The sequence below is a fragment of the Mytilus galloprovincialis genome, chromosome 3 (assembly GCF_965363235.1).
Source record: "Mytilus galloprovincialis chromosome 3, xbMytGall1.hap1.1, whole genome shotgun sequence".
Classification (NCBI taxonomy): domain Eukaryota; kingdom Metazoa; phylum Mollusca; class Bivalvia; order Mytilida; family Mytilidae; genus Mytilus; species Mytilus galloprovincialis.
In genome coordinates, this window is record NC_134840.1 from 110,163,267 (window position 1) to 110,233,950 (window position 70,684).

The window sequence follows — 70,684 nt, forward strand, 5'->3', positions numbered from 1 at the left end:
GAGGTAGAGTATAGTTAGGAATAGTTTGATTATGCAGATGCTTAGTTTGCCATAAACAATTATGCCCTTGATACAAAAGCAGAGGAAACAAAAAAGTATGAAAATAGTTGAAAAAAGTAATCATTATTACCTAGTCATATACTGTAAATAGAAAAAGAGAAAAGCACTGGTTATGATTTGGTATTTTTAATAGCATTATCATTTGTCCATAACTTGGAATATATACTGGATTGAGCTTGACATTTATTTAATATCATTGACACATGGTTGCAAGAAATGAAAGATGGTAATTTAAACCTAGCAATTTTATTAAGATTCAAAAAAAAACTTTTGATTTGGTAGAATATGACTTTCTTTGTTTAAAGAAATGTATGGATTTAGTGAGACTATTGTTAGTTTTTTTAAGTGTACCTGAATAACAAAAGGTATACATTTGTAATGTTAACTCTGAACAACAACATGTAAAATTTGGTGTTCCCCAATGTTCTATACCTTGTCCTCTATTGTTTGTGCTATTTATAAATGACCTTCCCTTATGCATTAAAAATTGTGAAACAGACCTATATCGTTGTATATGCTGATGACACCACTATTCATAAATCAGGGGGAAACATCTAGAAAATATAAATGATGATGTTCAAGAAGATTTATACAGGGTTGAAGAGTGGTGTAAAATGAATAACATGTTCATAGATGCAAATGAAACAAAATGTTTGATTACTGGAACAAAGCAGAAACTATTCAGACTTTTCAACCAAACTTGATAATAAATTAAAGTATTACAAAATTCTTCATGTGAAAAAATATTAGTTTCAAAATTGACAGCCCACTAAGTAACTGGAGAAATCAAATTGACCAAGGTTGTGCTAATATATCATCCAGAATATACCATCTTTCTTAAATACATTTTTTTTATATAACTGCAAGAAAACATAATACAATGGGTGTTCTGCCCCTAATTGACTACTGTTGTATTATTTGGGATGAATGTAACAATTGAGGGATAACAAGAATTTTAAAAATCCAAAAAAAAGGGCAGCATGATAAATTCTAGATGCAGATCCATTATCCCTCTTGGTATATAGGAGCACTATATTCTATGTTAACCTCCGACAGTAGGTATGAACAAATACTGTTGATAGACGGTATATAGGAGCACTATATTCCATGTTAACCACCGACGGTAGGTATAGACAAATACTGGTGATAGACAGTATATAGGAGCACTATATTCTATGTTAACCACTGACGGTAGGTATAGCCAAATACTGTTGATAGACGGTATATAGGACCACTATATCTTATGTTAACCACCGACGGCAGGTATAGACAAATACTGGTGATAGACGGTATATAGGAGCACTATATTGTATGTTAACCACCGACGGTAGGAATAAACAAATACTGTTGATAGACGGTATATAGGAGCACTATATTGTATGTTAACCACCGACGGTAGGTATAGACAAATAGTGTTGATAGACGGTATATAGGAGCACTATATTGTATGTTAACCACCGACGGTAGGTATAGACAAATACTGTTGATAAACGGTATATAGGAGCACTATATTGTATGTTAACTACCGACGGTAGGTATAGACAACTACTGTTGATAGACGGTATATAGGAGCACTATATTGTATGTTAACCACCGACGGTAGGTATAGACAAATACTGTTGATAGATGGTATATAGGAGCACTATATTGTATGTTAACTACCGACGGTAGGTATAGACAAATACTGTTGATAGACGGTATATAGGAGCACTATATTGTATGTTAACCACCGACGGTAGGTATAGACAAATACTGTTGATAGATGGTATATAGGAGCACTATATTGTATGTTAACTACCGACGGTAGGTATAGATAAATACTGTTGATATACAGTATATAGGAGCACTATATTGTATGTTAACTACCGACAGTAGGTATAGACACATACTGTTGATACACGGTATATAGGAGCACTATATTGTATGTTAACTACCGACGGTAGGTATAGACAAATACTGTTGATAGACAGTATATAGGAGCACTTTATTTTATGTTAACCACCGACGGTAGGTATAGACAAATACTGTTGATAGACGGTATATAGGAGCACTATATTGTACGTTAGCCACCGACGGTAGGTATAGACAAATACTGTTGATAGACGGTATATAGGACCACTATATTGTATGTTAACTACCGACGGTAGGTATAGACACATACTGTTGATAGACGGTATATAGGCGCACTATATTGTATGTTAACTACCGACAGTAGGTATAGACACATACTGTTACTAGACAGTATATAGGAGCACTATATTGTATGTTAACCACCGACGGTAGGTATAGACAAATACTGTTGATAGACGGTATATGGGAGCACTATATTGTATGTTAACCACCGACGGTAGGTATAGACATATACTGTTGATAGATGGTATATAGGAGCACTATATTGTATGTTAACTACCGACAGTAGGTATAGACAAATACTGTTGATAGACATCAACGGTATATGGGAGCACTATATTGTATGTTAACCACCGACGGTAAGTATAGACAAATACTGTTGATAGACGGTATATAGGAGCACTATATTGTATGTTAACCACCGACGGTAGGTATAGACATATACTGTTGATAGATGGTATATAGGAGCACTATATTGTATGTTAACTACCGACAGTAGGTATAGAAAAATACTGGTGATAGACGGTATATAGGAGCAACTACCGACAGTAGGTATAGACAGATACTGTTGATAGACGGTATCAAAGAGCACTATATTATATGTTAACCGGCGACGGTAGGTATAGACAAATACTGTTGATAAACGGTATATAGGAGCACTATATTGTATGTTAACTACCGACAGTAGGTATAGACAAATACTGTTGATAAACGGTATATAAGAGCACTATATTGTATGTTAACTACCGACGGTAGGTATAGACAAATACTGTTGATAGACGGTATATAGGAGCACTATATTGTATTTTAACCACCGACGGTAGGTATAGACAAATACTGTTGATAGATGGTATATAGGAGCACTATATTGTATGTTAACTACCGACGGTAGGTATAGACAAATACTGTTGATAGACGGTATATAGGAGCACTATATTGTATGTTCACCACCGACGGTAGGTATAGACAAATACTGTTGATAGATGGTATATAGGAGCACTATATTGTATGTTAACTACCGACGGTAGGTATAGATAAATACTGTTGATAGACAGTATATAGGAGCACTATATTGTATGTTAACTACCGACAGTAGGTATAGACACATACTGTTGATACACGGTATATAGGAGCACTATATGTAATGTTAACTACCGACGGTAGGTATAGACAAATACTGTTGATAGACGGTATATAGGCGCACTATATTGTATGTTAACTACCAACAGTAGGTTTAGACAAATACTGTTGATAGGCGGTATATGGGAGCACTATATTGTATGTTAGCCACCGACGGTATGTATAGACAAATACTGTTGATAGACGGCATATAGGAGCACTATATTGTATGTTAACCACCGACGGTAGGTATAGACAAATACTGTTGATAGACAAATACTGTTGATAGACGGTATATAGGAGCACTATATTGTATGTTAACCACCGACAGTAGGTATAGACAAATACTGTTGATAGACGGTATATGGGAGCACTATATTGTATGTTAACTACCGACAGTAGGTATAGACACATACTGTTACTAGACAGTATATAGGAGCACTATATTGTATGTTAACCACCGACGGTAGGTATAGACAAATACTGTTGATAGACGGTATATGGGAGCACTATATTGTATGTTAACCACCGACGGTAGGTATAGACATATACTGTTGATAGATGGTATATAGGAGCACTATATTGTATGTTAACTACCGACAGTAGGTATAGACAAATACTGTTGATAGACATCAACGGTATATGGGAGCACTATATTGTATGTTAACCACCGACGGTAGGTATAGACAAATACTGTTGATAGACGGTATATAGGAGCACTATATTGTATGTTAACCACCGACGGTAGGTATAGACATATACTGTTGATAGATGGTATATAGGAGCACTATATTGTATGTTAACTACCGACAGTAGGTATAGACAAATACTGGTGATAGACGGTATATAGGAGCAACTACCGACAGTAGGTATAGACAGATACTGTTGATAGAAGGTATCAAAGAGCACTATATTATATGTTAACCGGCGACGGTAGGTATAGACAAATACTGTTGATAAACGGTATATAGGAGCACTATATTGTATGTTAACTACCGACAGTAGGTATAGACAAATACTGTTGATAAACGGTATATAAGAGCACTATATTGTATGTTAACTACCGACGGTAGGTATAGACAAATACTGTTGATAGACGGTATATAGGAGCACTATATTGTATGTTAACCACCGACGGTAGGTATAGACAAATACTGTTGATAGATGGTATATAGGAGCACTATATTGTATGTTAACTACCGACGGTAGGTATAGACAAATACTGTTGATAGACGGTATATAGGAGCACTATATTGTATGTTCACCACCGACGGTAGGTATAGACAAATACTGTTGATAGATGGTATATAGGAGCACTATATTGTATGTTAACTACCGACGGTAGGTATAGATAAATACTGTTGATAGACAGTATATAGGAGCACTATATTGTATGTTAACTACCGACAATAGGTATAGACACATACTGTTGATACACGGTATATAGGAGCACTATATGTAATGTTAACTACCGACGGTAGGTATAGACAAATACTGTTGATAGACGGTATATAGGCGCACTATATTGTATGTTAACTACCAACAGTAGGTATAGACAAATACTGTTGATAGGCGGTATATGGGAGCACTATATTGTATGTTAGCCACCGACGGTATGTATAGACAAATACTATTGATAGACGGCATATAGGAGCACTATATTGTATGTTAACCACCGACGGTAGGTATAGACAAATACTGTTGATAAACAAATACTGTTGATAGACGGTATATAGGAGCACTATATTGTATGTTAACCACCGACAGTAGGTATAGACAAATACTGTTGATAGACGGTATATGGGAGCACTATATTTTATGTTAACCACCGACGGTAGGTATAGACAAATACTGTAGATAGACGGTATATAGAAGCACTATATTGTATGTTAATTACCGACAGTAGGTATAGACACATACTGTTGATACACGGTATATAGGAGCACTATATGTAATGTTAACTACCGACGGTAGGTATAGACAAATACTGTTGATAAACGGTATATAGGAGCACTATATTGTATGTTAACTACCGACGGTAGGTATAGACAAATACTGTTGATAGACGGTATATAGGACCACTATATTGTATGTTAACTACCGACGGTAGGTATAGACACATACTGTTGATAGACGGTATATAGGCGCACTATATTGTATGTTAACTACCGACAGTAGGTATAGACACATACTGTTACTAGACAGTATATAGGAGCACTATATTGTATGTTAACCACCGACGGTAGGTATAGACAAATACTGTTGATAGACGGTATATGGGAGCACTATATTGTATGTTAACCACCGACGGTAGGTATAGACATATACTGTTGATAGATGGTATATAGGAGCACTATATTGTATGTTAACTACCGACAGTAGGTATAGACAAATACTGTTGATAGACATCAACGGTATATGGGAGCACTTTATTGTATGTTAACCACCGACGGTAGGTATAGACAAATACTGTTGATAGACGGTATATAGGAGCACTATATTGTATGTTAACCACCGACGGTAGGTATAGACATATACTGTTGATAGATGGTATATAGGAGCACTATATTGTATGTTAACTACCGACAGTAGGTATAGACAAATACTGTTGATAGACATCAACGGTATATGGGAGCACTATATTGTATGTTAACCACCGACGGTAGGTATAGACAAATACTGTTGATAGACGGTATATAGGAGCACTATATTGTATGTTAACCACCGACGGTAGGTATAGACATATACTGTTGATAGATGGTATATAGGAGCACTATATTGTATGTTAACTACCGACAGTAGGTATAGACAAATACTGGTGATAGACGGTATATAGGAGCAACTACCGACAGTAGGTATAGACAGATACTGTTGATAGACGGTATCAAAGAGCACTATATTATATGTTAACCGGCGACGGTAGGTATAGACAAATACTGTTGATAAACGGTATATAGGAGCACTATATTGTATGTTAACTACCGACAGTAGGTATAGACAAATACTGTTGATAAACGGTATATAAGAGCACTATATTGTATGTTAACTACCGACGGTAGGTATAGACAAATACTGTTGATAGACGGTATATAGGAGCACTATATTGTATGTTAACCACCGACGGTAGGTATAGACAAATACTGTTGATAGATGGTATATAGGAGCACTATATTGTATGTTAACTACCGACGGTAGGTATAGACAAATACTGTTGATAGACGGTATATAGGAGCACTATATTGTATGTTCACCAACGACGGTAGGTATAGACAAATACTGTTGATAGATGGTATATAGGAGCACTATATTGTATGTTAACTACCGACGGTAGGTATAGATAAATACTGTTGATAGACAGTATATAGGAGCACTATATTGTATGTTAACTACCAACAATAGGTATAGACAAATACTGTTGATAGGCGGTATATGGGAGCACTATATTGTATGTTAACCGGTGACGGTAGGTATAGACAAATACTGTTGATAAACGGTATATAGGAGCACTATATTGTATGTTAACTACCGACAGTAGGTATAGACAAATACTGTTGATAAACGGTATATAGGAGCACTATATTGTATGTTAACTACCGACGGTAGGTATAGACACATACTGTTGATACACGGTATATAGGAGCACTATATGTAATGTTAACTACCGACGGTAGGTATAGACAAATACTGTTGATAGACGGTATATAGGCGCACTATATTGTATGTTAACTACCAACAATAGGTATAGACAAATACTGTTGATAGGCGGTATATGGGAGCACTATATTGTATGTTAGCCACCGACGGTATGTATAGACAAATACTGTTGATAGACGGCATATAGGAGCACTATATTGTATGTTAACTACCGACGGTAGGTATAGACAAATACTGTTGATAGACAAATACTGTTGATAGACGGTATATAGGAGCACTATATTGTATGTTAACCACCGACAGTAGGTATAGACAAATACTGTTGATAGACGGTATATGGGAGCACTATATTTTATGTTAACCACCGACGGTAGGTATAGACAAATACTGTAGATAGACGGTATATAGAAGCACTATATTGTATGTTAACTACCGACAGTAGGTATAGACACATACTGTTGATACACGGTATATAGGAGCACTATATGTAATGTTAACTACCGACGGTAGGTATAGACAAATACTGTTGATAAACGGTATATAGGAGCACTATATTGTATGTTAACTACCGACGGTAGGTATAGACAAATACTGTTGATAGACGGTATATAGGAGCACTATATTGTATGTTAGCCACCGACGGTAGGTATAGACAAATACTGTTGATAGACGGTATATAGGACCACTATATTGTATGTTAACTACCGACAGTAGGTATAGACACATACTGTTGATAGACGGTATATAGGCGCACTATATTGTATGTTAACTACCGACAGTAGGTATAGACACATACTGTTACTAGACAGTATATAGGAGCACTATATTGTATGTTAACCACCGACGGTAGGTATAGACAAAATAATACTGTTGATAGACGGTATATGGGAGCACTATATTGTATGTTAACCACCGACGGTAGGTATAGACATATACTGTTGATAGATGGTATATAGGAGCACTATATTGTATGTTAACTACCGACAGTAGGTATAGACAAATACTGTTGATAGACATCAACGGTATATGGGAGCACTTTATTGTATGTTAACCACCGACGGTAGGTATAGACAAATACTGTTGATAGACGGTATATAGGAGCACTATATTGTATGTTAACTACCGACGGTAGGTATAGACAAATACTGTTGATAGACGGTATATAGGACCACTATATTGTATGTTAACTACCGACGGTAGGTATAGACACATACTGTTGATAGACGGTATATAGGCGCACTATATTGTATGTTAACTACCGACAGTAGGTATAGACACATACTGTTACTAGACAGTATATAGGAGCACTATATTGTATGTTAACCACCGACGGTAGGTATAGACAAATACTGTTGATAGACGGTATATGGGAGCACTATATTGTATGTTAACCACCGACGGTAGGTATAGACATATACTGTTGATAGATGGTATATAGGAGCACTATATTGTATGTTAACTACCGACAGTAGGTATAGACAAATACTGTTGATAGACATCAACGGTATATGGGAGCACTTTATTGTATGTTAACCACCGACGGTAGGTATAGACAAATACTGTTGATAGACGGTATATAGGAGCACTATATTGTATGTTAACCACCGACGGTAGGTATAGACATATACTGTTGATAGATGGTATATAGGAGCACTATATTGTATGTTAACTACCGACAGTAGGTATAGACAAATACTGTTGATAGACATCAACGGTATATGGGAGCACTATATTGTATGTTAACCACCGACGGTAGGTATAGACAAATACTGTTGATAGACGGTATATAGGAGCACTATATTGTATGTTAACCACCGACGGTAGGTATAGACATATACTGTTGATAGATGGTATATAGGAGCACTATATTGTATGTTAACTACCGACAGTAGGTATAGACAAATACTGGTGATAGACGGTATATAGGAGCAACTACCGACAGTAGGTATAGACAGATACTGTTGATAGACGGTATCAAAGAGCACTATATTATATGTTAACCGGCGACGGTAGGTATAGACAAATACTGTTGATAAACGGTATATAGGAGCACTATATTGTATGTTAACTACCGACAGTAGGTATAGACAAATACTGTTGATAAACGGTATATAAGAGCACTATATTGTATGTTAACTACCGACGGTAGGTATAGACAAATACTGTTGATAGACGGTATATAGGAGCACTATATTGTATGTTAACCACCGACGGTAGGTATAGACAAATACTGTTGATAGATGGTATATAGGAGCACTATATTGTATGTTAACTACCGACGGTAGGTATAGACAAATACTGTTGATAGACGGTATATAGGAGCACTATATTGTATGTTCACCAACGACGGTAGGTATAGACAAATACTGTTGATAGATGGTATATAGGAGCACTATATTGTATGTTAACTACCGACGGTAGGTATAGATAAATACTGTTGATAGACAGTATATAGGAGCACTATATTGTATGTTAACTACCGACAGTAGGTATAGACACATACTGTTGATACACGGTATATAGGAGCACTATATGTAATGTTAACTACCGACGGTAGGTATAGACAAATACTGTTGATAGACGGTATATAGGCGCACTATATTGTATGTTAACTACCAACAATAGGTATAGACAAATACTGTTGATAGGCGGTATATGGGAGCACTATATTGTATGTTAGCCACCGACGGTATGTATAGACAAATACTGTTGATAGACGGCATATAGGAGCACTATATTGTATGTTAACTACCGACGGTAGGTATAGACAAATACTGTTGATAGACAAATACTGTTGATAGACGGTATATAGGAGCACTATATTGTATGTTAACCACCGACAGTAGGTATAGACAAATACTGTTGATAGACGGTATATGGGAGCACTATATTTTATGTTAACCACCGACGGTAGGTATAGACAAATACTGTAGATAGACGGTATATAGAAGCACTATATTGTATGTTAACTACCGACAGTAGGTATAGACACATACTGTTGATACACGGTATATAGGAGCACTATATGTAATGTTAACTACCGACGGTAGGTATAGACAAATACTGTTGATAAACGGTATATAGGAGCACTATATTGTATGTTAACTACCGACGGTAGGTATAGACAAATACTGTTGATAGACGGTATATAGGAGCACTATATTGTATGTTAGCCACCGACGGTAGGTATAGACAAATACTGTTGATAGACGGTATATAGGACCACTATATTGTATGTTAACTACCGACAGTAGGTATAGACACATACTGTTGATAGACGGTATATAGGCGCACTATATTGTATGTTAACTACCGACAGTAGGTATAGACACATACTGTTACTAGACAGTATATAGGAGCACTATATTGTATGTTAACCACCGACGGTAGGTATAGACAAAATAATACTGTTGATAGACGGTATATGGGAGCACTATATTGTATGTTAACCACCGACGGTAGGTATAGACATATACTGTTGATAGATGGTATATAGGAGCACTATATTGTATGTTAACTACCGACAGTAGGTATAGACAAATACTGTTGATAGACATCAACGGTATATGGGAGCACTTTATTGTATGTTAACCACCGACGGTAGGTATAGACAAATACTGTTGATAGACGGTATATAGGAGCACTATATTGTATGTTAACCACCGACGGTAGGTATAGACATATACTGTTGATAGATGGTATATAGGAGCACTATATTGTATGTTAACTACCGACAGTAGGTATAGACAAATACTGGTGATAGACGGTATATAGGAGCAACTACCGACAGTAGGTATAGACAGATACTGTTGATAGGCGGTATATGGGAGCACTATATTGTATGTTAACCGGTGACGGTAGGTATAGACAAATACTGTTGATAAACGGTATATAGGAGCACTATATTGTATGTTAACTACCGACAGTAGGTATAGACAAATACTGTTGATAAACGGTATATAGGAGCACTATATTGTATGTTAACTACCGACGGTATGTATAGACAATATTTGTCTATACCTACTGTCGGTAGTTTACATACAGTATAGTGCTCCTATACACCGTATATCAACAGTATTTGTCTGTACCTACCGTCGGTGGTTAACATACAATATAGTGCTCCTTTATACCGTCTATCAGCAGTATTTGTCTATACCTACCGTCGGTGGTTAACATACAATATAATGCTCCTATATACCGTCTATCACCAGTATTTGTCTATACCTACTGTCGGTAGTTAACATACAATATAGTGCTCCTATATACCGTCTATCACCAGTATTTGTCTATACCTACCGTCGGTGATTAACATACGATATAGTGCTATTACATATACCGTCTATCAAGAGTTTTAGTCTTTACCTACTGTTGGTAGTTAACATACAATACAGTGCTACTATATACCGTCTATCAACAGTATTTGTCTATACCTACTGTCGGTAGTTAACATACAATATAGTGCTCCTACATGTGTATATACCGTCTATCAACAGTATTTGTCTATACCTACCGTCGGTGGTTAACATACAATATAGTGCTCCTATATACCGTCTATCAAGAGTTTTAGTCTATACCTACTGTTGGTAGTTAACATACAATATAGTGCTCCTATATACCGTCTATCAACAGTATTTGTCTATACCTACCGTCGGTGGTTAACATGCAATACAGTACTCCTATATACTGTCTATCAACAGTATTTGTCTATACCTACCGTTGGTGGTTAACATGCCATACAGTACTCCTATATATCGTCTATCAACAGTATTTGTCTGTACCTACCGTCGGTGGTTAACATGCCATACAGTTCTCCTATATACCGTATATCAACAGTTCCTGTCTATACCTACCATCGGTGGTTAACAAGCATTACAGTACTCCTATATACCGTCTATCAATACTATTTTTCTCTACCTACCGTCGGTGGTTAACATATAATACAGTGCACCTATATACCGTCTATTATCAGTATTTTTCTAAACCTACCATCGGTGGTTAACATGCAATATAGTGCTCCTATATACTGTCTATCAACACTATGTTTCTAACCTGTTTCTATACCCGCCGTCGGTGGTTAACATGCAATACAGTGCACCTATATACCGTATATCAACAGTATTTGTCTATACCTATCGTCGGTGGTTAACATGACATATAGTACTCCTATATACCGTATATCAACAGTACCTGTTTATACCTACCATCGGTGGTTAACAAGCAATACAGTACTCCTATATACCGTATATCAAAAGTATTTGTCTATACCTACCGTCGGTGGTTAACGTAAAATATAGTGCTGTCTATTAAAATCATGTGTCTATACATACTGTCGGTGGTAAACATACAATAAAGTGCTCCTATAAACCGTCTATCAACAGTTTCATTTATACCTACCGTCGATGGTCAATATAACGTATTATATGGTCCGTATTTAGTGCTCATATCTACCGTCTGTCAAAAGTATCTGAATTTACCTACCGTCGGTGGTTAACATACAATATAGTGCTCCCATATACCGTCTATCAACAGTATTTGTCTATACCTACTGTCGGAAGTTAACATACAATATAGTGCTTCTATATACCATCTATCAATTATAGTATATGACTATACCTACCGTCGGTGGTTAACATACAATTTAATGCTCCCATATACCGTCTATCAACAGTATTTGTCTATACCTACTGTCGGTAGTTAACATACATAATAGTGCTTCTATATACCGTCTATCAACAGTATTTGTCTATACCTACCGTCGGTGGTTAACATACAATATAGTGCTCCTACAATGTATATACCGTCTATCAACAGTATTTGTGTATACCTACCGTCGGTGGTTAACATACAATATAGTGCTCCTATATACCGTCTATGAAGAATTTTAGTCTATACCTACTGTCGGTAGTTAACATACAATATAGTGCTCATATATACCGTCTATCACCAGTATTTGTCTATACCTACTGTCGGTAGTTAACATACAATATAGTGTTCCTATATACCGTCTATCTACAGTATTTGTCTATACCTACCGTCGGTGGTTAACATACAATATAGTGCTCCTATATACCGTCTATCAGCAGTATTGGTCTATACCTACCGTCGGTGGTTAACATACAATATAGTGCTCCTATATACCGTCTATCACCAGTATTTGTCTATTATACCTACCGTCGGTGATTAACATACGATATAGTGCTATTACATATACCGTTTTTCAAGAGTTTTAGTCTTTACCTACTGTTGGTAGTTAACATACAATACAGTGCTCCTATATACCGTCTATCAACAGTATTTGTCTATACCTACTGTCGGTGGTTAACATACAATATAGTTCTCCTTATGTGTATATATCGTCTATCAACAGTATTTGTCTATACCTACCGTCGGTGGTTAACATACAATATAGTGCTCCTATATACCGTCTATCAAGAGTTTTAGTCTATACCTACTGTTGGTAGTTAACATGCAATATAGTGCTCCTATATACCGTTTATTAAGAGTTTTAGTCTATACCTACTGTTGGTAGTTAACATACCATATAGTGCTCCTATATACCGTCTATCAACAGTATTTGTCTATACCTACCGTTGGTGGTTAACATGCCATACAGTATTCCTATATATCGTCTATCAACAGTATTTGTCTGTACCTACCGTCGGTGGTTAACATGCCATACAGTACTCCTATATACCGTATATCAACAGTACCTGTCTATACCTACCATCGGTGGTTAACAAGCATTACAGTACTCCTATATACCGTCTATCAATACTATTTTCTCTACCTACCGTCGGTGGTTAACATATAATACAGTGCACCTATATACCGTCTATTATCAGTATTTTTCTAAACCTACCATCGGTGGTTAACATGCAATATAGTGCTCCTATATACCGTCTATCAACACTATGTTTCTAACCTGTTTCTATACCCACCATCGGTGGTTAACATGCAATACAGTGCACCTATATACCATATATCAACAGTATTTGTCTTTACCTATCGTCGGTGGTTAACATGCAATATAGTCCTCCTATATACTGTCTATCAACAGTATTTAGTCTATACCTATCGTCGGTGGTTAACATGACATATAGTACTTCTATATACCGTATATCAACAGTACCTGTTTATACCTACCATCGGTGGTTAACAAGCAATACAGTACTCATATATACCGTATATCAAAAGTATTTGTCTATACCTACCGTCGGTGGTTTACGTAAAATATAGTGCTGTCTATTAAAATTATGTGTCTATACATACTGTCGGTGGTTAACATACAATAAAGTGCTCCTATAAACCGTCTATCAACAGTGTTCATTTATACCTACCGTCGATGGTTAATATAACGTATTATATGGTCCGTATATAGTGCTCATATATACCGTCTGTCAAAAGTATCTGAATTTACCTACCGTCGGTGGTTAACATACAATATAGTGCTCCTATATACCGTCTATTAACAGTATTTCTTTATATCTACTGTCGGTGGTTAACATAGAATTTAGTGCTCCTATATACCGTCTATCAACCGTATTTGTCTATACCTACCGGCGGTTGTTATAAAAAAAAACTATTTTCAATCGACGATCCAAAGTTTCGTATCTATACTTCACTCTGAATGACCGATGACATTTATTTGAACAGTAACATTCCCTATTGTATTCATTATTTAGTTTTCTCCCTGAACTTGTCTGAAATATTTGCGGCTGTACTGATGACAAACAACAATCAATCAATTTCTTAAAGTACTTCTTAATCTAAATAATATATTATTTTTTAATTTAACCAGTAATATGTGATCGGTGAATGTACTTATGACAATTACGCCAATTTTGAAAAAGCATATTTTTTTTCATTTGCGCACATTGACATTTTTTAATTTGCGCCAAATTGATTCGAAAGGTTAGGTCTGATAAAATACTCCTATATACCGTATATCAACAGTACCTGTCTATACCTACCATCGGTGGTTAACAAGCATTACAGTACTCCTATATACCGTCTATCAATACTATTTTTCTCTACCTACCGTCGGTGGTTAACATATAATACAGTGCACCTATATACCGTCTATTATCAGTATTTTTCTAAACCTACCATCGGTGGTTAACATGCAATATAGTGCTCCTATATACCGTCTATCAACACTATGTTTCTAACCTGTTTCTATACCCACCATCGGTGGTTAACATGCAATACAGTGCACCTATATACCATATATCAACAGTATTTGTCTTTACCTATCGTCGGTGGTTAACATGCAATATAGTCCTCCTATATACTGTCTATCAACAGTATTTAGTCTATACCTATCGTCGGTGGTTAACATGACATATAGTACTTCTATATACCGTATATCAACAGTACCTGTTTATACCTACCATCGGTGGTTAACAAGCAATACAGTACTCATATATACCGTATATCAAAAGTATTTGTCTATACCTACCGTCGGTGGTTTACGTAAAATATAGTGCTGTCTATTAAAATTATGTGTCTATACATACTGTCGGTGGTTAACATACAATAAAGTGCTCCTATAAACCGTCTATCAACAGTTTTCATTTATACCTACCGTCGATGGTTAATATAACGTATTATATGGTCCGTATATAGTGCTCATATATACCGTCTGTCAAAAGTATCTGAATTTACCTACCGTCGGTGGTTAACATACAATATAGTGCTCCTATATACCGTCTATTAACAGTATTTCTTTATATCTACTGTCGGTGGTTAACATAGAATTTAGTGCTCCTATATACCGTCTATCAACCGTATTTGTCTATACCTACCGGCGGTTGTTATAAAAAAAAACTATTTTCAATCGACGATCCAAAGTTTCGTATCTATACTTCACTCTGAATGACCGATGACATTTATTTGAACAGTAACATTCCCTATTGTATTCATTATTTAGTTTTCTCCCTGAACTTGTCTGAAATATTTGCGGCTGTACTGATGACAAACAACAATCAATCAATTTCTTAAAGTACTTCTTAATCTAAATAATATATTATTTTTTAATTTAACCAGTAATATGTGATCGGTGAATGTACTTATGACAATTACGCCAATTTTGAAAAAGCATATTTTTTTTCATTTGCGCACATTGACATTTTTTAATTTGCGCCAAATTGATTCGAAAGGTTAGGTCTGATAAAATACTCCTATATACCGTATATCAACAGTACCTGTCTATACCTACCATCGGTGGTTAACAAGCATTACAGTACTCCTATATGGGTCGTTTTCAAAAAATGTCGAATTTTCAGTACACCCATGCTAACTTTTTTATTTCTAATGGAAATTTCAGTTGTAATGGTTTAAATGAAAGCTTGTCGGATTTGTGATTCAGAACATTAATAATAAACACACCTTACATCTATTTTGATAAGATTAAACTGCATTTAAGACCCATTTTAGGGGTATTTGTCTGCGTACAGTGTCAGAAAAACACATTTCAAATGATTTTTTTGCGATTTTCTGATCGCCTTGATATCTGCAAAAGGGACTTTTTAAGAACGTTTAATATTACTCTAACGAAAAATCGTAGCTTCTATATCATTGTATGTATCATATTATCTACAAACTAAATTGAATCTGCGTACAGGAGGTTCATGTCTTTCCTGTTACCGCTACTTAAATCAGCCGTGAAATTATTCTCCCTATGAATATTGAATCAGTCGGTGTTGATCTCAAAAGTGCAAAGTAATCTTTACATTTAAAACGCCTCTTTTCTTGAACGAAAGTGTAGAGAAAAGAAATTTCAAGACATTTAGTGAAAAAAATATAGCGTACTTTTTTTCATGTCTATGCTGTTACCACCAATTTTGATTAAATACACCAACAGTATACTTGTAAAAAGTGCAATAACGTGTTGGAAATCAAATTCACAATAGAAAAACATAATCACTTCACCAAAGGGAGTAGTTACGTCACAACAGCAATCAAAAACGAAGAAATTTGTCTATCCTGTTATGTCTATCCTGTTACTATGGTTGCTATGGTTACAGTAACAGGATAGACAATTGTAGACAAAAACGTCGTTATTTTTTTTATCTTAACATATAGGTGCAAAACGAATGAAATATTTCGTTGTTTGAAGTCATCTTAAGGTTATAACGTATTAATCTTCCCAATTAAGCATTCGCAGGTGCAATACTGATATCGGTAACAGGATAGACAAAAAGGTAACAGGATAGACTTTTATATAGTAATATATCAGAAACGTACGTTCCTGTTACCAATGAAATATAGAGAAAAGTAAACTAACTTATGAGGGATTTACTTGATGTTGGGTTTATTTGAAAGGGTGAAAAAATGCCGAACAATATAAATTGCTATCTTAGACTTGCATTACTGGTGGTAATTTTTACAACCTTTGAAAACCAATTTTTAGAGGCATTTTTCAGTACAACCTGTTAAATTGGCAAATAATCTATTATATTACAGAATGAATATATATAGAAGTTTATTCTCTTGAAAACCATCTAATTGTCTACGTAAAACAAGCTTAACATTTTATCTAAACCTTTTCTTAATAACCCAAAATTTCTTTTGAAAATGGTAACAGGATAGACAAAATAATGTACCACCGATCAAAAAATGTTTCAACATATTTTTGTATGACATCATTAAGATTGCATCTTTTAATATGTTGTTCTTGAAGTACTGTTTGTTTTGATTTGCTTATGTAGAGGGTTGTTTGAATAAGTATCTTTTAATAATTTTTTCAATTTCAAAATTCGACATTTTTTGAAAATGACCCATATACCGTCTATCAATACTATTTTTCTCTACCTACCGTCGGTGGTTAACATATAATACAGTGCACCTATATACCGTCTATTATCAGTATTTTTCTAAACCTACCATCGGTGGTTAACATGCAATATAGTGCTCCTATATACCGTCTATCAACACTATGTTTCTAACCTGTTTCTATACCCACCATCGGTGGTTAACATGCAATACAGTGCACCTATATACCATATATCAACAGTATTTGTCTTTACCTATCGTCGGTGGTTAACATGCAATATAGTCCTCCTATATACTGTCTATCAACAGTATATAGTCTATACCTATCGTCGGTGGTTAACATGACATATAGTACTTCTATATACCGTATATCAACAGTACCTGTTTATACCTACCATCGGTGGTTAACAAGCAATACAGTACTCATATATACCGTATATCAAAAGTATTTGTCTATACCTACCGTCGGTGGTTTACGTAAAATATAGTGCTGTCTATTAAAATTATGTGTCTATACATACTGTCGGTGGTTAACATACAATAAAGTGCTCCTATTAACCGTCTATCAACAGTTTTCATTTATACCTACCGTCGATGGTTAAAATAACGTATTATATGGTCCGTATATAGTGCTCATATATACCGTCTGTCAAAAGTATCTGAATTTACCTACCGTCGGTGGTTAACATACAATATAGTGCTCCTATATACCGTCTATTAACAGTATTTCTTTATATCTACTGTCGGTGGTTAACATAGAATTTAGTGCTCCTATATACCGTCTATCAACCGTATTTGTCTATACCTACCGGCGGTTGTTATAAAAAAAAACTATTTTCAATCGACGATCCAAAGTTTCGTATCTATACTTCACTCTGAATGACCGATGACATTTATTTGAACAGTAACATTCCCTATTGTATTCATTATTTAGTTTTCTCCCTGAACTTGTCTGAAATATTTGCGGCTGTACTGATGACAAACAACAATCAATCAATTTCTTAAAGTACTTCTTAATCTAAATAATATATTATTTTTTAATTTAACCAGTAATATGTGATCGGTGAATGTACTTATGACAATTACGCCAATTTTGAAAAAGCATATTTTTTTTCATTTGCGCACATTGACATTTTTTAATTTGCGCCAAATTGATTCGAAGGGTTAGGTCTGATAAATTTAGATGATAAAATTAAACTTGTTTAACCAAACGCAGCAATTCAATGAACACAAGCTACAATATAGATAAATGTGTGTATAGACACATGTTGAGATCATGGGTATCATCATTTAATCACAATTCTGGTACCCGAACATTTACTTTCATATATGGAACCGATGCCATAAAGAAAAAAACAGGCTTTAACTTATAAAAATTTTGATAAAAAAGGGGATGCTTTATTGTAGGGAAGATATCACAAGGTTGCAGTTCAACAGAAGTGTTGCATGGCAATACTCAGTTAAAAAAGATTTGTGCATATGCAAATGTGCTTTTTATGTCAAACTGTTACAATCTTATTTTATAAAGTGCTACTTCAAGTGTGATGTACACTTGCAATAAACTTATCCTGCTTTCAATCCCCCTCCTCCTCCCCGTCACGTGTGAGCAAGTGGCAGGTGGCAAAAGGCCAGAAGGAATATTTTTGTTATTATATAAATAAATTCTATACATCTTATATGCCTCATGACTTGTGTTTACCTGTTAATTTGTGCAAATGAAGAAAATAAATTTGGCGCAAAGAAATAAAAAAAAAAATAGGCGCTAATTAAGTGCAGATTGGCGCAAATGGAAAAAGCCGAAGCAAATATAATCTTTTCTTGTATCAAGATTTCAAGATTTTATTCATAACCTCAGACACATACTTGTGTACAAGAGGACAATAATATATACAACCATATTAAGATAATACATAGCGAGACAGGACAAACGAAACACAAATACATAGTATATTTTAAAAGACAATAGGTATAGTTAGATTAAGTATTTTATGATTTTCTTCACGAAAATTGATAATTTCCTTTGAACTTGTACGTTACATATAGACAACAAGCCAGTGAATTTCTTCTTGCTTGGATTCATTACATAGTAATTTGGTACAAACTTTGATCTAAGAGCAGAAACATCAGCATTTTTACAGGTAAACAATATATGAAACTCATCCCCTATTCCCTCATTACATAATGTACATATTCTATTTTCCCTCGCGATCCCCGCCCATCTACCCGTCTCAATAGGTAACTTCAAATTCGAGCATCGAAGTTTAGATATGTAATATCTGTCCTTGGGTAATAATCGCAATAGATACGGTTCCAAACCAAACTCGAGTTTGAATAAAGAATAGAATTCACCCCTATCAGATCAAATTGGTGTTTTCTTTCTTTTTTTCGTTCAGTTTCATCTAGTCCATTTGTTTATTTGACTCTGTTTCCATCACGACTAGGATGCATTTCAATTTATAATGTAAAGTCGTTCAGGTTTTTGTTTTATTATATAAAAAAAGAAGATATGGCATGATTGCCAATGAGACAACTCTCTAAAAGAGACAAAGTGACACCGGAATTAACTATTAAAAAAAACCTTTAACAGATCACGGTACGCTGACTGTACAGATGTCTGTAAATTCAGAAATTAATGCGAGGTTTTTATCGTTGCGACAATAATTAAGACTCGCATTTTGAAGTATTGCGTTTGAATTCATCAGGATTTTTTCTTAATCGTTGAAATCAAAATCTCATTTCAGGCTATAATGACACTCATTGCATTAAATATTTAACAAATGCACGCAACACATTTATATTCAAAGACTATGAACTTGATGTATATGAAAAGATTAGTTCGTTTAAGTTGCCAAATATTCTTTAATTAGTGTATTATTCTCCCAAGTTTATTTGAAAAGGTATAATTCCTCTATACAAATGGCAAAATCTTTCATAAAATATCCAGTAAGTTGGATAAACGTTTACCAAATCATTCCAATACAGTTTGAATTATATATTCACTTTGCTATTCCGTTCTTGTACAGTGATATAGTTCATTTTGCGTCATCCCATATTCTAGCAAAGGGAGATTATCTCAGCATCACCGTTACATTAGTAATAGCTCTCGTACATAAAATAGTTAGCTCGAACTGTATGATCCTGTGTGAATTTGATCTTTATATTAAAAGTGCATAAATGGTTCACATATGGGTCTTATTTAAACATTAAACAGTATCAAAACAATTAGTGCATTATAATATAACCAAATAGGCATGCAAAAAAGAATCAATAGGCAAAATATGCTTGTCTACCGTCTAATTCTAATTGCTATCATTTACTGTATTGTACATAGCTCAATTCCATTCCATTCCATTCAATTTTATTTATTTTTTAATTTTCAGAAGAAAACAGTATTTCTAACAATTAAATTGAATTAATTTGATATGACGTTGACACACGGTAATCACTCTCATGTTTTTATTTACATCGCTGTCAATCATCCGGTAAAGATGAATATTCATTACTACCCTCGGTAGTTAACGTCCCTCGATGGTTAACTTTAAGTGCCTACCGTGTTTAAGACCCATTGGTGGCCTTGCGATATTTTCTGCTCGTTGGTGGGGTTGTTGTCTCTTTGACACATTCCCCATTATTTTTGTCAATTTTATGTATAGTAGTGTAATGTTTTTTCTGGAATATTCTTATCTTATTTCGAGTATTTTTTCTGAATTATACAATGCTATTATTGACTCAGCCACTCATTCTTGTGAAAGAAAAAATAATATAAACACTCACATACACCCACCCTCAATCTTGGATATTATAATCTGATCATGTTTAGAAAAAAATCATGTTTACTATATCTATATGTGACCATATATTGAAAAGCGGCCATTACAGGTGACCGACCATATTTACAGCATTTATAACATTCTACTCCTGGCTAAAAAATAATATTTAATATTTCTGTATGACTATTTTCAAAACCCATCTTACAGGTGGCTGACCAATATTATCACATTTTATTATAGTCTGCTCTGTTTTCTAGCAATATATTTAGTATTTATGTATGACCTAGTATACTAGCTGTCAGTAAAATTTCCGACCACAGTCTGGTACATTCATTATAGGTTGCTCCTCTGTCTAACAATATTTTTACTATTTCTGTTTGATCTCTTAATTTGCCTCCACTAGAAAGATCACATCTATTTTAGTCTGTTCTTCTGTCGAACAGCATCTTTACTATTCTGAATTACCCTCTTTATATATACATGCCTTCATTACAGATTACTGAATAAATCAATAACATATAATCATGATAATATAGTTTGCCCTCTTTATTTACCGATATCTTTACTATTTTCATTACCTTTGTCACCAGCCGTCATTACAGATTACTGACTATATTTACTAAAGTCTACTCCTCTGTTTCACAGTCTCTACAGTCCTCCATTAAAGGTAAATCCCCAGAAGAATCTCATTTACAAAAGTCTGCTCCTCTGTTTAACTACATCTTAACTATTTCTATCTGACCATGTTCACAAGCAATCGCTTAATTTATTATAGTCTGGTCTTCAGTCTAACAACGTTTTTACCATTTCTGCCTGACCACGTTGACAAGCAATTATTATTGGAAATTGAACATAAAATGTTTGCATGACAGAGTAAGAGAGAGGTTTCCTATCATTTTGGTTAGCAGGCATGGTCATCAGACATATTTTCAATACTAAATACCCTTATGCTTATTGTGGCCAAGTGGGGTTATATATGTCTCAATTGTTTCAGGAGGCGACTTTTGTAAAAGATTACAAAAATTTAAGAGGGTCTATTGACCATTTTGGTCATCTGAATTATTTGAAGATCTTACTTTGCTGAACATTACTGCTATAAATCAAAATCTACATTTTACCCCCATGTTCTTTTTTAGCAATGACAGCCTTCTTGGTTGGTTAGCTGGGTCATTAGACACATTTTAAAACTTAATACCCCAATGATGATTGTGGACATGTTTGGTTAACTTTGGCACAGTCGTTTCAGAGGAGAGATTTTTGTTAAAGTTAACGACGTTGTACGACGGACGCCAAGTGATAAAAACAAAAATAACCCACTATACGGTATTTGATGAGGAATACTGAAATCATTTGTTATCAAACCTTGAGCTTTGAGATAGATCGATAATATCAATAAGGATCATTTTCTTTCATATTTTTTTTGTAGCAGCAACCTATGCAATGGTATTGTGACTTCAAAATTAGAATATATCCTCCCCATATAATATATGTCAATAATCCAAGTAAGATTGCAATTCATCATCTCTTATTAGACCTTCCTTGTTTTCAAATTTGATTCAAAATGTAATTTTCATGTGAGGTCACAATTCAATTTTTTGTTATTCAGACTCTTTTCTGACTCCACAATGATATTTTCCCTAATATTATAAATAATGAATAAGCAGCTATGAATAAGCAGTTATAAATAAGCTGAGGACAGAGTATATTTAAAAGTGTTCTGAGGTGATCTAAGGTAAAATTAGATAAATTAAGAAATCCAAATTGATACTTTAAGCTGGAAGAGTAAAGGTTAAGGATCGAAATCAGCTAAAAACATTGAAAGGTCATGGAGCTCCTTTTTGAGATATTTGATTTATAAAATATGGTGGGAAAAGGCTGACTCAGACTTTTACCTTATATTTGCATTGGTATTATTTGGGTCTCAAATCAAAAGTAAGAAAATCAAGAATCTGCTTAAATTTTGTCAAATGACCTTTTATGAGCTATTAAGTCTTATGTTAAAAGATAATAGGTGTTATGGGACAAAATGTTTTACCTTCTATTGTATGGAAAAACACCAAGAAATCTGAACATTTGACACTTATTCCAAAATCTCACCTAAGTTCATCCTTAAATACTATTTGTTTAGATGTCATATTTTTTTGTTATCCTGCAATAAGCTAGAGTTATAATCTTAATCCAGAAATTCAAACACCAAAACATCTGAGAACAAAAAAATTTGTTTTGTGAGGTAAGAAGATTACTTAAGTTGTTTACTTCGTGAATAAACAACATATTAGTTTTAAAAGCATAAACAATTGGATGACATTAATCAAAAGATTTTTATTACAAATGAAACAGTATTTACAATTCAAGAAGTTTTAACAAAGGTAATGCCATTATCACAGTAAAATATGTTTTACATGGTATCAAGAAATACAAAAAATTTAATTCTTAAATACAAATTGATATCAAAGATGATATAGTTAAAAGAAAAACAGATTTAAATCAGAATTGTGATTTTTTTTTATAAACTGGTATAATAGGATATTTTAAAAAAAAACTCTAAATAGTATAAACACTAAAACTCAACTGAAAACGTTTGTATAGGAATGACCTGCATTTTCATTCTCATTATTTTCAGAGATTAACAGTCAGGATTCCACCATGTAAAATGAAAATTAATCAAATGCTTTATTCATGATTAGTTTCTTCAAAATACTGTATGATTTAGAACACATTTTATTTCTTAATTGGTACACATATTGAAGTTTGGGATTGTTATTTGAAATCTGTGTTCAACTATGTATTATACATAGTTGAACACAGATTTCAAATAACAATCCCAAACTTCAATATGTGTACCAATTAAGAAATAAAATGTGTTCTAAATCAAATTACTGACAGAGGTATTCTTTAAAATGTCTTCACCACCAATTTAAAATTACATAAATAATTTAAAACAACTTGTTTACTACCTCAAACCATTATTATTTCTTACATTCTCTTATTAATTCACATATTTATATATTTTCTTTCCGACTGAAGGTTAAAATTCACAGTCTATACATACATTTATACATTGTTCACAATTGTACATCCCTCTTTTACTCATTACCTCTTTTTCAGAATGTTGAAATTCATCCCGTTAATACATACATTTATACAATGTCTATTCATACATTTATACATTGTTCATAATTGTACATGCCCTCTTACACATTCTGACATTCACACCTTTTACAGAACATTAAAATTCTTCACACAAATCAATAAGAAATTCATTTTTGCGTGATTTAAAAGTCACATACTCTAAAATTGGTGAAGTAACAGCAGTCAATGACACCATACAGACGACTGCCTATGGTTACAAGCTGCAAAAGACAAAATTAAACATATAAATATTCATGAATAATGTTTACATATATTTAACATGTACTAATTACAAATGCAAAATGATAAAAATTTATAATTTAAAATTTATCAAATGGAACATGCCAAATAAATATGAAATCCTTAAGATTGTTACTGTGGATTCATTTATTGTCATGGGTACCAATTTTAATGTATTGAAATAAACTTGCACTTTCATGGATATTTTATTTCCTGGCTTTTGCAAAGTCTGCATATATTCCTTGTAATTTTTTGAACATTTTAGATTCTGGTTCTTCTGTACCCAAGGCCATGAAATCCACGACAATTGTTATCCAATGAATATTAATGAGTCCACAGTAACAAATCCAAGAAGACTGCATAGTTATGATGTAATTTATTTTGGCATGACATAAATATCAGTCCTGATTTTATATATATGGAATATTGCTTTATGGTCAATTTACACCTAAAAAAATAAGCATATTAATTCTACCTGCCAAACTAAAAAGGCAGCCTATCTGAAAATTTATGACACAAATCTTATTTTTTTGTTTTATAAAGAGTTGTTCTTGCTCTCATGTGATTTTCTTCTCTAAAACATGTAACTTCTGTTGTTGACCAAAAAAATAAATTCCAACCTACATGCCAAACCCTAGAAGGCATGAAGATATGGGAAGCAACATCAAACAAAAACATTTATTAGGGGGGGCCAAGTTAGTCAATACAATCAATATCTGTCATAGAAAATATTTTTTACTATCTCACTTTAAAACATTCCATACGACTTCATCTATCACCAGGTAATTTCTCTTTGTATGACTTATTAATATAAAGAAAATCTTCTTTCTTGTGTCTCTGTGGTTTATCATATATATATTCTATATTCGCCTCTTTGTAGGGTTCTTCCTTTCCATGCTGGTAACTAAAACGAAAACAAAATTATAACTGTTACTTATGAAGTTATCCAACATCAAGTACATGTAACAAACTACATCATGTACATGTTGGTAAAAAATTATTACAATATACTGTGGATTCATTTATTTCCATGTGTACTAATTTTCGTGGATTGAGGTAAAAGAGGGACGAAAGATACCAAAGGGACAGTCAAACTCATAAATCTAAAACAAACTGACAACGCCATGGCTAAAAATGAAAAAGACAAACAGAAAAACAATAGTACACATGACACAACATAGAAAACTAAAGAATAAACAACACGAACCCCACCAAAAACTAGGGGTGATCTCAGGTGTTCCAGAAGGGTAAGCAGATCCTGCTCCACATGTGGCACCCGTCGTGTTGCTTATGTGATTAAAAATCCGGTAAATAGTCTAATTCGGTAGGTCACATTCATGAAAGGGAAGGGGATTGCAGTTACGACGTAAGGAACATATTCAATATCATTTGTGAAACGGTTATTCGATAACGGTCAATCAACTCGTGATGGCGTCCGTAAAATTTACGAAGGGATGATTTCAACTTCACCATTTGGAACTCTTGGTTTAATAGCTTCCTTGTGAGCAGAAACCCTCTATCAAGAAAATCATGATAGGAAATGCAAGCACGGGAATATCGTATCAATTGGGAGATATATACCCCGTATGCAGGTGCTGCTGGAATGTTGCTACTTAAAAATGGAAAGTTCACAATTGGAAAGCTGAAATCATCTCTTTTGTTGTAAAGTTTTGTTTTCAACCGACCCTCAGGCCTAAATTAAAATATTGTTTGTTTGCCCTTTCCCGACCCTATGTTTTGAAACAGGGTAGGTAGGTAGGTAAAATATTTTATTTTTTTCCCCAAAAAAATAACTTGGGTCGGTATATTTTTTGTCATTGGTAGGCAGGTAGGTATAATATTTTATTTCATACATGTAGATACAAAATCTTCATAATGTCATTTTTGTCTGTTTTGCTTTTGCTAAAAAGTTTCTGGGACTATTTGTATAATAGTCCCAGGAAGTTTTGAAAAAAAATATATCATGTAGAATGTGAAGTTAATTCATATGCACTACTATTTTGTTTTCAAATATCAAAATATATTTTCAACGTTTATATGCCTGGAACTTTGAAGAGTTTTAACTTGCACTAATATTCTGTACTACGTACCTTGTTCGCTTACCTCTACCTAAAGGTTTTCTGTAAGAGTTAATATTGTCCTGGTAAAATATGCCCAGGCAGACATACATTACTAGTAGAAAAAGTCCCTAGAGTGTTTAAATTTTCGGTTGTGCCTGTGTTGCCAATAAAAATGCAACAAGACTTGAAACTCAATTGTCACGTATTTTACATCGCATTTATAAATGATATGTATGGAAAACTTAGGCGATTTTACTGCCAAATATTCTCCACTTTAAAGGTGTTTGTCACCTTTGGTTCATGTCAGATATAATGAATATAGCAATACTGGTCGAAGGCATCGTTAACATAATCATCCTGATCTACGGATCACAAAAAGGCCAAGGACGTATGTTAGTTATACGTCCTTGCAAAAGGCCATCCCTACCACAGGCACTTGTTTCTATCCATAGGAAGGTCGACTATCCATATAAATAGAATATGGATAGTCGACCTTCCTATGGATAGAAACAAGTGCCTGTGATCCCTACATAGAATACAACGTCCGTTTACAAAATAGTTTGTTCACATGTTGATAGTTTTGTAAATGAACCCTGCTCTTCAAGTTTAAAGATACAGAGTAACGTACATCATATCACAATTTCAAAGCGTTCAACATCGATTTCAAACAAATGCTTTGAAACTCTAAATGCAAGTGTTCATGTCAAACGCTCACGTGATACCAAACGGACTAGACGTTATACGATAAAGGTAAAACCCGAGGATTCCAGTAAAAAAAAGTTTTGAGCGGGATATACAAATATAAGATTTTTGGTAGGAACGAAAAAATAAAATAAAATAAAATCTTGCTGATAAATACAAATAAAAGATTTTCAGGCGGAACGAATTTATAGGGTCGGTCGGTAAAGGGCAAACAAACAATATTTTAATTTAAGCCTCATTGTCAATTTCTAGATGTAAGTCAAGATATGAAGCCGACTTAACTGTATCTGTAGTATCCTTTATCTCCAATTCGATGGGATAGATGCGTTCCACATAGTCACCAAATTTTGAATTGTTTAGTGAAAGAACGTCATCTATATAGCGGAAAGTAGAGTTAAAGGATATTGCTAACTTCTTATCTTTCTTCCTGAAAAGTTCCTGCATGAAGTCAGCCTCATAATAATAAAGAAACAAGTTGGCAAGTAGAGGGGCACAGTTTGTTCCCATTGGGATGCTGACAGTCTGTTGAAAAACACGTCCTCCGAACGTTACAAATATGTTGTCAATCAAGAAATTAAGCATCTTGATAATATCGGTTTCAGAGAATTTTTTGTTTGAATCAGAGTGATTCTTTACAAAGTATGATTTATCCCTCCCTAAGACAAGATACTTGTATCTACGTTGGCCATTCTTTTTTATGAAGCAAAGTAATACCAACTCTTTCAATTTGTCTTTTAGTTTGGAATGTGGAATACTTGTGTAAAGAGTAGAAAAGTCAAATGTTTTAATACTGTTACAAGATGAAAGAGAGTTAGATTGTATGTACTCTAAAAGATCTTTGGAATTTTTAAGTATCCACATCTGATTCACGCCACCTCTAGAATAGGCAGTTTCACAATAACTTTGAAGCCCGTCTTTGATTGCTGATAAAATAGATGTTAATAATTTAGAAAGAGGTTTCGTGGAGCACTTGGAAGACCCAGCAATATACCGTTGTTTGTAAGGACACTTATGTAGTTTAGGTATCCAATACAGTGATGGAAGATCAAGTTCTTCATCTTTGGTTGAAATACCAAAGGAACAAAGAACAGACCTATGATTATCCAGGATTTCCTCTTTGGTAAGTGTCGTGAGGGTATATGTTGAGTTTCCAAGTGAATTGTCTATACCTAATTCGTTTATCAAGCAATTAATGTAGTGACTTTTACAGACAAAAACGATGTTATTTGGGGCTTTGTCTGCTGGGACAACAACATATTTATCATGGAGGTCGGATTAGTGTTTAGCAACATTTGGGTCTTTAAAGATTGGCGTAGCATGGGCATTGATGGACCCATTCAGTTTCTTGATTCTGATTTGTATTAACGACCTCACTGCCTTAATCCATTCGGATAGAGTGTCTACGTCTTCCTTTTCACGTTTAGCCCATTGCCTGGCATAATCCTCGACTGAGTCCATTAAAATTTTAAAGTTGTATTTCCAATTGGGCGTGAAGTAAGGAATCGAGTGACATTTAATGGCAAAGAATACTACAAGGTATATATTGACAATTTTGTGGTGTTAATGTATTTTTAGATTTGATCATTTGGTTTTGGTTGTTATATCTTTCTCTATAGTTTCAAGATAATTACATCAATGCAAGAAATATGTAAATCTTTTTAAAGGGTGATGTTTCATCCTAGGGTTATATAGACAATTGGGGTATGCGGACTTATTTTTTAAAACTTATCTAATATTTTTTTCTGTTTAAAGGTTCCCTCAATCTGCTATGCTATTCAACCAAAACTTACAACTATTGTCAAAACTTGTAATTCAAGGGCCAAAACTCTTTTAAGTAGGATGACACATTACTCAGTGTTTACTTAAAGTCCTTTGTAGATATGAATTACATATAGCTGACTATTTTTAATGCTAACAGTTTCTCTCTATGATAATTTTCAAGATAATTGCAAAAGGCATAAAAATGGTTAAAAAATACTATTCAAGGGCAGCAACTTCTGTATGGAATTATTTTTAGCTGATTGTGTCTCCTATCTAAAACTTTTTTAAGGTGAATTAATCATAAAAACTTACATTTTTGGTGCTTTTTGGAATCCATGATTATGAAAGTGCTGATTCAGGTACTGCATTTCAGCATGTAAACGCTTGTCTTTTTCATCTAGCTGGTTCTTTACATAGCGCTGAGAAAATCTATTTAAAACAAAACAATTCATCAAATCTTATTCAGTTCCATACAAAAAAAACATCAAAACCAACATGTAACCCTGAAAGATTCTTAGTGTGTATGTCACAAGTCAACAATGCTTGTTGTTGGGGTTTGGTTTTTTTTTTCTTCTTTTTTTAGTGTAAATCAGAACATTAAGTTCCACCTTTGATATGTTTTACAATTTGCCCTATTTAGGTCTTTACATGGCTATGCTTATAGTTAAATGCCATAATGTAACTAATATTTGATTTCATACACATCCTTAGGTCAATAGGTCTGCATTAAAAGAATATTCAACATATATAAATATATGTAATTCTAATTATGAAGAACAACATTCAAAATGAACCTGTCCTCTTAGCTTTCTGATGGTACAAATACTTGACCTTTAAGGTTAATAAACTGAAAAAATTCTAAACTATTACATGTATGACTTAACCAGATAGTTAAACCTCTAATGCTGTGATGCATTTAATCTTTTGGTCATCCTGCATAATTCATAGGAAGTAAGTCAAAATAAGTCTTAAAGATACATATACTTGAATACAGTATATATAAATATAAAGCTTCAGATTAAAAAAACATAAATCCTAATTTGTTAAAAAAAAAGTTGTACTTACAATATTATACTACAATTCATCATAATTCCAAATGCTACTATTTTCAAGAAATTTTTAGATATATATCTTAATGCTCTCATAACTGGGTCATTGCTCATAGTTTGTCCTTTTGGTGTATTTCCATAGAAACTATTCCCATAACTTCTATTCCCATAATAGGAATCTTCAGCATGTTTAGTAGATCTGTAGCGTCTTAATAAATCTTCATCAGTTTCACCATGACCAAACGACTGGCCATATCTTAGTTCCTGGTCGTATTCATATCTTGTCCCTTTACCACTCAGGGTGGAATAAGCGTTTTGCACTTCTGTAAATTTGTCGTGTGCTTTAGGATCAGTCTTGTTTACATCAGGATGCAGCTAAAAATAGAAACATTTGAAATCAGTGGTTTGATGATTGATGTGTGAATGTCCCTTAAAATCTTATTCCTTCCAAATGATATATTAATTCTTTTCATTGCGAAATCAGTGATTTGATGATGTGTTAATATATCCCTTACCACCTTATTTATACCAAATTATATATATTTATTTAGGTGTGTAGACAATAAGAATAGCCATTGAATTACTATATCATGTACAGTTTGAACCCATTACATATCTGAATTATAGTTCTTTTACTACAATTGTGTTGTCTTGAGGGCTTCCAAAATAATTTGACCCAGTAGAACAGTTTGTTAAATACTGTGGATTCATTATTATTCAATTACCAATTTTCGTGGATTTCGTTGGTAAAGGTGAAGCACGAAGTTAATTGTTCAACAAATTACATGATTTCTATAGGCTTGTATGCAGATTATTCACAAAACCACAATATCAAATATCCTCGAACATGTAACTTTCCCTTAATCCACCGAAGTTGGTACCTACGAAAATAAATGAATCCACAGTAGAACTGTAAACAACTGTCACATGACTGTCACATGACTGTATATCATTTATCCAAGGTAACCATTAAAAATTCAAGAGAAATGAATTTTGTGACAACACACTTTGTACATTGGTCTTTCAGTATAGCTTATTTGAGCTAAACAGTTACTCATACACAATTTGATAAAAGTTCCATTTACTGACTAATCTTCAAGAACAATAATGTTATCTGCCTCCTTATGCAACTGGAAGGAAACATTAATAAATCAAACATATTGAAATCAGTCACATGATGTCTGCTTTTGAGCTTACAATTTCAGACCATACTGAATACTTGTGTTAAATGAGGGTAGTAAAGGGTTATTTTTGTGCAAAGTTTTCAGACCTTTTATTTCACATGTTTTCGTGTTTTAACGTTTTATTTCTCATTTTCTCAGGTTTGATTCAATGTGGATGCTTTGTGTTTCCCCTTAATCATTTTCTGAGTTTTGTGTTGGTCTCGCATTTGTTTTTGCATTTGGTTTAAAAAAGTAAACCGGGACTTATTCAAAGTAAGCCCCGATATAATTATGGCCGACATTATTTTAAATTATGTATTACTGAACTGGTTCTAATGATATTAATTGCTCTATTTTTTTTTTAAATCAGAAGAAACTACAGACACTGAATGGTGACCACAGGATATACATGTCCATCAATAATGACTGCATGATCTAAAAGAAACGGCAGAGTAATAACTTCTACTACTTTTTTTTATAAGATTTGTGCAATTTTTTCTTGTGCTTTGTTTTCCTTGATTTTTACTTTCCGTGCAAGGTTTTTGCAAGAAAAAAAATCACATGTTTCAGTGTGAGACTTTCCCTTTACCCCTCTCTTTAAATTGATGCTCATAAATTTCTGGCCTAAACGAAATGAATTATATAATGTTGCATTGGAATTCAAGTTGGTATTTGAAAATGTGATTTGATTTTTGGTATTTTAACGCCACTTTTAAGAACCACATTTAGGCTATTTTGTGGCGGTTAGTTTTTATTGGTGGAGGAAGCCGGAGTGACTGGGGAAAACCACCAATCTTCGATAGGAAAACTGACAATCCTAGTCAATTAAGATTGGAGTCGAGTCCACCCGCATGAGCAGGGTTCGAACTGACAACCTCAGTGTTGACTGGCTAGTGATTACAGTAGTAACTACTTTAACCACTCGGCCACCGAGCCCCCATTTGAAAATATATAATTTTGAACAAAAACATTTGTAGTTATTGTACCTTTTTACATAGTTGTTTGTAAGCTGATTTTATTTCTCCATCTGTAGCAGTCTGTTTTACACCAAGAACTTGGTAATGTGTCTGTGATATTGACCTACAATTTACATGAATAATATATATATGATAGCATGCTCAGACGAAAATATGTTTTGCTGTGGAAAACTTCCGAAAAAGAATTTAATGAAAATAAAAGATAAGAAGCACACAAAAAACTGTATAGGACCTGAGGACTTTGAACATATCAAAAGAATAGCTAACAGATAGGGTAATTATACTGCAACACTGCTTCACCATCTTTATCTTGTTCTCTGTAGGTTTTTTTTCTCAATCACATGAGATGCTTACCACTTCAATGCACCTGATCTGGCTGTGCTTAGAAATTCTACAATAACCTTAGGTTTTTTCTCTTGGATGGTACATGAAATTTTGAATGTTACAATGTAGTCGTAAATTAATATTTATTGTTTTTCTTTGCTTGTACGGCAGGTTTTATTTTTCAAGGAGTAGGGAGTTTGTAGTTGATGTGGTCTGATGTAAATCATACATGTTATATACTGTCCAATATGTTTGTTCATTTTTATTGTTCTTTTTATGTATAAGAAAAATCTGATAAACTCTTATTCAGTAGCCAGATTATAAATTTGATATCAGTCACATTATAGTGACAGTGCATCCAGTTACCTGTCATGACTGTGTAATGAATGAGTTGAAACTTTATATATAAATGCAAATGTATTTTAATTCATATTACCTTACAGGATGAAGTAAGAAAAGTTTGGAATTTCTACAGCTGAGCGACAGAAACTGGAATTCCAAATGTTTCTGAAAGAGACACCTATACATCCTGATCTAAAAAGAAAGGAAAAAAGACAACTTAAAATAATGTAATTAATGGCAATCATTGAATCTTTCAATTAATCATTAAAACTAGAAATCAGAACATCAAATTTAAATCTGACACATGCATACATTTACATACATTTGTACATTTATACAAGCATTAAATCATATAAGAGAGTAAACTCTAGCAGAGTTCATAAATGTTCATTTTTTGTCAGACAAAGGACTAACATGACTAAGAGGGTGCAAAATAAAAATTTTGCCAGTCCTAAAAATAATTTTGTGTTCCTTCATCTTTTAAATTTGTGTTTTTCTTCTTTGTGGCTTCATTTCAGTCTGACAATCAGTTATGGTAGCATAACAGAAAATCCAAGCCATTCCCATTTAGCACCTTTGTCATGTTTGTATACTACATGTACTTTAATTGAACAAAAGACAAATGTTAATTGATTCAAATATTTTTAACAAAATACATTGCTTGGTCAGAATTTCATGGAAATATCCGTGATGTTAAGCATTTGGGGAGAGTGTATGGAACAGAATCTTGATCTAGATAATTTAAAGATAAGCAGACACAGGGATATATGCTTTCATATCTATCTCCTCACCAGTTAGCTGTGGAACCGTATATCTAAGATCCTTGAGATATTTTTTTACTATTTGCAGCCCATAAACAAATAGCAATACAAGATCATAAGGATCTATGAGCTACTGTTCCACAGGTATTATCCAGTGTACTGCAGTAATAAATTGAAAGTTGCACATAGTTGTCTGTTTGCATCTCTTATTGTAACAGGGTTCTATTTCCATTTATGTCCCTGAACCAATAAATAAAACAGATATAATAATAAGTCAAGATAAGTAGACTTCTAGCATTTAAAGTGACTGATTCTTGGGGGTCTTTCTTTTGTCCACTGAACACCACTGCACACCGCTGAATACCCAAATAGATCACTTACCCTTAAGAAAAACAGTAATTTTACACATTACAACAATAAAATCAATTAAATTACTTACTATTATATCCATTTCTCCTGTTTTTCATATTTTTATGTGCATTTATAGTGATTTTATTAATAAAGTTGAGAATCAAATTTAAAAATAAAAACATATATGTATCTTATGGTCTTAACTTTTCAATTATTAGAAATAAATTGTTCAAATAAGTTCAAACTAAGTACAAACATTTTATTTTTAAAACATGAAATTATCACAATAATTGTATTAAAGATGGTACCAAACACCTTCTGACATTAAAATTAATTTGGCTCGTTTAATTTTCATAAAATTTTGACAAAGTATTTTACTTTGACCCTTTTTACACTGGTTATATAGCAATTTGACAAACCCAAATTTTGATCATTGACTGAAGCTTAACATTCCCTTTACAACACAACGTAATTAAAACGTTTAGCTGATTTTACAGAGTTATCTCCCTGTAGTGTTAGGTACCACATTAAAAAAAATGTTAGACTTGAAAGTGTATTGTTCTTACAACAAGGTAAATGTTCAGTATTTATTAATTACAGTCAATGTAGACTCTAAGACAAGTTTGAGAGAATAATCATAGACAGCAATGGGGAAAACTCATCTTCTTTAGGGTGGGGGTTGCTGGATAAAAAGGACATTTTAAAAGAATTATTTATTTGTGTTACTCGGTGAAAAAAATAATAAAATGACAAAAAATATATTTTTTTGCTGAAAGAGGTGGCGAAAAAAATAATTGACCCAGGGGAAAACCAGTTTTGGGGTTCTTACATGTATGTTATCATTTCGTATCAATTTGTGTATGCATATGTACAAACATATCCATCCTCATCAGATAAAGATGAAAACAATATATTTAGGTGTGGCAGATGGTATTTTAATGTGTTTGGTGGTGTTCGGTGGTGTGCAGTGCATACCTGCCAACTTTCAGGATTTAGGCGTGTACTACACGATTTGGACCCTTTGTCCCGATTACACGATCGTGATCGTGAAAATAGCCAAAAAACACGATTTTAGTAAAATTTACACGAAAAATATTTTTGTTCCCGATTTTGAACTTTTGAAAGTTTTCCCAAGGGAGACAAATCGTGTCTGACAAATTTCATCCAATCAAAATTTAGTGATCACGCATTCACCAGTTGATTAATGTTGGCATAGTAAACAATCAAAGAATCGAAATTTTGAGTTGTTTTTTTTTAGCTTTGGTGTTAAATTTATAAAAATTGGAATCATGATGGGCGAGTTATCACTTGCAAAATAGTTCTGTCACCGCCTAAGAAAAAAAAGCTTGTTGCTTCGTGCAAATACTTAGAGAAATGGGAGAATGATGTCAAGTACAGGGGCTGGTTGTCTAAATCAACGTTAGGATTGTCACATGCCTTTTGTAAAGTTTGCAACAGAGACTTTAAAGTTTACCACGGTGGCCTTAATGATGTCTCCAAACATTCTATTCATCTAGTACTGCTTGTGATATTGATCTATATAATATATGAGGGTTTGGATGGGGTTAAATGATTAAAGAATATAAATGCCCTTAAAAAATGAAGATAAAGGAACAACGGGCAAAAAAAAATGAAAATTGGAGAAATGCGTGGTCAAATTTTTTGAAGATTAGAAAAAAAAGGGGTAAAAATTAAATGTTTACAGAACAACAGACCCCCCCCCCCTTTCCAGACCCTCATATATTGTTGGTTTTTTGTTTTTTTGTTATTAAATTATTAAAATTATTACTTTTTTTTTATTTCTTGACAAACATAAAGTCATCTTACTGGTCATGCTGGTGTTTATCTCAACAAAAAGAATACAACAATCAAACAATTTAAAAAAAGATAGGTTATAATAGCATCTTCAACTATCACCCCCCAAAAAAGAAGTATGTCAGACACTTTTAGGAGCCAAATCATCACACGAAAAAATGCAGCGAAAAATTCTACCCTTAAAAATGGTGCCGCGCACAAAAAACCCCCATGGCCATTTTCAAAAGTTGGCAGGTATGGCAGTGGTGTTCGGTGGTGTTCGTTGGTGTTCAGTGGTGAAAAGACCTACCGGATTTCTTGATAAACAGTAGTACAAATAGTCCAAATAGACGTCATAATTATTTGGACTATAGTACAAATAATTATGACATTTTGAAAGGATATTATATTTTTTTCTTTGACGCCTTACATCGACGCAGGAATGCGTCAAAGCAAAAATTTTAAATAGCCTTCCAAAACGTCATTATTATTTGGACTAGAAACAGTCAAATTATTTCAAGAAAAAAATCGAGCGACTTAAGGTTCATCATAACAAATGGACAAATATGGCCGTATTTTCACCCCAAAAACTACTCTATGTACAGACTTACCTGTGCTGTTTGGAAAGTTTTAATGCCTAGCATCCACTAGATATATAAAAGTTAAATGCATTTTGTGTTTAAGAAAGATAAAATCTTTCTTAGTTTTTGATGGGCATTTTTTTTCCTTTCTGCAGAAGGTGTAAAAATAAACAAACACCTGAATTACTTTGATACTGTCCACTCACTGACTCAGTTAAACTCTTTAACTCACCTATAGTTGTGAAGATAACTCTTGTCCATGTCAATTAAGGACAATCAAAACAATACAAACCGGTTTTTTACCTGAGGGAGCATCTCATAGTTGTTCCACAACTTAGTTAATTTTCACACCTTTTGCATGAAGGAAAAAAAATGCCCATCAAAATCCAAAAGAGATTTTATCTTTCTGAAACACAAAATGCATGTAACTTTATTATATCTAGTGGATGCCAGGCATTAAAACTTTTCCAACTTCACAGGTAAGTCTGTACTCAGAGTAATTTTTGGCATGTAAATACAGCCATATTTTTCCGTTTGTTATGATGAACCATAAACAATTTTTTTTTAAAGCCAAGTGTGTACATTGCCATTGGATGTGGTAATCAACGTGCTGTGCATTATATATTTGAAATAATTCAGTTACCAAAAAATAAGAAACAGACTTCTGCTCTTCTCACATTCTGTAAATAAGTAAATAGTAAACAAAAAATTAACGTTACGAAACAGTTGCGACCAGTTTTCGAGTGTCGTAAAATCTAACAATCTATCTAAATACAGATATCGAATCAAATCTGAGTCAACCAATAACGGACAAAATCTATCTAAATACCGATATTTAATCACATCTGTCGTAACCAATAGCGAACCTCCTTTCGAATTCTTTGTCAATAATAAGGTGTAATTAAATGTAGAAATGTAGAATAAATATCATATAACCACTTTTGATCTCTGAACCATGAAATGAAGTTGAGGTAAGGTGAACACCATCTGATAGACATAAAGACCTTGTTAGGATTGCATATACCAAATATATATATACCATTTTACCCATAACAAGAGGCTCTCAAGAGTCTGCATTGCGCATCTTGTAAAAATATACCAATTCGTATCTACTAATAGGGCCTTGCACGGTCGGTTTTGATATCGATGACTAGGGGAAGGGGTTAACGACCCTATTTACACATGAGCGTCTTGCATGGTTTGTATAAACCCATCTTTTTTTCCTTAAATCATTTTTTTCTATTAACACTAGTGTTTTATCTATCTGTTAAAGATTTTAAGAGTAAAAATGTTAAAAGAGGGAAATTAACACATTTCAATGGCAATCATTCCTCTAAAGAAGCAATTAAACCCGCCTGCATTTATTGAAGAGATTTTTGTTTCATATTGTTGCTTTCTATCCCTGTTTCAAAAAAAGTCTTAAAATAGGTACAAGAGGGTGGTAAAAGGTTTTTTTCGTGCAACGTTTTCGGCCTTTTTATTTCACCTGTCTTCGTGTTTTGAGTTTTTATTTCACATTTTCTTGTGTTTGGCTCTATGTGTATGCTACGTGCTTCCCCTTATTTATTTTTCTGTGTTTCGTATCAATGCTCGTCCGGCATTTGATCAAAGGTAACGGGGAACTGATTCAAAGTCAGTCAGTGTTATAATACATTCTGAAAATTGTGTAATCTAATAGAACCTGATGTATATTGACTGTGTTACCATTCTACTTTTGCAATTATATAGGTCAAGGTACGGTCTTCAACACAGAGCCTTTGCTCACACCAATAGCAAGTTATAAAGGGCCCCAAAAAATAATTAGTGTAAATCCATTCAAATGGGAATAAATGAGATAAGATTATCAAATTAGTCTGAATAATATTTTTTTCTTTAAATCAGATGTTAACTTGAGAACCCTTAAAGGTGACCAAAGGGTCTTTTAATGTCCATTAATATTATAATGACTGCATTATCTCAAAGAACGGCTGACTAATAACTTTCAATGATTTGTTCCTTAATATTTATGATTTTAATTCTCATGGTTCGGGTTTTTTTTGTGATTTTTATTTCGTGTGTTTCCGTGTTCAGTGCCCCCTTTTCCACCCTGTACAAAACAGTTTCATTGAGGGGATATTTTGAATTGACAATCTTGGTCATGTTGACTTATTTGTGCATCTAAATCTGCTAAACATTTCCAGTGGCGTAGTGCAGTGTAGCATTGTAAGCATGTGCTTACAAATAATATTTTAATTTTCAATAAGAATTTTATGATAATTGTTCAGCCTGCTTACAATTTATAATCCAATGGCACTGTCTTTGCTATTTAAGATTTATCTGTATCTATAATGGTTTTTACCCCAAAAAAACGGAGGAAAAACATATCTCAAGGACAATAACTCATTGACCATTTCATACAAGCATACTTAGTTGTAGATTTAAATTGAGTAAAATTATTTTTTTTCAAGATTTGTCAGACCTGTTTGTAGATCATATTTTCAAAGATGAACATTTTTACAACCTAAAAGATTCTTTTTCAAGAATAACTTCGAATTCCGAAAAAAGGCAAAAATATGTAAATCATAATTTAAATACAACACCTCCTTAAAGAAGTCAATGACAATTCTCTAAAAGTTCTTATTGTTTTGGTCATTTCTACTGGATACAATTTCTCCCTGTTATTGTGATAGTTTTCCAAATTGTAACCAAAAACTGCAAAATTAGCAAAACATTTGTATTTCATTTGCAACAATTCCAAGATGGGTGTCTGATTTGTCTACCCTATGCAAGATTTGCCTTTACTGCTTTAAATTTTATTATTGCATCATATAATTTTAAACTTTCAAACTTTGTTTTTATAACAATCACTAATCATTTATGATGAATTGCTAATATGTTCATGACAGGGAGTCCTTTTGCGCCAATTACTGTTTCAGGGGTATCATTTGCGCTTAAAAAAAAATATATCAAATGTATCAATTGCGCCAATATTCGGAACTTATTTGCACCAATTCACCTGTACACACAATTATCATACATATTAATGATTAATGTATATTTATTATTATTTTGGCTTACAAAGTATCATTCTTAAAATAATTACATTAGATGTATGTTTCATTAAAATACGGTTATTCTGATTGGCTAACTAGCAATCTCGTGATATTTAATCAATTGCATTACACAATGCAACTTTTCATTCATGATGACACGAGGTCCCACAATAAAGTGCACAGGTAAATGAAATAAAAACTTGATAAAAGGCGAGTTTTCATGATCCTATAGGTAAAAATGTAATTATAAGTATTGAATGCTTTTTTGTAACTTTATAGGGTTGTAAAAGCATTGACCGTGCGCACATTTTTAGTATGAAGTTCCGCGCTTCATACAAAATGTACTTCGGTCAACGCTTTTACACCCCAATAAATTTACAAAAAAGAGCATTCAATTCTTAAATAAATGTTACTCTTGGTGGTGAAAAAATAGTATAAATAATAAGATTTACACTATACTTAACTTCTACATGTTCTAATGGTATGTATATAAACCAACAGGTGAACACTAAATTATAAAAAAGTGTTCAGTGAAGAATGTTAAAATATCAGTTTGAGAGAACCTCTTTGCTTGGATAACATGGATATAACTATAAAGAAATTATAATCGAATTGAGGGAAGCGACCGGTTGTTCAGTGTTTTAGATGGCCATAAATTGCGAAGTACCCATGCAGCAGTACTGAGATGCAGACATGATATAAAAAGTATGGGAAATATCCAGAATGAGAACTCAGCAGAAGAGACTTTGTATGTGTAATGAGTTTCAAATTCCCGCCTTTTGTATAATATATATATTGTCCGACTGTACATATTTTTATGTTTTAAAGTTATTTTTTTCAATGACTTAAAATGGTTATATCTCCGTCAGTGTAAACAGCCTGCCCCAAGCCTGAATAAAGGGAGAGAAAAGCATTTTTCTTGAAATTGACGCAATCGTATATTATGTTTTGGCGCGAATGATACTGTGTAATTTTAAAACAGGTTGGTCAAACGTAGCATATGAGAACGAAAGTTGTGGCGCAAAAGGACGCAATTTTTGCGCAAACGGATTTCTCTTATGATTATTTAGTCAAAAAACTGATACTGAAATTGTGCTCCAGGAATATCTGACCATTATATGATTGTAACAGACTGCGACACAAAACCACATTATCAGAGTAAGAAGCCACGCAAATGCTACATATACTCCAAAGCAAAATGGGAAGATCTACACAAAGACCTGACTATCCTTTCAGCCAACATCATTGAACATTTCATTATGTACCATACAGGCGCCACAGTACAGGAATTATGGGACAAGTTCAAGACAAAACTTTACCCTGGATCAATCATAAAATCAGGAAAATGTTTAAAAAGAAAACAAGGCTATATCAACAGGCAAAGAAAACTAACAACTGGACCAACTATAGACATTTTCAAAAAGAATGTAAGAGGCAAATCAGGAATGCTGAGTATATCTACATCAACACGGCAATCATAGAAGGACTAGAAAACAACAACTCAAACCCCTTCTGGAAATATGTTAAATCAAGAAAACAGGACAACATAGGAATAGCACCCCTTAAAAGCAATGGAAACCTAATAAATGACAGCAAAGGGAAAGCAGAACTACAGATATTAACTGATTTAACAATTCAGTTCAGTATTCACAAGAGATAAAGACAAAACTCTGCTAACAACATCAAAGCATATAAAAAGCACAATACCTCCTTTAGACATAAGACTAGATGGAGTCGAAAAGCTGCTGAAAAAATTGAATACACCCAAGTCATCGGGACCAGACGGCATACCAAACCGTATATTGAAAGAATGCTCAAAACAACTAGCACCTGGACTTTCAATGATATTCCAAAAATCAATCAACACTGGTACACTACCAAGAGACTGGCTAAACGCAAATATATCAAGTTTCTTCAAAAAGGGAGATAAACATGCACCAGAAAACTACAGACCAGTATCACTAACATCTGTACCATGCAAGCTACTGGAACATATTATCTGTAGACATATACTTAAACATCTAGAGAAGCACAGAGTACTTACATAACTAAACCACGGCTTCAGGTCAGGCTATTCCTGTGAAACCCAACTGCTAGTCACACTACATGACTTCATGAAAACCTTTGACGCAGGAAAACAAATTGATGTAGCTATCCTGGACTTCTCCAAAGCATTTGACAATGTGCCACACAACAAACTGCTGCACAAAATGAATGAATACGGTCGAAGAGGACAAGTAAACAAAGGAAAATGAAAGCTGTCGTAGATGGGGAGGAATCAGAAGAAGCTTCAGTTGACTCCGGTGTACCACAAGGTACAGTACTAGGACCCCTTCTCTTCCTCTGCCACATTAACGACCTTCCAGATGCAGTACAATCATCTGTCAGACTTTTCGCAGACAACTGCCTCTTGTACAGGAACATAAATAGTCAACATGACCACACACTCCTACAGCGAGACCTACAAAACCTAGAAGTATGGTCCAAAAACTGGGGCATGCGCTTCAATGCAAAGAAGTGCTATATACTTAGCATCAAGAACAAAAGCCAGTAGATGTACAGCCTAGACGGATATGTACTACAACTGTTGTATCAATTTGTCTCCTGAAATAAAATCTTGTGTTCATATTTTTGATCATACCCTTAAACCCATTCTGTTATATAATTCAGAGGTATGGGGAGGTTATAATGTTTCTGGTAATAAATTACAGTCTTCTTTATTTAATCTTGAAAATATTTTTAAAAATCTTAAGTGTGAGAATCTCCATCTTAAATTTTCTAAGTTTTATCTTGGTGTACAAAAAAGGAGTGTCAATTTTGCTGTATTATCAGAACTGGGGCGTTTCCCCTTACATTATGATATTGTAAAGTCAATTGTAAAATACTGGTATAGATTTGAAAATCTTACAACTGAATTCAGTCTATTGAAAGATGCTTATAAATGCAGCCAAGAGCTTCACAAATCTAACATAACTTCTTGGTACTCATTTGCTAAGAAAGTATTAGAAGTTTTTGAAATTAAACAAGAAGTAAAACATTTCGGACAATATAAATTTTTGAACATATCTAGCAAATTAATTCACACTAAATATATTAGCAATTGGTACGCTAGCCAAAATAAAGCTTCTGATGGAAAACTGTTTAATTATGTGAAATTTAAGCAGAATTTTGGTTATGAAAATTATCTTTCTTTAATTAAGGACTTTGATTTAAGAAGATCTATATGCAAATTACGTATTTCTGCTCATAAGCTTCAAATTGAAGTTGGACGTTTTTCAAATATTCCACGAAATGAAAGAATTTGCAAAAAATGCTCCTCTGGCTGTGTTGAAGATGAAATCCATTTTTTAACTAACTGTGAAAATTTTAAATCAGGTAGAGATGCTCTCTTTGACTTTGTTTGCCAAAGAATTCCAAATTTTTCTATACTGGATAATCAGCATAAATTTATTTATTTATTATACTGTGAAGACAATCAGGTTCTTAATGCTGTTGGTAAATTTATTAAAGTGAATATGAGTTGGTAATTGTATTGTTACTGTATGTAAAATAATGTTTGTATCTATGTATCTATCAAATCAATATTCTTTTTCCTTATTCATGTATGCTCTGTATGCCCCTTGTGGGCCCTTAATTGGAAATAAAATATGTTCTGTTCTGTTCTGTTCTGTTCTGTTCTATATAGAAAAAGTTCGCCCGGTCATATAGCTTCGAAGGCATGTATTTTCATTCTTTATTTCCTTCCAACTTTGTCTCAATTTCAAAAGTTTCAGCTCATTTTGTATTTTCTGTATAATAATAGTTTGTGAGTGATAGATTGTTGGTTGCTTAACGTTCAGTGGCAAATATGTTATGTATGTTTAGAAAAAGAAGAGGTTTGTGTAAAATATGACTCGCTACTCATCGGTTGAACAACCCTGCAGAGTTTCAAAAGCATTGCATAATGACTTAAGTTTGTATTTACATCTTAAACACCTTATGCAGATATTTTGTATTTTATAAATTCCTAAAACATTTGTGGAAATTCGCCAAACGTTTCATAAGAAAGTGACACCGATGACCGATAGGTCTTTCCTGCTAGGAGTTTCTCTAAACCTCTAAAACAAATATGTTTTTTTTTAATTAAATCTGTTGAATGGGTACATATTACTACCATACGTAAGTACCAGTTGTTTTTTTCAGGAATAGGGGGAACTAGGATTAAATTTGAAAAAAGCAGGACGGGAGTTTTGAGTTAAGTAAGGGCAGAATGAGTAACTTGGCCATAAAAATCATAAAATTTAGTTTCCTTACTATGTATAATATTATCAATCTAGAATTGAATGAACTTGTATAACCCTCAGACCCCCTTTTTCTAAACCACCCACTCCTACGCGCGTACATCTTTTATGTCTTATGACAGGTTTTAGCCAGCAATGATATCACAAAAGCAATTGTTGTATAAGATGTAAAATACATAATGGTGTTCTAGATAAATGTAATTTGAATTAACCAAGACGCACAGGATTAAATGTTTACCTGTTAAAATCTATAATCAATGTTTTGACACCGTCCCCAAATTTTCAGTCTAATTTGTCAACCTCAGCGTCGAGAATATACCTTTTCGTAACATGTCTAATTAAATTGTCAAAACAGCTTGTCAATATGAAGAAGTCACGTTGACTTCTTATTTTGAAAGGTAAATACAAATTATTTTTGTAATTTTAAGTGAAATTTCCATATATATTATTGCATTCTCCAACTAACGGAGTCTCGGTTTTAAATTTCATTTATGTACATTTTGAAAAAAAACCCAATCATTATGAATGAATTAAATTAAATTTGATTATCTATCTCTTTGAGCCCCCCCCCCCCCCTTTCCCCCAACATCAACAGCAATTCAAGCACTGAAGCTGGTACCGGCATTTGTACAAAGCGCAACATTTGATGAAATTAAACATTTTGTAGACTTTTACCATACTGATTTGCCGAGTCCATCTACAATGCCTTCCGTACTGCGTTTGTGGCAAAAGACTTGCGAGTCAATGCTTTCAAAACCAGTAACTGTAGCCGGTGCTCTGAAAGAATGTTGCAAAACCGACTTTCCAATTATTTCTGTTATCTTAAAAATCATAGCTTAACATGGGGGTGACGAGTTGCCAATGTGAGCGATCCAACAGTGAGTTATCACTTCTAAAAACCTACCTGAGAACAACTATGGGACAATCGCGTTTAAACGGACTTGCGTTGATGCATGTGCACTACAGTTTGGAACTTCTTCTTCTTCCGAATACGGGAGTAGACTCCTAGGTAGGAGTGCAAAACTTCCCGGAACTAAACATAAAACAAATTATAGTTAATTTTGCAAGTAAACACTGCGGAGCATGATGTTGAATGACCTGATTAACGACTCTTTAAGTTTGTTAAATTTGTAAATTTTGAACAATTTTACGTAAAAGTATTTTTAGCTAAAATATTTTAGCTAAACCTTTTTTACAGCTTGCCTTATTCAGATGACAGTTGTATGTTGTGCTATTTCAGATTGCAAGATATTGTATAGAGTCTTAAATAAAAATCAGTTTTACATGTCTTTAAATTCCTTTACCTAGGAATATGTGTATCGCATGGTGTTGTCCAAAATCATAATCTTCCATAATGTCGAAGGTATTTTCTAACCTTTTTCATACCATTCAATATTAATTTGGGACCACCCCAACAAATTTTTCTGGGTCCGCCACTGCAACAAGTCTAACACAACCCATACCTAGGCTTACAAATATCAGAAGACCTTAAATGGACCACGCATATCTCAAATGTAGCCAAGAACTCGACTTTCTAAGAAGAAAACTTACGCTTCTGCCCAAAAGATTGCAAAAAAAACCCATATGTATCATTAGTACGATCAACTATGGAATATGATGCCATAATAAGGGACCCATATACACAACATGATATAAATCAATTGAAAAGAATACAACGCAGAGCAGCAGATTCAGAACAGGCGACTATAGGTCTAGAGAAGAGCCTCGGGGTTGGTAACCAAAATGCTAGCCGAGTTAGAACTAGACAACCTACAAACGAGAAGAACAAGTCAACGCCTGGTATTTCTGTACGAAGTGGTTGAGGGGTTGGTCCCAGCTATTAATCCCGACGATTTTCTTGTTAAAAGTAAACCTAAGAGGAAAATCAAACCTAAAACATTTGACAATTTTGTAAGTGCCAATATAGTGACAAATGCAGTGAAGAACAATTCTAAGGCACTAGAAACTATTCCTAGCAACACCGATCCATATAAGAACTCTTTCTTTGTCAAGAGCATACTACACTGGAACCAACTGGATGACCGTATTGTATGCGCAGATACAGTTGAGAGCTTCAAGGCTGCTCTCCAACACCGCCAATAGGTGTCTCTCTCTCCCGTTGAGTAAAAGCCAAAATTGGTGTCTTCAACGTATACATACAGATACAGATACAATAAATGGAAAAAGTGTCCATGGGGCACAGATGATGCTCCCGCTATTAAGGCACATATAAGAACGATAAAAGTGACCCACATTTGTAATTGATCAGTGTTTTGTGGTAATAAGTATTGTGTATATGTCTCATAAAATTTGGTTGAGAAAAACGAAAGTTAGAGAACAGAAACGAAAACAAATCAACATTTTTTTATGTTTAGAAAGGGGCATAACTATAGAACGGTAGAAGTGATGCCACCAAATTTCGAACTCTATCTGTATTATGTGGTAATAAGCATTGTAAATAAGTTTCACAATATTTGGTTGAGGAGAAATAAAGTAAGAGAGTGGAAACGAAAAATTCAGCATTTTTTATATTTTTAAAAGGACATAACTCGAAAACGGTAAAAGTTACGCCACTTTAATTTTAACTCCATCTGTATTTTGTGGTAACACGCATTGTGTATACAAGTTTCATAATATTGAGTTGATGCAAACTGAAGTAAGAGAACAGACACTAAAATTTCAGCGATTTTTAGATCACCAGGGCCCGAAAGTTCCCATGTGAGTTTATGCCATCACTTGGCGTCCGTCGTCGTCGACATCTGTCGTTGTAAACTATTTCGAAAATCTTCTCGCTCTGAATCTACTATGCCATTGGCAAATACCTTCAAACTTCAACTAAATGTTCTTTAGGGTATCTAGTTTATAAATTGTATCCGAAATTTTGATCCATCAACAAACATGGCCGCCATGGCTAAAAATAGAACAAGGCCATGATAATATGGCCAATATCTCAAAAACTAAAGCTTTTAAAGCAAATCTAAATTGGGGTAAAATTATTCAATTGGTCAAGATCTATCAGCCCTGAAATTTTCAGACGAATCAAACAACCCATTGTTGGGTTGCTGCCACTTAATTGGTACTTTAAAAAAAAATGCAGTTTTTTGTTATTATCTTGAATATTATTAGGGAGCTACCATTTGATTTTTATGGGGGGGGCTAGGATGAAATTTGAAAAAAATAGGCAGGACAGGAGTTTTGAGTAAAAAAAAAAGGCAGGATGAGCAACTTGGTAAAAAAAAAGGCAGGATGACAATTTGTGTAAAAAAAGTCAGGATAAACTAATAAAAAAAAAAGGCAGGACCGAATAGAGTAAAAAATAAAAAGGCAGGACAGAGATTACAACTAAAAAAAAAAGCAGGACAAAATTTTTCATCCTAGCCCCCCCCCCCCCCATAAAAATCAAATGGTAGCTCCCTTAGATAGATATTTATAAACTGTAAAAAGCAAAAATGTTCAGCAAAGTAAGATCTACAAAAAAAGTTTTGGAATAAAGGGCCAAATAGGGGTTAAACACAACAATTTTTGTTGTTTCCCCAACAGTATATTCTGTGTAAGTGTATGGATCTCTCTGACATTGTACCACAAGGTTCCAATAATTATCACAAAGGGAAGGCTTGGATTGAATTTGGGGATCCCCAAACTAGTAGAAATTGGGGGCCAAAAAACGGCAAAAAACAAGCATTTTTTCTAGTTTGAAGAAATCTTCAATTGTGCAGTATTGCACAATAGATATGTATAAATCTTTGACCACATTTATTTTGTGTCAGAAACCTTTATTATGTCAAAAATTTGATCTCAATCAAAATTGAGACAGTATCAAGCTTGAAATATTGTATCCAAATTTACCCCAACTGTTCAGGGTTTGACCACTGCGGTCGTATCGGGCTGCACTTAGCAAAGCATTTTATTAGCCATGGCGGCCATGTTTGTTGATGGTTCACAAATTTTGGATACAACTCATAAACTAGATTCCTAAAGGAACATTTATTTAAAATTAAGAAGTATTAGGCACAATTGTTTGAGAGGAGAAGATTTTTAAGGTTTTAGCAAACTTGATGAACAAATTGTGAAAAATTGTTTTTAAAAGGCAAACACTCTGTAAGGGATCAATTGACAATTTTGGTCATATAAACTTTTTTGTAGATCTTACTTTGCTGAACATTATTGCCTTTTACAATGAGTTGTTACGTTTAAATATTTATCCTGTAACTAGAAAATGCTTGAATTTGGACCTTTTTGGGCCACTAATTCCTAAACGGTTGGGACAATCATCCCCAAGTTATTGTCCCGAAACCAATGTGTCTTCAGACAACGCAGACGACATCCTACCATTATACAATCTCAAATTTTTTTTTGCGGCCGTATAAAATAGAACAAATGCAGTTTTTGGCTTAAAGCATTAAGAGCAAATCTGACATGGGGTAAAAATGCTAATAAGGTCAAGATCTATCAGCCCTGAAATTTTCAGACAAACATTACAACTCATTGTTGGGTTGCTGCCACAAAATTGTTTATTTTTAGGAAATTTTGCAGTTTTTGATTGTTATCTTGAATATTACAAAGAACATTTAAATAGCATTTTAAGCCGCTCAATAATATATATTGAAAAGCAAAAATAATCATTGATGAAAGATTTAAGCAAACAAATAACAGGTGAGCCATTCAGGCTCTTAAGAGCCTCTTGTTATGTTTATAAAGGGACAGAGCTCACGAACAGTAAAGGTGATACCACTCAATTTCGAACTTGATCTGCATTGTAAGGTAGTTAGCATTATGTACAAGTTTAATAATATTTGGGTAAGGTAAATTAAAGTTTTGAGAATGGAAACCAGCTTTGGGACGTATGAACTGACGTACATATGTACAGATGGACAAGGGTAAAACTTACTGCCCCCTTCAATATAGCAGGGCAATAAAATGATTATTCTGCACAGCAATGGGCATAATAAAATATTTTGTATCATGTTCACACATTAATGTTTGTTGTACTGATCATCTGCATTTTCAGCTGATTTCCAAGTGATGCTTTTATTCTTTTTTTCCCCTATAGATATAGGAAGATGTGGTGTGAGTGCCAATGAGACAACTCTCCATCCAAATAAAAGTAAACCAATGTATGTATTTAACATCTTTTTTCATATTTGTTTTTTTCTGTGACATTGGGGAGCTACCTGGCTTACACCTTGTTTTTCCTTTCATTTAATTTTTCACTTGTTTCCAAATATAATTAGTATTTTACAGTAATTTAATTTAGGTCACTGTATTGCCTTCGATAATGAACAGAACCAATTACTTATAGTCTCCTATAAAAGGCCCTGAAATGATAAATGTAAAACAATTCAACTAAGAAAACTTACATCTTTTTTGTCTGCTCCTTGGTCTGGTTTTGGTCTCTTTGACATATTCCCCATTTCCATTCTCATTTTTTTTTTTATTTATATAGAAAACAATGAACAATGACTTGGGGACAGGCACATACAGAATGTGGGGACGTTAAACTTGTTTGTGGGTTCCCTTCCCTCCTCCTGGGGCAGTGGTGTAACAGTACAACATATTGTATACAGTATATAATTACTTCATCATAACATAAAACTTTAAAAAAAAAAGTAAAATTCTTTTATCATTCAAATAAAATAGTACATAACATATAAATACAATGTAAAGACTTGTAAAAAAGTGTTTCTAGGAGAAATCTTCTCTGTTTTACCTCTTGCTGTTTTTACCTGTTGAAAATTAAAAAAATAAATATATACATGTTTATTTATAAAAGTCTAGTGTTAGGCTATATAAAGCAATCAATGAAATGGTGAAAATAAGGTCCACATAGGTCAATTATCTACTGTAAACCGGGAAATTTTCGCGCCGTCTTTATTTCACGTTTTATGAACACAATCTAAATTCGCGTCGCTTTGAATTCGCGATTTCCCTATGGCTTATATAAATATTTTCAAAAGGGATATATAAAGTGAAAAGCTTTACATGTATACATGTAGTAAATCAAGTGATAAAATTAATCAGAATTTTTTTGTTTTCGGTTGATTAATGTTAAAAGAGATTAAAAGTTGTGTCTTGTCTGCTTGTAAAAACACATACACAAGAACAGAGAAGACGAGCTAATTAAGAGTGAATTAAATGCTGTCAGAATTGATGGTAATTAATCGATCTTTGATCTGATTAATCTGTGTAGCAAATTCAACGAGGTAATAATTTTATAACTGATTGACAGGTGTCATTGACATCTTTGTAATGAGTGCTGTCTATGTAACAATATCGGTAGTGTCGCTTGTTTGTGATGTCTTCAATGCTAATGAGATTAACTTGAGAGTTAAAGTAATGATTTTATTTAAACTTACAGTTTTAATTTAAGGTTATAACTTACAGTTATAATTTAAGGTTATAAGAAGTACAGGCTCGATCTGTTGTCGGTAAATTCCGTGTTATACAGTGGTCCCCTACATATCCTATCTACGTATACATTTATTGTATTCATCTTATGAATAGATTTTCCTTGAAATTTTCGCTGTTGTTTTATATTCGCGTTTCAAGTCTTACCGCGAAAATAGCGAAAATTAAACTGCCGCGAAAATTTCCCTGTTTACAGTATATACTTACTTTTTTTGTAATAATGTGAAAATATATTTCCCTATTGGCAATGACTGCAATTTTATAACAATATTAACATTTTTCCATTCTAGCATCACTGATGAGTCTTTTGTAGAAGAAACGCACATCTGGCGTAAATATAAAATTTCAATCCTGGTATCTATGATGAGTTTATTTGTTGTATTCTTTACACATTGACTTTAAGTGATAGATTGATTGTAACACTTGTAACACTATTATGATATTTCGTGGCCCTCATTTTTTATTGGTGGAGGAAGCTGTGTCTGGAGAGAGCCACAGATCTTTGTTTGGAAAACTGACAGTCCTTGTCAACTAAAATTGGAGTCAAGTGTTTATGTGGTTGAGTGTTATGTTTTAAATTAATATCTATTTCTAGCAAAATAGTTCATGGAAGTCATAGATTTGTTGGAAATTTACAAATGGCCTGGGCCATGATATTTCGAATTTTATCCTGAGCGTTAGCATGCACATACCTTCTCTATAATGTTTGGCTATGTATTCTCTAGCTATCCATTTATCTGCTTCATCCCTGCAAGAAAAATTTGTGAAGTGAACTTCAATGGCAAGATAATCATCATTTACCAATTTATAATACTTATTACCTAATGTATACAGACATGATCAACACTACCAGTGTCACATGTGGAGCAGGATATGCTTACTTTTCAGGGGCGGATTCAGCCATTTTGAAGAGGGGGGGTTCCCAACACAGAGTAAAAGGGGGGGGGGTTCCAGCTATATGCTCCCATTCAAATGCATTAATCGGCCAAAAAAAGGGGGGGTTCCAACCCCTGGAACCCCCCCCCCCCCCCCCTCTGGATCCGCGCCTGCTTTTCCAGAGCATCTGAGATCAATTCAGATTTTGGTGGGATTTATGTTATTCAGACTTATTTTTCATTAATATTGATTTCTTTTGTCAACTATTTTTTTCATCATCGACAATTTGTTATTGACCTATAGATTAGTTCAAATATCTCTTTGATATCTCTACTAGCCTCTCTCATACAAACTAAATCCAATAACTTGTCGGTTTTATGTATTGAAAATTTTAAAAAGAAATGTGAACCTACCATTGATTACACTTAATCTAAAAATAAATATCATTTCAAGTTCATCCACAGATCAAAGATGTGCTTTTGTATCTATCCTCAATATCCAACCAAGACATGAAGCTATGTAGCTTAATGTGTTGGTTGGATTCTGAGGATACAAAAGCAGATCTGTGATCTGTGGAAGAACTTGAAATGATATTTTGATATCCAGAACCAGAAGTAGCCAGCACATTTCTAATTTTAAATTTATAGGTTTCTGAAAGGCATATGAAATTAACTGTAACACAACAACTTAGAATGCAAATGACAACACTACGACATAACGATCATCAATATATAAACAAACAACTTCAAATAAAACCGGAATTTTTTTTAACATTCCAAATATTCAATAGAAGCTATACTTATAAAATAACTTGACCTTATAATTCTACATACCAGTTTTTGCCGCCTTTTTCTAATATTTGATCAATATCATCGGTGTACAGTTTGGAATATTTGGCCATCTTTGCATGCTTTTCTTTCTGGGCTTTTCCAACTGTACTCCTATAAATAGAAAATATTACATAATGTAAATGAAATGAGGGTAAACATAGAAATTCAAGATTGATCATTTATTTTCATCTGTTGCTATGGTGAAAAAAGCTATATTGATGTCCAGTTTAACTGTCAGGCAAACATAAGCTGTCAATCATTGTCAATCAGTTATATCTATTTTGGTGAAGGATTATTGGGTTTCTTTTTGTTAAGTAATTACTCCTTGTCACCTTGTGTCACTTTTATGATGAGGGAAAGTGTGTCTGATAGGGAAATTGTCTGATCAAGAAAAAAAGAAGGTCTAAACTTTGTATATTTTCTCTAAATAAAATCAAATATGACATGTTTTTTTACTCATAATAAAGGAGATGTGATATGATTGCCAATAACACAACTCTCAACAAGAGACAAAATGACACAAAAATAACACCTATAGGTAACCATACGGTCTTCAACAATGAGCCAAGCCCATACCACATTGTCAGCTAAAAAAGGCCCTGAAATGACAAATGTAAAACAATTCAAACGAGAAAACTAAAAGCCTTATTCACTTTAAAAAAAAATCCATGACCATGAATATACCTGAAGAAAACAAACAAGCTTCTAAAGAAAAACTGACAATCCTAGTAAATTCAGATTAAGAGATGAATGCTCCTTTCCAAGAGATTGATTCAAACCCACAACCTGTGTTGATAGGGTAGTGAACACATGAGTGGATAACATATTACTGTGAAATCAATTATTTTCCTGGATACCAATTAAATTTAGGTGGGTTGAGGAAAATAAGTATTTTGATGGATATTTTAAACAAATTCAGCATGTCAAAAATTTGTGTTTAGTTAAATTACTGTGAAAGTACTTTTATTCGTGGGGTACCAATTTTCGTGGTTTTCGTGGATGACTTTATCCACAAATTTGAGTGTCCAACAAAATATAATAAGTGTCGTTCAAAATAAGACATAGAAACATCCAAATGTAGGTTTGACAGCCAATAATATCTAGAGCATACATTGAATATCGGCAAATCTACCAAATGCACTATGAACTCCAACTGCAGGCAGGATTATATCCATTTAATCTTTAAAAACCTAAACTGTAAATGTTGACTTTTTAATTTTCATACAAAATATTGTTGATCCATGAAAGTCATATTTTCCAATGAGGATTTGCTATGATAAAGAGTTCATTTTATTTTCTCATAATTCTCGTACTGAAAATAATAATTTCATTGTGGACTTGCTCTTGATTAGAAAATTAAATTGAAAATTCAAAGTCCATTTATAGCATTTATTTATGTAACTGTTCTATTCAATATTGACATGCGTATGGCCTAATTAACACCTTCGATGGTCTCTAATCTGCAGATCACTGGATCTTGAGTTAATTAGTGTCAACACTACGATTAACACAGGTACACCAATGTGAATGTTTACTTTGCAATTTTCTTCAATCGAGAGAATTTGTGTGATCTTCGTTTCAAATATGGCTTCAATTCTTTACTCCTAATTTTGTTTTGAGAAAACTAAAATCCACGAATTTAAGAACCCACAAACATATAACTTTTGCTCAAACCACGAAAATTGATACCAAAGAATTAAAGTACTTTCACAGTATCTTAAATTCAAGTTTAATCTTTTTACCCCTGAAATGTCACGGAATAGAAGTTACTTCATAATATAAGTTCCAAAAGGAAAATATATTCTGGAATATTATTTCCACAGGAATAAATATTTCAGTATATGTTCCTAATGGAATAAATGGTATAGAATATTTGTTCCAACAGGAATAGATATTATGACAATGTTTATAACAAACTTTCCATTGGAACTTCTGTTAGGTGGAACAAATATACGTTGACAGAAATCCTAACAAATAGTCACCCACATATACACCAGTATTATATAATGAATCCACAGTATGTAGCTTAAAGGGGCACTAGCTGTCAAATTCATGGTCACCGATTTGACTCAAATTCTCATTTTTGATTTATAACAATCTAAAACATTTATCCAAACTATCAAAAGTCTAAAATAAACAGTTTACAGAGCATGGGGTAGATAATATATAGGTTCTTTTTGTAAGTATTTTAGTCCAGACACCATCTAATTAACTATCGATTTGACCTCAGATGACCATATAAGCGATGAAAACATAAATAAAGATATGAATAGATTAAACCAACACGTGCAATTGGATTTTTATAGGTCTGTTTGATTTTATTTTATAGATTAAAAATAGATGTTTCTCATTGCTTGTAACCGTATAAGAATGATTTTATGTGCATCGAATTAGTAATCAAATGATTTACCGTAGTTCATTGTTGACATTATTTTTCTTTAAATAACCAGTACACGTACCATGCATGCGTTGTCAATCTCTAGCTAGGGGTTAAATTGAAGTTCACATGAATATGGATTTAAAGAGATCGACTCATTCACTTGCAAGTGAATAACTAATTATCAATGTTTCTTAGCGTAATTTGACAAAAATTAACCTTTTTGGCTGCAAAAAGCGAATTGTTATTTCACTATTGATTGATAAAAAAAAATCAAACTTTAGATTTTTTTATATATCTCGTAGCTAGTGCCCCTTTAAAGAAAGTAACAGAATTTTATACTTACGATAGAATTCCAATAATTAGAAAATAAGCTGCAGTTAATGAAGCTAAAACTAATCCTATGTCAACCAAATCACTTAAACCATATTTGCTTTTCTGAAACTGTTCAAAATTATGTTTCCTTCGTAACGCTTCACGTCTTTTATCCTCATTGCTAAAAAGGTATTGAAATATTCATAAGTAAGCATATCAACACTTTAACAGATTGCAAGTTAAGAATTGTTATTTCTGAATAAGTATATATGCGCACATGACGTTTCACTAAAACAGCTTTTCACTGGATTTTTTTGTCATAAAGAGAACATCTCTGCCATTTAAGGGACAGGTTCTTTTAACCATTCAGGAGCACCTTTTTATTCTTAATTAAAGTTTTTAGTGGTGTTCAAGTTTCTCAATCTTTAGTTGTTTTTTGTAGAATAATGGTTCCCTAGATGGTTATAAAAAGTATAAAAAAATTTATAGAGTACTGAAAAGTAAATTGAAAAAATATGTATCATTTATAATAAGTCCATAAAAACTTACAAAATTAAACTTAAGATTTTATCAACCAATGGAAAGAACAGAAAACAAATGTCTTATTCTTGACTTTATACAGTAATCTTCTGAAGAAAATGATAGTTTTAAAGCTAGCTAAACCTCCAACATGAATGACAGTTGTTTAAAATGTATTTCTGCTATATTAACAAATTTGGGTGAGCCATATGCATTCATACAGACATAACAGGTTGATGTGACAATAATTGGAATCCAGAAACCTAAAATTTTTATTTTTAATAGTTTAGCCTTATAAACATGATAAAAGCATTTCAAGAAAGTTTCTTTCATCATATTTTATCTCAAATTATACATGTACCAACAGTATATTAGTGAAAACCCAGAAACTGTGCATTGGCATACCTTTAATCAGTGAACCAGCAACATAATCTTTACACAGATTTCTGTACTTACCTGCGGTAATCTGTATATGCATTCTGATAATTTGCATAGGTATTCTGCTGATATCCTGAATATGTACGAGAACTTTTCCCTGGTGGTTTTTTACTGTACCCTTTTGATTGATCGTATTCCTGTCGTTTCTTTAAATCAATCAATATTTGGTAAGACTCGCTAATTTTCAAAAATTGATCATGATTGGCATTGTCATTGAGATTAGAATCTGGATGATGCTGTAAACAGAAAATAAAATATTGTTTTTATACTCTTATTAACCCCACAGGGTACCCAATTTCTTAAAGGGAGATTTTCCAAAATGCACTGTATTTTTAAAGGAGTGTTTGTAATCATGGTAATGGCATTGCATTTTTTAAAGGAGTGTTTCCAAAACTAATGAGTTTGAATATCCTTTTTTATCTGTCACCTCTTTTTCCAAAAGGTACTAAATTTTTTCAAGGAGTGTTTCCAAAGACACTGTCTTTTTTAAAAAGAAATGAAAATAGGAATTAAAAATTAATTAATAGTTTAGCTGCTATTCTGTGTAGACTAGTGTTTTAATTTTGTGATTCTTGTTTATATACTATAAAAAGAATCATTTATGTATATATCTCAAAAATAACCTGCTATACAGTACTGTCATTAAATGCATTAGTTTACCTCTTTTGTCAAATTAATATAAGCTTCTTTTATTTCTTTCACAGAAGCATTAGGCTTTATCTTAAGGTTGGCATAATGATTCTGTGTTGCTATACACCTGTAATGAGAATGATATTGGTCATCAATGTCTTGGGGATTAAATGTATATATATTTTTTTAATATAGATTAGACCGTTGGTTTTCCTGTTTGAATGGTTTTACACTAGTAATTTTTGGATCCTTTATAGCTTCATGTTCGGTTAGAGCCAAAACTCTGTGTTGAAGGCTGTAGCTTAACCATAATGGTTTACTTTTATAAATTGTAACTTGGATGGAGAGTTGTCTCATTGGCACTCATACCAGATCTTCCTGTATCTATGATGTAGAATTTAACACAATTTAGCTAAAGTATCTAACATGTCTAAGTAGAAATTATAATTATATTCATTATTTGAAACCTGAAATTTAAAAAAAATGGTAATATTTCTCAGTCCTACATGTAAACAGGTTGCTTTTTAATAACTCATGTCTCATAACTCAGAAAAGACATTTCAAAATAATGCTAAATTCAAAATGAAGCTATACAACATGTACAATAAGCATATATTTGTTGAAAATTGATTAAAATGGACTATTGAACAAAGATGTGCAAATTTTCCATCTATCTCTAAAAATTAAATTATAAATAATGTATGTCTTTTTGACAAAAATCTTTATTTTCTTCCATTAACCTTTTTTGTATGTTAAATCATTCAATGCAATAACATTAAAAATACCAATTTTACTGCACCAGATGCACATTTTGACAAAAAATGTCTCTTTAGTGATGCTATTTTTTTATTATTAACTTGTCTGAAGTGTAAATTCTATATTATCTCATTCTTTTGAAAACTTACATGACCAAGATCACTTATAGGATCTAAAAGTCCAAAATATAGGCAACAATAATTTATTGAGGTTCATATCTCGTGTATCAATAAATCTATTTGTAAATCTTGTCGATCTTTACCTAATAACTGTACAATGATGAATTCTTAGTCTTGGGTAAATGTAATTACACAAGACATTTTTACTCATAATTCTGTGTTATTAATGCATATCTTCATCCCATGTACCATGTACAGTAAATTTATATCTGCAAAAAAATAAGAATTTTCAATTAAGATACATAAATTTTCATTTTTGTATAAAATAGATTGAACGATTATGATAATGATGATTATTAGTTGTTAAAAATAATATTTAGTAGCTTGTCTTGTAATATTTGCAACTGAATATGATATTCAGTTGCAAATATTTTAGAACAAGCTACAACATTGTACAAAGCTACATGTACACTTGTAGATCAACAAATAACCAAGAGAAATATCAAAAATTAACCTCAACTTCTTAATAATAATAATAATAAATATTTTATTTAAAGAGAGTAAAATCAGTTAGTACAATACTAATCTCCCCTGATGCCCTCTGAATAATTCAAAATATACAATAATATATTATATACATTTACATACATACTTTTTATGAAAAACAAAAGGCGAAAAACCTACAGATATGTAAATTTCATCTGATAATTACATTTTTAATTTAGAAACAAGAAATTATAAGAACTTTGTTTGAACAGTTCTATTGTTTCTATCTTTTTTATTTGTACAGGAATACTGTTCCAAAGAACTGTACCGGAATATTGAAATGTTTTTTTTTTCAAAAAATTTGTTTTCGAAAGGACCTAAAAGCTACCGTTCCTCAGCTAAGACAACTCAGACCACAACAAGACAGACTGAATCATGTTGCATTTGACAATGTTTGACATTCATGTTATCATGGTTATGATAAAACCTTTATTCTTTTATGTCATATTCATTTTCGTTTATTATTGTGAGTATAAACCAGGACGTCAGTTTCTTCACTTGAATTGTTTTAACATTTCGGGGCCTTTCATAGATGGGTTTTGTTTATTGATGAAAGCCATTCATCGATCTATTAAGGTTCATGTGGACCCTATGGCTAAAATGGCCGTATTTTCACCTCAAAATTTACTGAAGATGAGTACAGGCAAACCTGTGCATCTGGAAAAGTTTTAAGGCATAGCATGCCCTAGATAAATAGAATTCAAATGCATTGTATGATTTAGAAAATTCATAGCTTAACTGGATTTTGCCATACACTTTTTTTCGTCCCTGCAGAAGATGATAAAATTAACAAACAGTTGAGTTTACCTTGATATGGTCCACTCAGGTACACAGTTTAAATAACCAATTATTGTCAGGTATCTATTGCTCATCTCATGTCCATGTCAAGCAATACAGCTCACTTCAATTATTACCTGTGGGGAAGTTCTCAAACCTGTTTCCCAACTTAGTTTATTTTGGCACCTTCTGGAGGAATGAAAAAAAGTGCACGGCAAAATCCTGGTAAGTGTTTATTTTTCTAAAACATAAAATATATTTGAATTTTATTTATCTAGGGCATGCTATGCCTGAATTTTTTTACAGATGCGCAGGTTTGTCTGTACTCAGAGTAAATTTTGAGGTGAAAATACGACCATTTTAGCCATAGCCATAGGGTCCACATGAACCTTAAGTTCATTATTAGTTTTTAATTTCTATGTCATTTGACAGTATTGTTGAGAGTTGTGTCATTGGTACTCATACCACATCTTCTCATGTTTATAATTAATTCTTATAATACTTAATAATAATAGTTTAAGCTTACGTAACATGTATTTGTATGTCACTATGTGGGATATTATTAATATCTTCGGGGAAATCGTGGTACCGACATTGATCGAAGATTTTCCACAATAGATTTATATACTTTTTTCAAGCACTGTTTTATGGGATGACAGTTTAAGTTGTAGTTTTTGTTAAACTCACAGTTAATAATAAAGAAAACAAAATAAACAGATTAACCCATGCCAAGTTCAAAAGGGCGATTTCTAGTAGAGGGAGCGTCACGTAATATTCAATTCTGTTCTGTTCTGTTCTGGAATATACCTCCGTTTTATCGGAGCACTCCACTTGTCGAATGAGTATTAAATTTTTTAACAATACTTAACCGAAAAAGCGGATATTTTTATATTTACGATATGAAAAATATTATTTAAAAATAAAATTAGTTAGTTAAAGTGAATTAAATAAGGGTTTAAAATGTCTTTGATAATATATTAAAAGATATTAATAAAAAATATTATGCACACATTACAAATTGCGGCACTTTGATTTACCACTATGAATAAATAAAATTTTACAACCTAGTAATTTCTAGTCAATAGGTGCCCTGTCAAGGCAAATGTTAAATTATATCATATTATTTTGTATATTGATATTCATAGACTGAAATAGTTAGCTTGGCATCCCATGCAGACTGTATAGACTATATTTAATATTACTGTTATATAAGTTCATGTCACTTGATATCCACGGGGGGGGGGGGGGGGTCTCTTCCTATATAAAGGTATATACATATGTGCCGCTGGAATGGGTCCCTTTTTTGATCCGTCAAATATATCAATGGGGTGCAATTTTACCGAGGAAATATATCAATAGGTAGTAATTGACCGATTGTGATATATCAATGGGTGATAAATATATGAATGGGTTATGATTTCGCTGTGAAATATATGTATAGGTAGGGATTTCACAATTATTCAATATATGAATGGGGGTGTTTTTAAAATCCCAGCTGCACACCTGTACCCAAAATCCCATGTTGAGACCCCCCGTGTTGATATCACATAAAAGTTGTGTACGCTTCATGTGTAAATGGTAGCATACATGTAGGTCTTGTGTTTCCCTTTCTAGATCTAGCAATTTGTCTTTTGGCTGATTACTCATTATGTCTAGTGCTGAGCAGTCAAATATAATTTTGAGTAATAGTTGATAAAAGAGTGCTTGTAATTTATTGTCCTCGATCCGACGTTGAGCACAGTTACAGGTAAACAGGTCGTTAATATATTTAAACATTGTAGTATTATATAGATAGACTATTCTTTTTGACACAATAATCTAAAGCAAAACAATTACTTTGTAAATTAGATAATAACAGTAGTTTATCGTTCTGTTTTTGTTTTATTTTTAAGCAAGGACTGGAACGGAAATTGGTCTCTTCCTATGAATGTTACTCTCTTTTGTTTTACATTGTTCATCTTTCGATTAAAATAATTGGGCATCACATCATTGAGGGGGGGGGGGGGGGGGGGGCAAGGGGGTCCCAATAACAGCAAAACAGCAAATTGATTTGGCTCATAACAGATAACAAGGAATTAAAATGGACAAAAACAGATAACAGTAAATGAAAAATTAATATGATTCTGTCTTTGACAAATCAGTATTTCTTATTACGGATATAATCCTTTTTAGCGTTCCATTTTCTATGACTTTGTTTTTAATATTAATTTATGTATATAGAATGTGTTTAAATTACTACTCAATATATTATAATATTTTTTTAAATGATGCTCGTTTACGGAACGTGTTATGGTATACTGGTGTCCGTCTGTTGTCAACATGTCGGACATTAACTCAAAAACTCTTTAACCAATTTGTACTAAACTTTTGGGAAATTGTTTATATCTATTGACGTGAGCTCCCCCTTTTTTTTTTCTTTTTTTTTTTTATAAATTTTAGATTTTCAAGTTTCTGGGTAATGGGATTTTATTCAATAAAATTGGTGTTTCTTTTTTTCAGTTTTCTGATTATATCTCAAAACTGCTTTCACAAAGCAAGGAATTTTTGGTGAATTGTTTATATCTATTAACATGAGGTCGCTTTTAATTTTTATAAATTTTAGATTTTACGTTTCCGAGGTAACGGGTTTTATTAATTAAAAAGGGGGGATTTTCCAGTTTTCAGACATTTTACACAAAAAATATTTTCAGCAGTTCCCATGAAACTTTGCTGAAATGTTTATATCTATTGTTGTAAACTCCCTTTCGATTTTTATTAATTTTAGATTTTATGTTATTGAGTTAGGGGATTTTATTCATTAGAAAAAGGTGGTATTTTCTAGTTTTCAAAAATAACTCAAAAATGCTTTCAGCAGTTCTCATGAAACGTTGGTGTATTGTTTATATATATTGACTGAAGCTCCCTTTGTTGCTAATAAAAAAATGACCTAAAAGAGTTTGAATATTCTGACTTTTTCTAAATGACCATTTAATGAGGTGCGTGAATTTTTTCTTAATAAGACTATGAGGCAAAGTTGTATATAGGGTTGACAAATAAAAAGCACCAATTATAAGCATGCAATTTATCAAGTACTTCGAACGAATTTTCACACTTCAAAAGCAATTTATTCCACTATTTTCAAAGGCCTTATTTGAACAATTTTTTATCAGCTGTGGTTTTTGATTATACCAAGTGTACTAGTAAGTAGAATACAGTTTAGTAGGGAAACAATGGTTTGAAACGAAATAAATCTTTGTTTGTAATGAGTTATGTGCAGCTTCGGACCCAAGTACATGCATTGGTTGGAAATTCATTGTACAAAATGTACAATGCATTTGGTTCTGCTTTGAAAAGAATCACAGAGCTGAGTATATGTACCATGTTATATAAAAGGTTAAGTGGTTGTTAGGACCTAGTCCTTATAATTGAGATCCTTGTCAGATATTCCTGGCCATATGTTTTCCTATTTGTCATATAAAAGAATTGTTTTAATTTAATATGTTCGTACGGGAAACAAGAAACATAATTCTCATACAAAAAATACACATTCATAAAAAAAATGGAATTTATTACAAAGGATAATCATAAGATATACTTGAATTGTCCTGGACCTCACTTCTGAAATGGGTATATGTTAATGGAATCCTTCTCTGAATACGGGACAAACATATTAGTAGTGGTAGACCCCAATGTCCAATGATCTTCAATTTATACCGAATATTGACTGTCAGAAAAATGCTAACATTCCAATTTTCAATAACAGTTAACAGCAAATACATTATCACAATAACAGATAACAAAAAAACTAAAAGCCCAATAACAGCTAACAAAGAATAAGACAATAACAGCTAACAGCAAATATATTTTCAAAATAACAGATAACAAAGAATTAAATTGCCCCATAACAGCATAACAGTTAAATCCCTTGCCCCCCCCCCCCCTCATCATTTATACCCAGTTGTATACTTCAATGTAAAGATGAAGTGTACAAGAAATATGAAAGTATTTTTTTTTTAATTACAACCGTGAAATTCAATGTATGTCATCTTTAACTTGAACCCTAGTGGTTCAACTTTATTTTATTTGAGACATGTTGTATAACCGCATAATGGAAAGCTAATTTAAATGTATGGTTATGAAATTTGCTGTTTTTCTGGATGAGGGTTTCTGTTACTGCTTACATGTATTATTCTTCAAATTTGACATTTGGCCATCTATGACAAACGAGACGATTTTTATTTTGAAATCATCAATTTCCCCCACCTTAGTCATGTTACTAGCAATACACCAACTTCACCTGCATGTGGGATATACAATTCCCAACTTATTCGGTATTGAAGAGCTTGCAGCTCCTACTCAGACTTTGTCAAACATCACCGCGGTGTATGAGCAGAAATTTGATGAACCAGCTAGGGGTATCGACGTCAATATATATGCCTTTTTGTGCTTCTTTTTTAATATTTGGTAGGGTTTTTTTGTTGTTGTTTTTTTGTTGTTTTTTTGTTGTTTTGTTGTTTGTTTGTGTTTGTGTTTTTTTTTTTTGTTTTTTTTTAATAGTTTTAGGATATTAGTGTTCCTATCATTATTGTTTATGATATTCTCGTATTCTTCTTGTCTTTCATTTTTGGTAATGTGCTTTGCCTTTGTCTTTTGGTATTTCTTAGAAAACTTGTTTGTTGCTCGTCTTTCGTTTTTGTTATGAGCTTTGTCTATATGCCTTTTTATGTTTCTTTGTTACATATATGAGTGACGTGGCTCTGTACGTACATTTGTATACATCCCGTCATTGTGTTATTTAAAAGTACTATGGTGTGTATTATTGTCTTTAATTTTTGCTAATAAGTTTGGTCTTTATGCCATTTTGTGCTTCCGTGTTATATATTTAGATGTTTCTACATAAGAAAATGTCTGTACCAAGTCAGGACTATGACAGTTGTTATCCATTCGTTTTATGTGTTTGAGCTTTTTGATTTTGCCATTTGATTAGGACTTATATATAGAACTTGACTGTGACCTATAATTGTTAATTTTTGTTTCATTTGGTCTCTTGTGGAGAATTGTGCCATTGGCAATCATACCACATCTTCTTTTTAATATGAGGGTCGGTTGAAACAAAAACGACAAAGGAGATGATTTCAGCTTCCAATTTGTGACTTTTTCTTTTTTCCAAATGGTGAAGTTGAAATCATTACTTCGTAAATTTTACAAACGCCATTACAAGTTGGTTGACCTTTTTGGAATATCTGTTTCACATGTGCACATACCGTATTAGACTATTTACCGGCTTTGTAATACCATGATCAACACGCCAGTTGTCACATTTGGAGCAGGATCTGCTTATCCTTCCAGAGCACCTGAGATCACCCCCAGATGTTGGTAGGGTTCGTGTTGTTGTTGTACCCCCATTTGTGACATTTTTAACAACGTGTCTGTTTTGTTCACACATCGTTCTCAATGAAGTATACTTTGTAAATTAGATAATAACAGTAGTCTACTGTAAGCAATGAACGACATCAGGTAAGTTTGAGGTCTAAAGTTTTGAAGCTTAACGATTTAAACCCTGATTTAACATCAAAGTTGAAAACATATCCAAAGAACGAGCAATGCTCAGCTATGTTAATAGTCTTTTCATGCAGACCAAGGTCCAAAGTATGATTTGTAAAAGTATAACATAATAATCAGATAAAAAGTTTTATATGCCTCTTTCATCAATCGCATTTTTTAAATACAGTGGAGTCCATGGATGATCTGAAATTAACCTTTAAAATTCGTATTTGATAACGAAATGATATTCATAACATTTAGAGAGATTTAATGGTATTTAAATAGCATTATGCATTGAAGATAATTTCAAAGTAAGATCAGAATTATCGATTTTTACCCTGCAATATTAAACATTTATTAAAATTATAGATCTTTAAAATTGATTTTCGATTTGGGAATTTTACCAAAATATAGAAAGACTACTCAGATAAAAAAGAAGCAATGGCGATAACAGTTTTGAAATATTTTATATTATTTTGCAGCGTAGCCTTCACAGTTCAGGTTAGTTTTATCAATATTTTGTAAATCATCTACTAGTATAATTTCTTATATTGTCTTTAAGGTGCATTTACATCCAAGTAGTTGTTGTCTCTTTGACACATTCCCCATTTCCATTCTCAATTTTAAAGTTTGTTCTCCACGTTAATAATGCATTGGATTTTAATCATTTTCCTTTTCATATTCGACACAAACTATAAATGTTATAAAGATCAAACGGATCAGCCCTTTATAAGTCTAAAAATGTCATGATATGGTCGAGATAAATGATTACAGATAAAGGCAACAGTAGTATACCGCTGTTCGAAAGTCATAAATCGAATGAGAGAAAACAATACGGGTTACAAACTAAAACTGAGGGAAACACAATTCAATTCAATTCAATATTTTATTTACGTCTCACCCATGTATAAAATTACACAACACATTAAATATAAGAGGAAAACAACGAAACAACAGATACACTGAAGTGCAACAAAAAAAGCAAGCGACAATGCAACACACACAGAAACGAACTATGAAATAAGGCTGATGAATAAACAAAAAGATTTTTACCCCGACACATAATTATATTAAATTTCCTGTATCTAAATTTGAAATCTGGTCCTCCTACTTTCACTCCTCTATCATTGCATGGTCACCTTACATCGTCTTGTATATTGAATTACCATTATCATGTTTCAAATAGTGTCTTTGGTGACGCATAATGAAACATTTATGTCCTAGCTGCTCCCAAAAATGTGATTCATGACTATGATGCTTCACCCGCGAAATGTCGTGCTTGTTTATATTTATTTTGTGTCCAGTTGTAATTCAAACCCTACCATCAAGCCATACAAAAACAATAAAAACAATAAATAAGGGTATAGATGTATAGACGTTACGCGCGATGTTCGTACCTCATTGGAAAATCGGCTTAGTTGGCAAGATACAAGTCAATATCATATTCATAGCTATTGTACGTATTTTAAAAAAATAATGTTTTTTTAAATAAAAACAAAAAAAAATAATTGTTGAAACTATGTTTTATGCTGCATGCGACAGGCTTCGATTTTAAAAACCGGCTATGTTTAGGCTGTCCCGCGTAACATATTTCATTCCCACGGTAAAAAAATGGGATTTCAGATTTGAGAATCAAAAAACCTTTATCTAAAATGAAAAAGGTTAGTATTTGTATTTACTACATCAATGTTAATTTGCTTAATTTTATGAATTTAAAGACAAATATCCTGAAAAATGATATACGGTAATTTATGAGCGATTTTTCAAAGGCTTACAAGGTTGTCGCACCGCCAGTTTTTGACGTAAAAACGAACTCAACTCAAATTTACGCCTATTGTTCGCTTATCAGAGCTCTTATAATGGTAGAATTTTATGATTTTTTAAAATGTTATTTTTCTTCATTTTTTAAAAATCTAAAATACATAAATTTTCAACGTAATCAAAAAATATTTTTTTTTACGTAAAAATCACCGTCGATTTTGCGTAGTCTTACAAAATGTCACACTGGCTTAAAAACAACGTTTCAGTCGAAGTTTTTGTTAGAACGTTAATAAATATTCGCGACGTTGTGTTACGCTTACAGGTACGAACAACTCGCGTAACGTCATAGTTAACAGAATTATTGCAAATGGGAGATTTTGGGTTGTGAAAAAAACTTTATGTTTTTTTGGTCACCTCCTCATTCATAAGCTTATATCCCACTCCTGTAAATTCACAATTTAACACATTTATAAATATACACTCGTCCGAGTATTTTTAATGTTATTTTAATATTAAAGCATAAGACGAGTTTTATACTCCATATGAATATTTGTAAGTTGGACGTTTCTTAAATCCAATCATATTGTTTTTTTTTTAAGTCTTCAATTAACTCTTGTATTCTCTTTATTATTCAAATCCATTTACAGACGTCATGTTCTAACGGAAACCAATGTAACTGCGATTTTAGTGATGAATCTACGTTTAAGAGTAAATCGGAATACCTAGCGGCAGCTGTTGGTGCACTTGGTCCTATGTTAGCTGTCGGAGGAGGATTTGGAATCTGGAAACTGGTCACAAGCAAGCTTACTAGTTCACCTGGAGAATTTTCAAGGGAGACCAGTGACTTGTCAGAGAGCCCGTCGAGAAGAAGTAACAACAGATCACCAGCCACAAACTCCACACGAGCATCATCACGTGTTAGTGCATGGAGCCGATCTACAGCACTAACTTTAAACGACATGGATGCTGAAATCGACGACGATCTGGACTTCAGATCTGATTCTCCAACTCCCAAGGAGGGCTTGTCGTCACCTGCATGGTCAAACAACAGGAAAATTCCACCATCTGTTACTAATAGAGCACCCGCACCTGCGCAAAAGAATGACGTAAACAGCTGGATGTTTTAATGTGTGTGTTATATTACAATTGAATAGTAGACATATATATCAGCTTTATTCTAATTTTAATTTGAAAACGATCTTTTTCTCTGAGTTCGTTTGGGCGGAATGGGTCAAGAAATATACCATAATATTTTATGACCTCATAAATCATTAGTTTCTCCAGTTAAGTGACATTTTATTATTGTGATTTTATTCATATTAACTACTCAATAACTAAATCTGATTAAAATATAGATCTTGTGTTCAATTTTTGCTTAAAAATCTTGGATGAAGGATCTATATTCTAATCAGATGTGTTATAACTGTAATGATAGTAATGATACTCCATTGGTATTTATGTTCCTGCCATTATTGAAAAATAAAGTATCTCGGAAAGGAGCTCTATAACCTTTCAATATTTTTAGTTTAGGTTGTTCCTTAATTAATGCTCTTCTGACTTAAAGTATCAATTTTGAGTTCTAGATCTTTTAATTTCAACAGTACTTAATTATAAGTATCATATAGAGCCCAATTCATATATTCATGCTCACATTTTACTTCTAACTCAGTTAAGAAAGATAAAAGACAACACCCAAGGACATTTGATATACCAGTAGTTTATTCGAAAATAGAACTTTGAGGTTAGTTCTACTATCGATTTTTTTTTTAAATTGGAGTAATCAATCTTTCTTTATGAATCTTAAGTAGCTATATAATAAGAAGGCACGAAAAGGGGTATATATCTTAAATGTCGGAGATCTGTGCCCATATTATACCATGTGCACTGTAATATACACTATATTTAGGTTAAAGTTCTTATTAAGTAAATAAACAAATAAACAAAATTATTAACCACTCTCTTTTACTTTATAATTCTTATTTATTTATTTGTGAATACTAAGTTTGAACATTTTAATTACAAACAGTCAAATAATTATCAATTTACTATTAAAATTGTTTGTAACCCCTCTTTAAATAGTCAACGCCAATAATAACGATGACATACTTGTTTAATGATAATAACAAATTCAATGCAATTCGATATATTTAAAACATAATTATTTTGGGTTTTTCCTTTATGCATGTTGATTGTTTTTAAATATGATAAAGCATTGTCTCCTTTTCGAAAGCAAAAACATATATCTTATCCTAGAAAGTGATTTTTTTATTTATTTCTGATTTGAAGTTTTATCTGCCTGATGTGTGCCAAAATAAAAAGAAAATAAAACTGCATAGAAATATATACAGATGTTCCACTTATATGAATGAGCTGCTGATAGCAACATTTCAAAAATACTTTTACGGAACTTAATGAAAATAACGCTTTATAAATTGTGTGCTCCCCAAACCAAATATTAGCCCAATTGATATCAATCATTGTGGACTGGGTTATAGAAATACTGTCACCATCAGAGGAATCAACCCGGTACTACTTAATGAACATATCACTTCACACTTTTCGTGCGTCCGATGTGCATTTTTACATTTAACATTTGATTTTGTTTCATACATATATCATGTCTTTAACTCAAAACCTAACATATAAATAAGAAGATGTGGCAAGAGTGTCAATTAGACAACTATCCATCCAAGTCCCAATATGTAAAAAGTACACAATTATACTAGGTCAAAGTAGGGCATTCAACATGGAGACTTGGGTTACACCGAACAGCAAGCTATAAAAGGCCCCAAAATGACTATGATGGTAAATTTATAAAAACAGGAAAACTAACTTTCTAATATCTATATATTAAAAAGAAACGAGAAGCACCCTGAAACACTCAACAAAAAGCTCCTGACTAATTAGGACAGGTGCATACAAATACAGACAGCGACTTTAAACGTTTAAACAGTTAACCTCTACCAAAACCTAAAACAGAATTGTAACATATTACAATACAAAAAGACACACTATAGAATATCAAATGATGGCTTAACTCGATCAAAAACCATATTAGCAAAAATAAAGTAAACATACACCGAACGAATACGTTTGATCTATGACACAATATCAATTCAATATCAATAATAAAAAACAGATGTAAAACAATGTCAAAAAGACAGTTTTAACCTTTACTTGATAAAATGGCTTTGTACTTTTGGATATATAGCTATTTTGATCTGAGCGTCACTGATGAGTCTTATGTAGGCGAAACGCGTATTAAATTATAATCCTAGTACCTTTGATAACTATTTACACCACTGAGACGATGCCACTGCTGGTGGACGTTTCGTCCTCGAGGGTATAGCCAGCACTTCGGTGTTGACATGAATATCAAATATATGGTAATTTTTTTATAAATTTCCTGCTTAAAAAACTTCGATTTTTTCGAAAAACTAAGGATTTTTATCCCCGGAATAGATTAACTTAGCAGTATTTGGAACAACTTTTTGGAAATTTGGGTCCTAAATGCTCTTCAATTTTGTACTTGTTTGGAAATATAACTATTTTGATCTGAGCGTCACTGATGAGTCTTATGTAGACGAAACGCGCGTCTCATGTACAAGAATTCGTTCGGTCTTTTATGCGCATGCGCTAGTAATTGTCCATATCCAGCGATTATTTTTACTATAGATTTGTATGGGCAAATAGTTTTTATACCCGTATTACTTTGTGTTAACATTTGAATTTCTTCTTCGCGTGGTTAAATATAGTTTCTTTAAGGTTTGAACTGTTTTACAAAACTTTGAATTTTTCGAAAAACTAAGGATTTTCTTATTCCAGGCATAGATTACCTTAGCCGTATTTGGCACAACTTTTTGGAATATTGGATCCTCAATGCTCTTCAATTTTGTACATGTTTGGCTTTATCAATATTTCGATTTGAGCGTAGACGAAACGCGCGTCTGGCGTACTAAATTATAATCCTGGTACTTTTGATAACTATTATGATGTTAATTTTATGAAAATAAGATATTTTAAACATCCGTCACTTTTGATTTAAAATTTGCTACCGTAAATAGCTAAGTAGCCCTTTTAAAGTATACAGAGAAGGCATTGTTTTGCGAACCCTGACATCTGTTTGCTTAAATAACAAATAGTATTCGTTATTTTCTTATTTTCGCGTGGATATTTCAATAATCTCCAAAGGCATGGAAATAAAATGGTATTTTTGTTTAAAAAATAACTTTTGTAATTATCCCGTCTTTTTATGGTTGAAAATTGAAAATTGTCATGGAAAGAGAATTTTACACTCTTGGATACGAAGTCATCGGATAAAAACTTATACTTTTATGAATTAGTATGATTATATCTTTTAAGATTCTGATATACAATACAATTTTGAAGATATACATGTTTACTCTACATGTGACATTAAAGTAGAAATACTTGCAATACACAAGGTATACGTTTTTTGTGTATTCTCCCCTTTTCAATCATGATAGAGGATAAAGTATACAAAGGAATGATTATGTTGAAAAGTGGACTTCAAACAATTAACAATCTTAATATATTTTCTCATTACAATGACAAAAATAAATTTGCTGGAAGCTTCCGAGAAAAACTTTGACAAAAGACTGGTGTAACGGATACATGTCGAAATTAAAATCCTCCTTCGGATTTTAATTGAATAAAAGAATAAACTTCATCGTTATTACATATATCGTGACTTTGCATAAACATCAATTGGATAAAGTTCTTTGGTTGCACCAGTT

The 70,684-nt window shown here is 32.9% G+C and overlaps 3 protein-coding genes across 5 annotated transcripts; 1 reads left to right on the forward strand and 2 right to left on the reverse strand.

The window, feature by feature from the left end:
- Positions 1-24,302: 24,302 nt before the first annotated feature.
- Positions 24,303-37,495, reverse strand: LOC143069766 (uncharacterized). 2 transcript variants are annotated; one of them, XM_076244536.1, is made up of 7 exons: positions 37,387-37,495; positions 33,351-33,448; positions 32,600-32,693; positions 30,467-30,825; positions 29,714-29,830; positions 25,626-25,782; positions 24,303-24,859 (listed from the first exon to the last, which is right to left on the reverse strand). In XM_076244536.1, exons 2-6 carry the CDS (start codon positions 33,440-33,442, stop codon positions 25,647-25,649), a joined length of 798 nt encoding a protein of 265 aa, XP_076100651.1. In that variant the 5' UTR covers positions 33,443-33,448; positions 37,387-37,495; the 3' UTR covers positions 24,303-24,859; positions 25,626-25,646. The 2 variants fall into 2 exon arrangements, with proteins under 2 accessions (XP_076100651.1, XP_076100650.1); XM_076244535.1 differs by having other exon boundaries at positions 25,618-25,782.
- Positions 37,496-49,656: 12,161 nt separating this feature from the next.
- LOC143066708 (uncharacterized) lies at positions 49,657-59,423 on the reverse strand. Of its 2 annotated transcripts, none has more exons than XM_076239526.1 (8): positions 59,331-59,423; positions 57,464-57,589; positions 56,476-56,572; positions 55,834-56,051; positions 54,890-55,039; positions 52,170-52,277; positions 51,153-51,208; positions 49,657-49,778 (listed from the first exon to the last, which is right to left on the reverse strand). In XM_076239526.1, the coding sequence occupies exons 2-8, from the start codon at positions 57,529-57,531 to the stop codon at positions 49,759-49,761; spliced, it is 717 nt and encodes a 238-aa protein (XP_076095641.1). In that variant the 5' UTR covers positions 57,532-57,589; positions 59,331-59,423; the 3' UTR covers positions 49,657-49,758. The 2 variants fall into 2 exon arrangements, with proteins under 2 accessions (XP_076095641.1, XP_076095642.1); XM_076239527.1 differs by having other exon boundaries at positions 59,170-59,394.
- A 5,104-nt stretch (positions 59,424-64,527) lies between these two features.
- Positions 64,528-67,394, forward strand: LOC143069768 (uncharacterized). Its single transcript, XM_076244537.1, has 2 exons — positions 64,528-64,667; positions 66,575-67,394. Exons 1-2 carry the CDS (start codon positions 64,608-64,610, stop codon positions 67,052-67,054), a joined length of 540 nt encoding a protein of 179 aa, XP_076100652.1. The 5' UTR covers positions 64,528-64,607; the 3' UTR covers positions 67,055-67,394.
- Positions 67,395-70,684: the final 3,290 nt, after the last annotated feature.

Coding starts and splice junctions, on each gene's coding strand:
- LOC143069766 (XM_076244536.1), bottom strand. CDS start 33,442: ATGTATAGGTGTCTCTTTCAGAAACATTTGGAATTCCAGTTTCTGTCG. Junction 29,831..30,466: donor ATGAATTGTAGTATAATATT/GTAAGTACAACT, acceptor TGTTTTAAATAG/ATTTTCTCAGCGCTATGTAA. Junction 25,783..29,713: donor TTCCAAAAAGCACCAAAAAT/GTAAGTTTTTAT, acceptor TTTTCGTTTTAG/TTACCAGCATGGAAAGGAAG.
- LOC143066708 (XM_076239526.1), bottom strand. CDS start 57,531: ATGAGTAAAAATGTCTTGTGTAATTACATTTACCCAAGACTAAGAATT. Junction 56,052..56,475: donor ATATTAATTTGACAAAAGAG/GTAAACTAATGC, acceptor TTCTGTTTACAG/CATCATCCAGATTCTAATCT. Junction 55,040..55,833: donor GCATATACAGATTACCGCAG/GTAAGTACAGAA, acceptor ATACCTTTTTAG/CAATGAGGATAAAAGACGTG.
- LOC143069768 (XM_076244537.1), top strand. CDS start 64,608: ATGGCGATAACAGTTTTGAAATATTTTATATTATTTTGCAGCGTAGCC. Junction 64,668..66,574: donor GCGTAGCCTTCACAGTTCAG/GTTAGTTTTATC, acceptor ATCCATTTACAG/ACGTCATGTTCTAACGGAAA.